The following is a 70121-nucleotide window of genomic DNA, read 5'->3' as shown; positions in this document are numbered from 1 at the left end:
TATACCGCTGGACTTGGCCATAGGTTTTTCCCCTTGCCTGGTCCCTTCCCTCTTCAGTGTACATACCATTTTCTCAGGAACCCTACTCAACATTCCCTCTTTAAAAGGTCCCCACCCTTGGGAGGATTGACTCATTCAACTTATCACAACTGTGATGCAAGTGGTTTGCTTTCTTCCTTTGACATCCATAACTTTTGCTAGACCTTGAACTTCTCAAGAACACTAACTGTTCTCTCTCCCTTTTCTGTCTCTGCCACCAACCACAATGCTAGTTATCCAGCATGTTCTGAGTGAGCACTGATTGGATGAGCCAAGGATTGACCTCTGGAGCTTGGGAGCCTAGGGAGATCTGATCAGGGGCAGAAGTCAGGACACTGATTTTGTGGTTGCCTGGTACCTCCTGAGTCAGCCATTCACAGGTGTCCAGATGAGTGGCATGAAAATTTGAGAACACTGGGCTCAAACTTAAAATAGAATTTGGAGTGGTGTGTCCCTTTCAGATCACACATTTGCTTCCCAGGCCATTTCTCACAAGCTTCTCTAAGTAGCCCCTGGGCATCGGCACTCAGGTGGGCACACAGGTGGATGGGAGGCCATGTCCTTGTGCTTATTGACTTCACGGTCTAGCTCAGGACTTGGCATCCATAAAGTCTTCTATCCACATAATGCAGTTATAAACAGATCAAGATTTGGGGACAGTGACACAGTACTCAGTCAGGCCTTGTGAGCTGCACCCTCCCTCCAGATTCTGCCTTTGCTGGAGGCAAGGAGCCCTGAAGAAATGAGAAGGATGAGGAGGAGAGACTGGCCACAGATGGGCAGCACTGGGCAGCATTTCTGGTGCACTTTGCAATGTGCATGTGTCCTCAACGGCGAGTGGTCGCCGTGAGTGGTCTCCGGGGTCCTTTCGTTGATGCTGCTACAGCACACAGCATGTCTTCTGTGCATCTCAAAAAGGAAAATGTCTCTCTCCAGGGTCAAGTGCTTACAGCTCTTTCTAAAAGATCTAAGTTCCTTAAATCAGGGTTTCTTCTGCTGTGATACAACCCACGGTCTACACAGCATCCCCCAGGCTGCTACTGCATCAGGCTTGGGGTCCCAGTGGAGGTCATTCAAACCTGAAGTTCGTGCTGCTTGCTGTTCCTGAGTGATAAAAAGCACTTTATCTTTGTCCTAATTAGTTGTAAAGGCCAACTTGACGAAGCCTACCTGAGAAGAGTGTCTCATCGAGGGATTTCCTGGATCAGATTGGCCTGTGGGTGTGACTGAGGGGATTATGGCAACTGGTAATTGATGTAGGCAGGCTGGCCCTCCCTGGGCAGCACCAGTTCTGGGAAAATTGTCTGGTCTATAGTAAAATAGCCAGTAAGCACAGGCTAGTGAGCCAACGAACAACATTCCTCCATCATTACCATTTTGCTTCAGGTTCCTGCTGGAATTCCTGTCCTGACTTCCCTCAACAATGGAAGTTGAAACAAACCCCTCCTCTAAATTGCTTTAGTCACAGTGTCCATCAGAGCAATAAAAAGGGCACTAGAACCATCGCTGACATAGAGTCCGTAAGACTGTGGCTGCTGAGCATATGGTAAAATCTCCAGCCTTTCATGGTTATTCTACATGGCATATGCAAAAGCTGAGGGGGCAAGTATCAAGCTCTGAAAGAAGATGCTAGACGTAGTTTATTGAATGGAGCATGGTGTGAGGTGGAATAGGAAGTGGTAAGCCTTGGGACCCTTAGTAAGTGCCTCTGAGGTAGCTGCCCCCAGGGACAGGCAGTGTGACAATGTGCTCATTAAGGAATTAATGAGTTTAAGGGCTCACAGGACCAGAAGGCTTCCAGCAATCCAAACCTACCCACGAGAGAATGTCTAACAAAGGAAAAGATGAAGACAGGCAGCATTTTCTTCATATTCTGTGCCCTGTTGGGCTACTCTGTACTATCTTCATCAGAAGTGGAAGGAAGTCTTCCACACGGTGTCTCAAACAAACAGGGGACACATCTCAGTGGCTGCCATTGCTGTCAATCGTCTTTGGTTCAAAAGATGCCAGTCACCTTAAAGAAACCTGTGGTGAACTTTGCCACCCAGAGTCTAAGTCAGGACCAGCCTTCTTGTGTGGTTATACAGCATAGGGCTAGAAGGTTTGGGCATTGACAGGGCCCTTAAGGGAAGGCTGAGAATCTATCCTGGATAACATCTAAGACAGATGGGGGCCTACCTCTCCCTGGGGTGCTGGGCAAATGTTAAGCACCTTTAGTAATATTAAAACCACTTTTCATGTTAGTGATTGATCCCTTACTGTAAGTACTCTTCCTAATTCTCCTGTAAATTAGCAAAGGTATTAGGGGACCTGGCATTACAACTCCCTAATTAGCAGCTATTGGGTTTCTCCTTGCTGTTCCAGCTGCCTTGAGCAAAAAGACTGTCAGTCTAAAAGCCAGACAGACAGGAGGGGTGTGGCAACACATGCTTTTAATCCCAGCTCTCCTGAGGCAAAGGCAGGAGGGTCTCTGTGAGTTCAAGGCCAGCATGGTCTACGTAGTGAATTCCAGGACAGCCAGGGCCACACAGTGAAATCCTACACAAACTAACAAATAAGAAAGCTAGTCCACCCTTATGCTAGCACCAGTCATTTTGGATCCCTCACAGGCACCGTGATAAAAGGGTACAATGATCACAGTTGATTGTTTTGACTCTTGGGGCCCAGTGTCAGCCAGAGCTGTTTCAAACAGTTTGTCTCAGACATTTTTGCCTTGATAAACTCCATCAACCATGTCCACCTCTTCCAGAAGGGAGTACTCCCCCTCCTGGCCTAGTTGAAGGCTTAAAGTTTTTAGTAAAACCTCAAATTCCCATTGCCTGTGAGGTGTGCTATAATTGGTTCAAACATAGGTCTCTGCTTATGTGTGGCTGTTCAGGAGTTGGCTGGGAGGCATCCTATCTCTCATTGTTGCAACTTTAGGCCCAATAAAGGCTTCTCTTGGGTGTTCTTTTCTTATCTACATTTAGTAGCCTGGGCTGAGCTGGTGACACAAGAAAAAGCAGCAAAGACATCAGGTCAGCAGAAATGGGGCAGCCAAGGAGCAGCAGCAGCAGGCAAGTCAAAGAGGTAGCTGCTTAACAGAAGAGATGGGGCTGCAGAACTGCAAAAGCAGCGAGTGGCCAGTGCAGCCAAGGGAGAGCTGGAAGGCTGAAGACACTGCAAGCCCCAGTCACTAGAAGAGTTCCAAAGAGCAGTTGAGCCTACAGAGTCAAGGGTCTCAGATACCAAGACCAGGAAGTGAAACACTAAGTGCTCAGGCCTGCCGGAAAGGTGTGAGGCTGGCTACTGCTGTCAAAGGCTGAGGAACCCACACTTCCTGGGTCGGCACAAAGGCTGTAACACCTGTAGAGCTGAGAGCCCCTGTCCTGGAGTCCTAAGGAGAGCTGTAGTCTAGAAGCTTCCTCCTGCTGCTTTTCTTGACTGCCATCATTGCTTCTCTGTTGTTCAGTGCTGAGGATCAGCCCCCCCCCCACCTCAAAGTGGCTAAAGGCCAGCTCTGGAAGAACTGTTTGCCTATGGAGTGTTTCTATTCAGACAGAGCCAGAGGATCTGAGAGAGCTGACCTAGTGGAGCTATAAAAATGAGAGGACTTGACTGGGAAGCCTCTCTAATCCATTCTGACCTCTGAGTTCCGAGCTTTTCACTCACTGTCTACTAGTTATATGTTACGTACAGTCTGTAAAGGATGGAATTATCCTGGATTTTTGTTCCCACCTCAAAAAAAAAAAAAAAGTGTCCATAAACAAGGTCCAGAGCTCACAGAGTTTCCCTGAGAAGTATCTTTGTTTGTTCTGCTCTGGTGGGGTTCTTTGGTGTTGCAGCCATTAGGTCTTATGGGTTTTGTAAGGGTTTTTTCTTTGTTTCTTTGTTGTTGCTGCTGTTGTTTAGGTAAACATGGCAGTGTACACCAGCAATCCCAGCAATGTACACCGGTGATCCCAGCAGTGTATACCAGTGATCCCAGCACTAACACAGCAGTGTGCACCAGTGGTCCCAGCACTAAGATGGCAGTGTACACCAGCAATCCCAGCACTAAGATGGCAGTGTACACCAGCAATCCCAGCACTCAGGAGACTGCGGCAGGAACCTGTAAGCCTGAGATCAGCATGAGCTGCATCTTGATGCTTGCCTTGGAAAAACAACAATGGAAAATGGAATGCCTTTGGTTAGTACAGAGGGCGGAAGCTAGGGCCACACAGAGTAGAGCTCTTGCTTCATCTAAGCTGCTTCTTTCACTAAGAGCCCCTGGAAGCCACTGTAGGGTTTAGAGTGGGATGCCTCATTGGGTTTGGGTTTCAAAAACATCACTGAGAGAAGAGGCAATATTGATCTGAGAGCCTGTTGCTGCTGCTCCCAGGAGGATCCACCACTGGCCATTACAGTCCCCATGTTTACCCTGCGTCACTTCACCGCAGTCTTGGGCTTTACAGCAGAGCCTTTCTCACTCTTCTGCACTGGCATCCAAAGAGGAGGAGGCAGCCTTAGAGCTCAGAGCCTTCTCGGGAATTTCTCTCTCCTGTCCCAATTTCCCGGATTCAATAATCAGCAATTGCTTAAAGGAGGGATTTGCCCCCCCCCAACAGTCCCCAAGGGTCTCTGGTCCTTACCTAGACTTCGGCCAAGTGTGCAAACAGCCAGGAAACAGAAAATCTGAGGGGAGGCCAGGCAATATAATGGTGGCCTTATTTGGGTGCCACGGCTTACATAACCCAATTGTGCCTGCTTCAGCCTGGCGGAGGGCCTGGATGGAGGGCTGGAGCCACAGACAGGAGCTGCCAGGAAAGCCGGGAGAGTACTGGCAAGAAGCAAGTGGTAGGGAGAGAGGAAATGGCAGGAAGATTTTGGAGATGTGACTGTCACGCCCAGGGAGGCCCTCCATCATTGTCCCTATGACCTTTCAGCTGGCAGGTACTGCAAGACTGGGCCCGAGGCTTTCAAAACTCCAGGGTTTCCCAATATCCTGTATGGGCTCTCCACCTCCACTGGCCAGCAGTTGGGTTTACACACAGCTCAGTTCCTGTAAGGAGGATTGTTTGGGGGTGTGGAGAGTGGAGTGGGGTAGGTATAAGAAGGAAGAGTGAAGCCTGGGGAGACACCCTGTGTAGGAAGCTGGGTCCTGGGAGAGGCCACCATGCCCATCTCTGCTGAAGCCAGGATGGGAGTGAGGGTGGCACTGACAGGTCTCTGGGCTGGGTCAGGTGGGACTGTAGGGCTAAAGGGCTCCAGCTGTTCAAAGAGCTACTGCACAGTGGGTCCAGCCTCCTACCTGCCGGAGGAAGGGGAGGGGAGGTGGGGCAGAGCTTGAAAGGGAGGAAGGAAAGGAGCAGTACAGCAGGTGGGAAGCCTCCCCTTGCCTGGGGAGGGGGCAGGAGGAAGAGCAGCCAACCCTCCCCTGCCACCGGGTCTGACCCTGATTTCCCCACAGGCTTTGCGGTCCTGATGCTGCTCCAGTGCTGTGAGTACCCACCCCCTCCTGGAGGAGGTCTTAGCACACGGGGCTTGGGAATGCTTGTTAAGACAAGGTGATGGATATATGATATATGTTTTAGCCCCCACTCTTCCATTTATTTGAACTATTTTAAAACAACAAAATTTAAAAAGCTCACCTTCAGTGAAGACTGCTACAAACTGCCCTAGGCGACAGCCATCAGGAGCCACGGGGTGAGTGAGGCTCACTGCTTCTCCTTCCATGGCCAAGTGTAAGAGGAATTAGAACAAAGGAAGAACTCCCCAGCCCTTGTGATAATGAGCCCCAGCTTGGGGACTGCCATTCAGGTTACCAGGTAGGGTCACCCCCACCTTGAGACAGAGATGAGACCCACAAAGTCACTCTTTAATCAAAGACCCCCACTGTAGGAGCAAGCCTGCAGGCAGGGCATCTTTTCACACTGGATGGCACAGCCAGGCCTCTCTCCTTCTTGGAAGCCACTGCCTCCAGGAAGTCCTCAGTCCTACCATTCTCACTTATCAGCTTGTATCAGGCAGGGGAGGCTGGGCCAGTTCCTTTCCTTTAAGATTTCTTTTCATTTTGCTCAGCACTCTGTCCCCACCCCCGGCCCACAGCTCCACACCACATTGGCGCTGAGTCCCACCCCAGATTTCTCCCTCAGGCTCTGCATACAAGCTGGTCTGCTACTACACCAACTGGTCCCAGTACCGGGAAGGCGATGGGAGCTGCTTCCCAGATGCCATCGACCACTTCCTATGCACCCACATCATCTACAGCTTCGCCAACATAAGCAACAATGAGATTGACACGTGGGAGTGGAATGATGTGACACTCTATGGCACGCTGAATGCACTGAAAACCAGGTAGGGCCATAAGCTGACCATGAAAGGAGACGGGGATAGGTAGCTGGGCTGGTCTTAGAGTAGAACATCTTGGTCCAGGACAGCAGTGACCCAAGAACCCTCCTGAGGGATGATTGCCAAGGGGCCTTGGCTTCAGTGGGAGAATAACCTGGGTGGGTGATGGTGGGATGGTGACAAGGTCACAGGAAGTGCCGCCGAGGCTCAGGGAAGGGGCTCTCATCCCAGCAACATCCGTGGAGCATGGTACCGCTTGTGAGCCCCTTTTACCTCCCATTGCTCACTGTGGGAACCTCTGAGTCACCACCATGGAGCCCGTGTCCACCTACAGCACCAGTGTCAGCGGCAGGTACCTAATCCTGCCTCCCTGCGAGCAAGAACTCCTCTAGGGCTGCAGATACGGGGTCGGAGGCATCATGACAAGGTCACTCCACCCCTTCTCTCCCCATTCTCCTGCCCCACAGAAACCCCAACCTGAAGACCCTCCTGTCTGTTGGAGGATGGAACTTTGGCTCACAAAGGTAGGACTCATTGCTAGGGCAGGATGGAGTTAGTCAAGGCCTGATATTGAGGGTTACTGTTACTCCAGACTAGTGGGCACAGAGGTCTCCAGGGTGGTTGCCTTATATGTATTTGAAAAAATCCAGGCCAGAGAGGAAGAGATATTTAGCAAAAATAAATAAATAAAAATAAAATTTAAAAATGAACGTTTGTTTTCTGCAATACTTTTTTTTTTTTTTTTTTTTTTGGTAAGTTGCCAAGCTTGCCTCAAATTTACTGCAGAGTCCAGGCTAGCCTAAAACTTTGGACAACTCTCCTGCCTCAAGCCCCAAGTGCTGGGGTTGTGGGCATATGCCAGTGTGCCTAGCTCTTGCAAAGCTCTTCTTACTATATCTCAGGCATGAAAACAACTTCCAAGTTACTACCATGAAGGCTGGGAGGGGTGGGAAGGAAGCAATGAAGATGGAGAGGTTGAGACTGTTACAGGGGCCTTGGAGTCATCAGAGCAGAACCAGGGCAGTGCGGGGGCTGGAAGACCACCAGGACTCTCCCCCGTTGCTATGCCAACCACAGTATCAGATATTGCAGTCACCCCATTTTACAGACAGGAGAGTCTGACTCTGGTTGCAACCTGCTCAAAATGCCAGCCCAGCCTGGGACACCAGGAATGTCTGCTATCCTAGATCTGGCAGCTCAGGCCCGTGCTCCCAAGCACTGGCAATCCCATTGCAAGGACAGGGTCCCTGGTATATGAGTGTCAAGCTCATTCTCTGGTGGTTTTGTTCTAGATTTTCAAGGATTGCCTCCAACTCTCAGAGACGCAAGACTTTCATCAAGTCGGTTGCCCCATTTTTGCGGGCCCATGGCTTTGATGGGCTCGATCTCGCCTGGCTCTACCCTGGCCCAAGAGACAAGCAGCATCTCACCACCCTGATCAAGGTGCTTGGCATAGGGCAGAGGTGTGGAGAGGGCATCATCATGTGAGCTAGTGAAGCTCTCTTCACCCAAGAACCTCCCAGCCAGGGATGAGCAGAAGGGCTTCAGCAAGGAAGACATGTTAGAGCCACTGTGGGAGGTGGGGGCAGAATCCTAAGAGGCCAAAGCCTGTGGAGTAGCAAGGTGCCCACTCTCCATTACCTACCTATTGCCCACTTAGTGAGATGTCTGTTGTCTAATGTCCATTCCCAAACTGATGCCCCCAGCTACCAAGCATGCACTACGCACACAGCTCAATCTGAGGGCTGGGTACCTCTAGTTTTCAGAGGCAGAGAGATGGTATAAACAAACCGTCTGCAGTACCATGGTGAATCTCTTTGACCTTGTAGTTTCATGTAAAACAAAATGCAGACTGAGAGGCCTGCCTGGCATCAGGCAGAGTGAGTGGTCTGCTCCAGCCCCATCCTCAGGACACCCTGTGCTTTTGCTAAAATAGAATTTGAGAGCTGGGGAAATATGGTGGCCCCTCCAGGACAGGGAGTTATTCAATGCTGATGGGTGTGTGCATAGGTTAGGAGGATGATATTGGTCCAAACCATAAGTGTGTGTGTGTGTGTGTGTGTGTGTGTGTGTGTGTGTGTGTTTGAGTGTGGTGTGTGTATGTTTGAGTGTGTGTGTGTATGTTTGAATGTGTGTGTGTGTGTAAGTTTGAGTGTGTGTGGTGTGTGTGTATGTTTGAGTGTGGTGTGTGTGTGTGTATGTGTGTAAGTTTGAGTGTGTTGTGTGTGTGTGTAAGTTTGAGTGTGTGGGGTGTGTATATGTAAGTTTGAGTGTGTGGGGTGTGTGTATGTAAGTTTGAGTGTGTGTGGTGTGTGTGTGGTGTGTGCGGTGTGTGTGTATGTTTGAGTGTGGTGTGTGTGTGTGTGTGTATATGTGTGTAAGTTTGAGTGTGTGTGTGTATGTGTGTAAGTTTGAGTGTGTGTGTATGTGTGTAAGTTTGAGTGTGTTGTGTGTGTGTGTGTAAGTTTGAGTGTGTGTGGTGTGTGCGGTGTGTGTGTAAGTTTGAGTGTGTGTGTGTAAGTTTGAGTGTGTGTGGTGTGTGTGTAAGTTTGAGTGTTTGGTGTGTGTGTGTGTAAGTTTGAGTGTGTGTGGTGTGTGTGTATGTTCGAGTGTGGTGTGTGTGTGTGTATGTGTGTAAGTTTGAGTGTGTTGTGTGTGTGTGTGTAAGTTTGAGTGTGTGTGGTGTGTGTGTGGTGTGTGCGGTGTGTGTGTAAGTTTGAGTGTGTGTGTGTGTGTAAGTTTGAGTGTGTGTGGTGTGTGTGTAAGTTTGAGTGTGTGCATGTGTGTGTGTGAGTTTGAGTGTGTGTGTGTAAGTTTGAGTGTGTGTGTAAGTTTGTGTGTGTGTGGTGTGTGTGTATGTGTGGTGTGTGTGCGCGCGCGCGTGTGTGTATGTCAATGTGTATGTACAGGGGTGTTTACACATATGTGCAAACTATGTGTGGAGGACTAACTCAGGTGTCATTCCTCAAGCACTATCTGCCTTGTTTTGTTCTTTTGAGATAAGTGTTCTCATTGGCCTGGAATTTACCAAATAGAGTAGGCTGATGGGCTAGTGAACCCTGAGGATCTGCCAGCCTCCACTTCCCCAGTGCTGAGGTTACAAGCACATACTACTCTGCCTAGCTATTTATTCTTTTCGTGTGGGTTCTGGGGGTCAACCTCAGGTCACTATTTCCCCAGCTCTCAAATCCTATTTTAGCAAAAGCACGAGGTATCCTGAGGATGGGGCTGGGGCAGACCACTCACTCTGCCTGACTGCCAGGCAGGCCAATGACCACAGCAGGTGGGGAAGTCAGCAAGGCACCCAGGACCTTGATCTCCTCACATCTGCCCTTCTCTCATGCACCTGGCCCCTTTCCCTTCCCTGCTTGCCTCCACTCAGGAACTAAAGGCCGAATTCACAAAGGAAGTCCAACCAGGGACAGAGAAACTCCTGCTCAGCGCAGCTTTGTCGGCCGGGAAGGTGGCCCTTGACAGCGGCTACGACATCGCCCAGATATCCCAGTGAGTCTCCTGCCCTGGCAGCACCCCAGAAGCCTCTACAGGCAACACTCACCCCACTCACAGCCCTAGCATCCCATGAAGACTCAGGAATCCCCAAATGTTGATATATAAATGTTGACAAGTCTCTCCCCTCTCCATGGCTCAGTCTCCCAATTGTTAAAGGGGCCACGGTGAGCCCTATACACATCCCTTTTACACTTGGAATATTGTTGGCCAATTGAGAGAGTTGCTATGAATGAATTTTGAAAGAGGTAGTAGAAAGAATTATACGATGTACCAGACACTCCAAGGTGTTCTCTCCATGCTAAGCCCAGCAGATCGGGGAGAGGCAACTGACACCCAGAAAACTGTGTCAGACTGCAGAGGGAGGCAGCTCCCTTTCCTATCGTCCAGCCCTTTCTCCTCACACGTGAATTTGAACTGCCAACAGCCATGCAGCATCTCTCCCTAGGGCACAGGCAAGTCACAGGAAACCCAGGAGTAAGGAACAAGGATCTTCAGTGCCCCTTAGGACCTTAGGGGTGTAGTTAGTCTGGTGTTTTAAACCTCCCATGGGAAAGAGATGGTACACCCATTTGTTCTGAATCTCTGAAGCTCACACTACGGCCTTCTGCCTACAGCCCCTTCTCCATAGGGCTGTTGAGCACTCCCTACCCTGAATGAATGTAGGCTGATCCAGCCTTTGATCCTGCTCCTTCCATACTAGGCTGTCCATGGCACTTTTAACTGGCTTTTGCCAAAACAAACATGTCAGGAATGGAGGGCTGAGGTGAAGCAGAGAACAGCTCCTCTGTGTGTGTGTGTGTGTGTGTGTGTGTGTGTGTGTGTGTGCTAGGAGCCTCACAGATTAGCCCATTCTCACCCTCAAAGCACCACCAGGACCTAGAGCCCACACTTGGGAGTGGCTCTGGAGAAGTGGGCTAGTAGTCAGAACGGCAGTCTCTGAAGCTTCAGGCTTTGGGTTAATGCTCTGTTTCTCAGATGCCTTCGTCCCATATCCTGCTGAGCCTTGGCTGTGAAGTCAAGAATATTTCTAATTTCCCACCTTACCTCCAACTCCTTTTTCTCAGACACCTGGATTTTATTAGTCTCATGACCTACGATTTCCACGGAGCCTGGCGCCAAACCACAGGACATCACAGCCCCCTCTTCCGAGGCCTAAAGGACACTAGTTCTGACAGATTCAGCAATGTGGTAGGTTCCTGGAAGGATGATGCGAGGGAGATACAAAGTCCTGCCACCTGCCAGTGCACAGACAGTCATCCTCCTCTCTTTCCCAGTCCATTCGTGATCATATAGGTTATGAAAGCCATTCCACAGGTGAGGAAACTGAGGAAAGTCTTTCTGGGTAGACTGAGTGAAAGCAAGAGGGGGCAGAGCAAAGAAAGGTTGGAGACTTAGAGGTTGGAATCTAGCTTCAGCCTGTCATTTACTCACTGTGCAGCCGGAGCCAGCCAGCCAATTTCTGTGTCTGTCACACATTAATAATCCCTTCTTATGACTACAAGGAGCTTTTCAAGAACAACCTTTAAAAATCATTCTTTTAACTGGCATTATCAGTTCCCAGAGGGACAGGGATTCCCAGTTGCGCGCTCCAAGCGTCACCGCACCTGTCAAGGCAAGCAGTATTAATTGTACATCCCTATCTGCACACCACCCAGCCCAGCTAACTGTTCCTGCCCTCTCTGTCTTACCCCCAGGACTATGCTGTGGGGTACATTCTGAGACTGGGAGCCCCGGCCAGCAAGCTCGTGATGGGAATCCCCACCTTTGGGAAGAGCTTCACTCTGGCATCTTCTGAGACTCGGGTGGGAGCTCCAATCTCAGGGCCAGGGTTACCAGGCCGGTTCACCAAGGAGGAAGGGACCCTCGCCTACTATGAGGTAGGTAATGATGTTGCTTCATAGGCTGCCCCAGGGAAGAAGGGCCTCGCCTCCCTAACCACACACACTTTCTCCTTTGGGAATAAAATCATGCTTGTTTGCCCTAGCAATCCCTAGGAAGACTTAAGCCTCTTATTCCTGAAAACCTCCAGCAGGCACCAAGCTTCTAGAATATTCCTCTGGCCTCAGACCTGGGGTCTTCATTCCGGTCCAGGAAAAGCAATGGTCTCTGTGGGTGTAAGCCTCTGATGCTCCAAGTGGTCTAGAGCCAGCCCTGGTTATCAGCTCACATTCCTCACATCCCTGTTAAAGACGGAGGAGGCAATCATCTCTAAAGCCTTTAGGCAACAGCAGCTGAACTCTGAGACATTTGCATCTGTTTTTCATAAATTTGCATGACGCCTGCAGCCTGAAGCCTCAGGAGAGGGAGGCTACAGGACTGAAGGTTGACTGCTAGTGGCCTGACAAGCCTCCCCTTTCACCCCCACGGTTCTCTACTCAGATCTGTGATTTCCTCAAAGGAGCCGAGGTGCAGAGAATCCTTGGCCAGCAGGTTCCCTATGCCACCAAGGGCAACCAGTGGGTGGGGTATGACGACCAGGAGAGCGTCAAAAACAAGGTAGGTGTCCCGGAAGCCACACCCCAGCTAGATTTGCTCTCCTGCACCAGGGTTGAGCTTGGGTGTGTGTGTGGGGGGGTCCTACGGGGAAGGGCCCCAGAACACAGTTCCCCCCACACCTCACCAAAACAACCAACCCTGTCTGCTCGGGACCTCCTCCACCAGGTGCAGTATCTGAAAAGCAAGCAGCTGGCAGGAGCCATGGTGTGGGCGCTGGATTTGGATGACTTCCGGGGCTCCTTCTGTGGGCAGAATCTACGCTTCCCACTCACCAGTGCCATCAAGGAGGCACTTGCTACGGCTTAGCTCTTCCTTTGGCACATGGTACCTCACACCCTCTGGCTAGGAGTCTGGCCACTTGCATTGCTAAGTCCCCCAGCTGGGCCTCAGGTTCCCTTCCTTGTAGGGGCCACAGCATTGAGGTTTGGGCTCAGCCCTGGTGAACAGAGAAGCAGGGTAGGACAGTAGGGTCATGAGAGTCACAGTGTGAGCTGAGGTTCAGTACATCTCTGCTGAGGAAGGGAAATTCTCAGACTCTAAGCCCAACCCCCCATTCCTTCAGCTCTCCTGACCAAAGGACACCATTTTGGCAAGTTATACCATCAACTAGGCAAACATCTTACAAGATGCAGTGGCCATACTAATTATACCCTCTGCAAAGCCCAACTTGAAACCTTCACTTGGGAACATAATCATATCTCCATCCCACTTCCCTTTCCTAATTCCCCAGCTGCTCAATAAAGCACAAGAGCTTAGCAGTGTGTCTTTCTTGCTTCAGGCGTCTCTATGGGTACGTGGGACCATGGCACTCACCTCCCCTGTCTTTTCTGGATTCCTCTCTCTGATACTTGGGAATCAGAGTTGACAGAAGTGAGGTTGTTTTTTTTGAAAGATTTAATTATTTATTTTATGCATCTGAGTACTTTATCTGCATGTATGCCTGCCAGAAGAGGGCATCAGATCCCACTATAGATGGTTGTGAGCCACCACTGGGAATTGAACTCAGGACCTCTGGAAGAGCAGCAGTCAGTGCTCTTAACCTCAGAGCCATCTCTCCAGTCCCCAAAAGTGAGGTCTTGATGCCCTGTGCTGAGCCCTATGGAGCCTCAATGGGAGGTGGTAGCCTCAGACTGGGTGGGAACTTGGCTTTACCTAAGCATGGCTGACAGCAACCCAGATACTAAAGCCATGGTCCTGCAGACTTTCAAACTAAGTTCCTTATGGAAGGATAATGTGGCAGGGCGTTGGCAAGAGGACCTTTAACCTAGCACATTTCTTCTGAGAAATGTGGAGAGAGACGACCACAGGACATGGTTAGAAAGCTCAGGAACCCAGAACATTAAGGCCAGAAAGGAAGGCAGTGCCTTTCATGTACCCTTCCTAGTGGGGGTCTCTCCAGACCCTTGAGAGTTGGCCTTCTAGCCTCATACTCCTAAGTGTCCCAAGGTTCATTATCTTAAAGACAGTCCACCCAACTGCTGGACTGAAAGCTGTCAACAGTCCAGCGCTGTCCTTGTCCCCAGCTCTGTCCTTGCACTTACCCCCCCCTTCACACTAGTCCCTCAGCTCATGAAGAGATCAAAGCATCCTTGCCCCAGCTGGTCTAAGACAGCAGGTGAGGAAGATTGAATCGTATTGGCTCTGAAGACAAGCCAGTTTTCCAGCCTTTGTGAGGAGGGGACACTCTCACCAGGGTCTTGGGAACCCCCCAGAGTGGACATGACTTTATTCAGGGAGCCTGGATGGAATGTATTCTAAACCAACTGGGATTTTATGTGTGGGTTCTTTGATGTTTTGATCATCGGACTTGGGATAACCATTAGATGGCTTGATGTTAGTGACTCTACATTGAGACATAAAGAAGCCAATACCGATCTGTTGCCCTGAAATCTGACCCAGCTGGAACCGGGCACATGCAGCTGTTTCCAAGGTTACCACTCTGTGAAAGGCAAGGTGCTTGGCCAGGGTCTTAGGGGTAGAGGATGCCTGGCATCTCGTGCTGGCTAGTGGACCAAGCAGTTCCTAACTCCTGCCCGCTGTCCATGTTACCACACAAGGTCTTTGAAACCTCAGGACTGCAAGCTCCCCTAGAAAGCTCCCTGTCCCCTGAGGCCTCCCCCCTTCTCCCAGTTTGGGACAGGTTCTCAGGGCTGACTCAGGGTCCTGCCGAGTTAGTCACATTCACTTATAGCTGCAGAGTCAGAAGCCAGGGTGGAGATCGGGTCTCCCTACCCAGCACAACACTGAGTCACCTCTCAGAGGACATGGACACCCAGGCAGAGTTGAACCCAGAGGCTCATCAGGCACTCCACTGACACTCCATAGGAGGACAGCTGGGGGCTGAGAGGCAGCCGCACTGCTGTGCCAAGAGGGGGAGACAGAATGCTGTTGAAGCCCTAAATAAATTACACGTCCATTTATTCCTAAATTGTGGGATGCTCCTACTACTTAGGAGTAGTATTCATCTAATTCAAAGAGCTTCTGTGTATTGAAGGGGAAACAGACTTCAGTGACACTTTGAAGCCTCTACAGTCACGTGTGTCCTCGTCCCCTCACCCAGAGGCTGTCATTTTAGGCTAACCTTGGCCAAGCCTTCCTTTTTATTTGGCTACCACCTATGGATGCTCTTTGAAGACCGAGCTTCCTGTGGCTTTGGGTTTGGATTTCAAGGACAAAATGATCATTGTATTTCTGTGATTCGTCCTTTGGTCTGTGAGATCAGCTGGGGTATCTCATTGTCATCTATCTGGCTTCTGCTTTAGGAAGGACTACATAACTGCTCCAGCAGTTTATCTACTCGTGTTCAAAGACAGCTGTTTCCCTGAGACTGGCGCTGTTACAAGTGATACCTTCACAAACAGTCTCATCCATGTCTCCTGGGAGTCCAGAGGTGGATGCCCAGAGCCACCAGCTAAGTACATTGCTATCAACACCAATTCCCTGCCTCATTTTTCAGTCATTGCTCTGATCTACACCCCCACCCACAGTGAAGATCTTGACTGCTCCTCCTCCTTCCCAACACATGGTATTTTCTGGATTTCAAATTATTACCAATCTTAACATCTTGAATAAATGAATCAGTGACTAGGAATTTGGCTGAAGCGGCTCCATTTTCCACACTGGGAAGGTCTGTGCCTATGTCCCTCTTTGAAGAGACTAGGAAATTCAAGTTTGCTTGTTTTATCCTCTAGGGTGGGGAGTTCTCAGTAGGCCTGGGGATTAGTGAAAATAGACTTCCCAGCCTTGCCACAGGAACAGGAACAGGCTTGCTGGATCCTTGCTATGGTTTGAATGCTCCTTCTAAAACTCCTCTAATTGTCACTAACAGCATTAAGGTGTGGGCCTTTAAAGAAGTGATTAGGCCATGGGACACTTCCTTGTGAGTTAGTTAATGTCATTATTAAGGAGTGGGTTAGTTGTCTCCAGAGTGGGAACCATGCATTTAGTTCACTTTCCGCTGTCTGGCTTGCCCGTTCTCTGTATTCTGGCTCAGCAGAAAGCTCTTCACTGGATGCAGGGGGGGCATGGTCTTAGACATCTCAGCCTCTAGAGCCATGAGAAAAGTCACCTTCTATTGTTTAGAATTCACAGGGCCTTTACAGCAGCCCTGCTGGGACATTACAGCAGCTAAAAACTAACCAAGATAGCCCCCTTTTGCAGGATTCACACTAGAGCACCTGCCTCTGGCCAGCCTCACCTTGGGCATCTCAATTCTTGCCTCTCTGGGGGCCTTAGCTTCACAGAGCACAAGTGAGAGTCCCCCAGAGACTGGGGGACCAAGGTAGAGTGAATAGGTAGAAATGGGGGTGCTCACAAGCAAGGCTAGTTCAAGTATTCTTAATTCCAGGCTCCGCTCCATGAATACTCAGACCCAAGGGGGCTCCGAGCAAACCAGACTCATGGAATTGACTTGATCTCCCTTTCCAGATGGCCAGTCTCATTTCCCAAGCCCAGCGATGTCCCCGTTCACCTATCTATGCCCTCACAGATCTGGGCACTGGCACCCTGGCTGTGAGGTCTAGCTGGGGTGATGGTGAGGTAGTATGCTCCTCAAGGGGCCCTTGCAGTTCCTCCCCCAGAGCTATTCCTGGCCTGGGTGCTCCCTGCCCCCCTGCCCCCCTGCCTGACCTGACCCCACAGCTGGGAATGGTTTGCTGGGGGTGGGGCAGCCTCTGCCTATATAAGCCTGGACCTAGGTTTCTCAGGCACCCTGGAGGCCCAGACCAACTGCTGACCCTTAAACACTACAGCTTGACCCCCCCCCACACACACACACACACAACCAGCTCAGAAATGACAGGAAAAGCCACCTCTGAGGCTTCTGTCTCTAGTCCAGAGGAGACCGAGCCTGAGCCTGCCAAGGTACCCACCACCGAGGCTTCTGGAGAGGTGGCAGCATCAGAGTCCACGGGGCAAGAGCAGGCTCCAGAGCCACAGAAGCCTGGATCTCAGGCACTGGACCATGTAGCCCCTGAAGCTTCTGCCACACCCGCAACCACTAAGCCTGAACCTCCAAGTGAAGGTAACTAGAGGTGGGGGCAGGTGGAGAAGGGAGGCAGGTATATAGGGAAGGGCTCTTCATCTACCCTGTCCCCCCTCCAGATGTCCCCAGTGCTCCATTGCAGCTGACCTTGGAAGATGTGAGCCACAGCTCCTTGACTGTGAGCTGGGAGCCCCCCGAGAAGCTGGGGAAGCTGGGGCTTCAAGGCTATGTATTGGAGCTCTGTCGAGAGGGAGGTGAGTACCAGGCTTAGCACTACTTCCACCCAGCTGAGGCGGGCTAGGACAGCAGGGACAAGCCCAGTCCCCACAATGGGTCGGTCCAAGGGGATATAAAGGGAGAAGGTATAAGCAGTGGTCTTAACTGCCTGGTTACCACTCCCTGCTCCATAGGGACCTCTGCGTGAAAAGAGGTTCAGTGACCTCAGGAGACCTCCTATCCTCCAGCTCCAGGGAGACTCCGAGTAATAGAGGGATGGGAGACACTGATATGATGAGACGGGAAGGAGGTACTAAATCTCAGAGGACCTTTCTCACGGGGAGTTAACCCAGGAGACAGAAGGGAGCAGGCGATACAGAGGAGGGGACAGTAAAATTAGAGGTAGTGAAGAAAGTTAGGGAAAGTATTCGCTGACAGCCACGTTCAGCCTGGCTTCTGTCTCTGCCCCTACCTTGCTCTGTGTGACTTGGTAAATGTGCCCAACCTTCTCTGGCCACCATCCCAGAGCTCTAACACCAGCTATCTTTGATGTTACTTGATGCTACAAAACCGGGGAAGGGGGCAAGAGAGACTATGGCCCAAGAGCGAAGTCAACCTCTGTCCATCGCCCTTGAGAAGGAAGGATGTCCCTGCCACATCACTAAGACCCAGGCATTCTCCACTGCCCTCAGCCTCAGAATGGGTGCCTGTGAATCCCCGGCCCGTGATGGTGACCCAGCAGACGGTTCGAAACCTGGCCCTGGGAGACAAGTTCTTCCTGCGTGTGACTGCAGTAAGCTCCGCAGGGGCAGGCCCCGCAGCAGTGCTGGACCATCCTGTCCACATCCAAGAGATCATTGGTAAAGCCCCTTCCTCTTGTTCACAGACTGGATGTAATGGGGAAACTGAGGCCATGGTCAATGGGACCCAGGCAGCCATTTCCCCCATCTCACACTCACATGCACAAGCCACATGCTAACGTGTCTTGCCTTGTGTGTGAAAGGTTCAGGTTCTTCAGCAGCAAGAAGGAGGTCCAAGAAGCTACTTCCCTGAGTGGTCCAGCCCCCCTCCACCACCACCGCCATCAGGGAGCAGCTCCTTGCTGCACAGAGATGAAGCTCAGGCTCCCAGCACTAGAAGCCTAATCTTAATCTCTGAAGCCATGAAATTGCCTTTCTGTTTCCTCAAACCTGGGTTCCAGGCTCTCCAGAGTCTCTGAAACACAGGGAAGCCCCCCCCCCCAACCCATGCTCCCTGATGTACGCTGGCCCTAGAGGAAAAAGGAGGCTGTGAAAGCTTTTTCATCCCCAAAGGGCAGTGCCTCTGTGAGGACCTAGAGACCAGCTGCTGTCCCTGTTGCTAATATTTCTATTTGCAGGGTGCGTTAGCCTTAGTCCCCTGACTCCCCTCCCAAAGCTGCTCAAGTTTCAGACTGTTAATGACAGTGAGTCATTTGGTCTGATCTCAGGTCTCTGGGGACAGTGCAGGGCCCCAGGGTGAAGAGAGACATGGGCAAGCAGGTGGTCTGAGACCTTCTCCATCTTCCTTCTTGTTCCTTGAGGGATGGACGGAGGCTGGAGATAGAGCCTGCATTTCCAGACCCGGCATCTGGGAAGAGAAGGCAGCTCAACCATAGCAGGGCTCAGATTTGGATTCAAGGAAAAACACTGCTTTAAGGTCTGCCACCATGGAAGACTAGAACCCAGATTGTCAGAGTTGATTCAAACCAGGCAGATCCCAAAGGGCCCAGGGACCTTCATGGAGTGACCTAGTCTTTCAATAGTCTCAGGTTCTGACACCCACACAGGACTGTTCACAGCCACCAAGCTGCTCAACAGCTGCTCTGGTGGTTTTCAAAGGCCAAGACATTATCTGGGTGAGATATACCTCCCACCACCACTCGAGCAGCAGGATGCCTGTACTGACTCCAGCCTGGAGGTGCTAGGAAGTTCTTCTGGTTGGCAGAGTTCCAGACCTTTCTCTGGGGCCCCAAAAACCTCGGACTCTGAGATCTGGTGTTGAAGGAGCAAGCCAGACTCAGCACCCACCTCTCCATTAAAATTCCTCTGGCAGCAGAGAAGGGGATTTCCTGGAGAGAAAGTGGAGAGGAGGATATGAACAAGCAGGGAACAGCCGGACCTCTCATGGGCTGGGCTGGGCAGGGCAGAGTGGGGGCCTTGTCCGGGATCCTCAGCTGCTCAGCTGTCCCCCCTCTTGGCCACCTGGAGCTGCCAGGCATGCCTGACCTCCTGGAGAGGTCCCTGGAGCATTCCAGACCATGATGCTCCCCAGCCAAGTGCCTGCTCAGCTTATCCTTGGAGACACAGTGTCCCTTCTTACCATGTCCTTCCTACATGCCGCTGACCAACCGCTGCCACCTGTTTACTGCTTAGGCGGCTCAGGCTCAGTCCCCACACCATCCCCCAGGGACGGGAACGGCAGCTGCTGCAGTTTCCCTTGGAATGCCTAGTGGCACCTGACTAGGCCAAAGTCAGGAAAGTGGTTCCTACTGGAGTAGATGGTGACCACAGACTTCAGGCAGGACTTACCACCATGACGATTGGCAACTGAGAGGGCCGGCAGGGGAAAGAATTTGAGTACCTGCCTTAGCTTCTGTACAAAGAGCCCGAGTCTGCCAGCAGGCCTGGAGGCAGAAGCCTGAGCAGCAAGGCTCCACATTCTCAGAACAGTCCTGAATCCCTGTGGGGGCATGTGTGGAATCAGCAGGCAGCCAGCACACTCATTCCCTCTCTAGGCAGATACGATCGACAGGTGCAGAACCTGCCTTCCTCCAGGGGGAGTCAGAGAGCCAGCCAGGCCCATCTGGAGCTTGAGAATGCCTGGGCCTCAGGGTAAATCCCAGCCTGGCAAGGTTGAGGCGCCAAGGGAGTGCCAGAGATACCAACCAGTTCACACTGTAGAGTCCCTGACCTCTCTGGAGACTCTCTGGGCCTTAAGGGATTTGGTTCCCTCAATCTGAGCGTTGAAGGCTTTGTCCTCCCAGTGAAGAGGCAGCCCACACTCACCGGAACGTACTATGTAGGAGCTGTCCTGTCTATCCAGGAACCCACACTCACTTTCCCCTTCTCCTGCCTCAGAAGCCCTCACTCAACTGGGCTAAGCCCAGACACTTCTTTTCATGCAGAAGCTCCCAAGATCCGTGTTCCCCGACACCTTCGGCAGACCTACATCCGACAGGTGGGAGAATCTGTCAACCTGCAAATCCCCTTCCAGGTAAGCATGCCTCACTGGTAGGGGCCTGTGTGTCAGTAGAGACCTGGAAATGTCACGATTCTCCCTGGAGTCTGCCTGGGCCCCATGAGATGGCTGCCTTCCCAGTTTTGCATATAATTCAGTTGTGAGTGGACAGATAGGCAGCCACCAGGGCAGGCCACACACTAGAAGACATGGCTCTGGGCAGCAACTATGGGATCAGTAGGACAGGTTTCTGAGGCACAGCTAAAGGGGCAGTGTGGGGTGCTTATACCAGTCTGCATTTACCCCATCTTTGTCAGGGGAAGCCCAAGCCGCAGGCCTCTTGGACCCACAATGGCCATGCCCTGGACAGCCAGAGGGTAAATGTGCGCACCGGGGACCAGGACTCCATCCTCTTTATTCGCTCGGCCCAGCGCTCAGACTCCGGCCGCTATGAGCTCACTGTGCATCTGGAAGGCTTGGAAGCCAAGGCCAACATTGACATCCTAGTGATTGGTACAAGGGCAGGGGGAAAGGGCTATCTCAGAAACACTTATCTCCCACCTCCCATCCCAGACCTGATGGTGGGAGAGGGAAGGCTAGGGTATCATGGCAAGTGCCAAATCTTGGGTGGAGACTTTGTAGCAAGCCTGCTCCTCCTCACTTCCCTTCATAATCTGATCCTGCAGAGAAACCCGGCCCCCCGAGCAGCATCAGGCTACTGGATGTCTGGGGTTGCAATGCAGCCCTCGAGTGGACTCCACCCCAGGACACAGGCAATACAGAGCTCCTGGGCTACACGGTGCAGAAGGCAGACAAAAAGACAGGGGTGAGGCTGGCTGGGGCGTAACAGGGGTGGAAAGAAGGGGTCCAGGACAAAAAGGTCCATCCCACTAAGACTAGACCAACTACTGCTGACTGACTGCTTGTATCATTCTGGGCAAGCCTGTGCCCTCTCTGTACCTCAGTCTTCAGGGTGCACTGCACTGGGCTGCAATGGAACTGTCTTATCGTGCGTATAAATCACCTGGGAATCTGCTAAATGTAGACTCTGAGGCAGACGGTTGGGGCTGGGGGCTGGGAACCCACATGTCTAAATGGTGCCCAGGTAACGAGGCTGCATGTCTGCCAGCCACACTTTGAGTAGTGAGGCTCTTGAGCTCATGCTTGACCCAGAAAGTCCCTCTCCTACTTCCAAGTCCCTCAGGCCCAGAGCTGGATAGTTTGGCCTCCCAAAGCTGGGATATGGAATGAGCCCCACTGAGGGGGGCTAGGGTGAGCAGGAAAGACAAGAACTGGGTAAGGGCTGAAGGTAACCCAGCCATGGTCCCTGTAGCAATGGTTCACAGTGTTGGAACGTTACCATCCCACCACCTGCACCATCTCAGACCTCATCATTGGCAACTCGTACTCCTTTCGGGTCTTCTCAGAAAACCTGTGTGGCCTCAGTGATCAAGCCACCACCACCAAGGAGCTGGCTCACATCCAGAAGGCAGGTAAGTGGGTTTGAGCCTGGGCAGGAAACCAAATCAGGACCGGTATATCAACATCTGCCACGACTTCTTCTCCCATGTCCCACATCCCTCTAGGCTTCTCCTCAGTTACTGCTCCCTGGAACGTTTGTTACCCCCGCACACACACACTCCACAGTTCTGCACGAGCATATGTGCAAATGCAAACACGCACTGACACGCGTGATTGTAAATGACCGGTGTGCCCAATAGATTTTAGCAAACACCAGAGCAAAGCCATGTAAATGAGCAGTGCCCCTCAGGAGGCTGTGTGCTTATTCTAAAGATGACTGTGGCTGCCATCATCACAGAAGTCTCCTACAGTGTCCCCGGGCTCATGCTCTGAAGGGTAAGGTTTACATGATAGGTAGAGTGGCAATCTGTAAAGACAGATATCTCCCCACCCAAAAACTGACTGTGGTATTTACTGTCTCCATCAGGCATCCGATCGGTGGGGCCAAATATGAAACTCCAGCACTCCACCTTGCCCCAGGCCTGTCTCAGATCCTCCCCACAACACACGCATACAGTGACCCTGGAAGCCACACTCTTAGTTATTGTTCATTTTAATTACATTTATTTGTGTGTGAGTGTGTGTTCACATGCACGCACGCATGTGGACTCTAAGGACAACTTGTCAGTTCTCTTCTTCTGCCTTCTGGGTCCCAGGGATTGAACTCAGGGTGTCGAGCTTGGTGGCAAGCACCCTTATCCACTGAGCCATCTCACTCAACATCAGCCGGAACAGCACAACCATAAGAGTTTTGTGTTTAAAATGAAGGAAAGTTAGTCAGGTCTCCAAGACAGACAGAAATGGAATGTGATGTTCAGTTTCTGCGCAATCCCCTGCGGCTCAGGTTTTCCTGCCCGCCCACTCCTCTGTTCGCCTCCTGACCTGCCTCAACTCTGCTCAGCTAGGCTTTCTCTAGTGCCTGACAGTTTCCACATGCTGACCAGGCTGAGCTTCCCAAAGCTTGGGGGTTGAAGCCAGTCTTCTGAAGGCCCTTCTATTCCTATAACCTCAAATTCTCCCCTGAACCCAGATATTACTGCCAAGCCTAAGGGGTTTATTGAGCGAGACTTCTCAGAAGCCCCGTCATTCACCCAGCCCCTGGCTGACCACACCTCCACTCCTGGCTACAGCACACAACTATTCTGCAGCGTCCGAGCATCACCTAAGGTGGGGGCCTTGGGCGTGGGATGAGCAAGGGCAGTGCAGTTGAAACTATCTCTTGAGAGCTGCTTCCAACTATGTTGTCCCTTTGTTATCCTCATCTGATCTTGCCTCCAGCCCAAGATCATCTGGATGAAAAACAAGATGGACATCCAGGGTGACCCCAAGTATCGCGCAGTTTCTGAACAAGGGGTCTGCACCTTGGAGATCCGGAAGCCCAGCCCCTTTGATTCTGGAGTCTACACTTGCAAGGCCATCAACGTGCTAGGGGAGGCCTCTGTGGATTGTCGGTTGGAAGTCAAAGGTGGGAGTCTGAGGGTTCCCTTAGTTCCCAGCCATGGGGGGGGGGAGGCAAATAGAGTCCATCTTTGGAGTTGGACTAGATGCAGCTTAGAATGATAATTGGATCAGGAGACAAGGAGTAGGGAGAGGTCGGGGGGAGTTAGTGTGACTTCCAGGCGGGGAGATGCTCTCTCTAGCTGGAGACTGGGGCCCTGGGGATCATTGACCTCGAGCCTCTCAGGCTCTGACCTGTAGGATCTCTTTCAGCCTCCGCCACACACTGAGGAGCACTATGGGCAGAGACTGGGACAAGGACCCAGGTGAGTGGATGGGCCCACTCCTTCGGCTACCTCCAGTGAGAGCATGGTCAAAGAGGAGACTGGGAAGGAAAATCTACTTCCCAGGGAGAGGGTCTGGGTAGGGAGGGAAGGCGGTAGACAGATCTGGGTACAGTTTTGCAGCTAAAGACAACTAGCATGCATATTCCGTTTGGTAATGTCAGTGTAGGGCTGGGTGGTGCTGTTGAGGTCCGGAAGGGAGGGAAAGCGGGTGGTCACAGGACAGGGTCTAGCCTTGGCTTTGAGTGACTGTAAACATAGGTATTCTCTTTGCACCTTTCTCTTAGTAGGGACCCAGCCCTTGCCCTGCCTTCTGCATTTGGTGACTCTGGGGCTTTGGATGAACTATGATGTCTCTAGAGCCACACTAGGCAGAGTTCAGCATTGAAAACTGAGGCTGAGGAAGGACAGAGAAGGGTGGAGGTGGTTCTCCATCTGACTCCCCAACACCTCTGCTGACTGCCTGGTCATATACCAGGGCTCGGAAGGACATTCTCTGCCAGGTCCTGCAGGCCTGAGGATCAGGCCACCAGGCCCAAATGTCTCTCCACGGATACCTAAGACCATACCAGAGGCGTATGGTACCTGCAGGCCTTCCTCCACGAGAGGCTGGAGTCCAGACCCAGGATTGGGCTTGGCAGGCCTCAGGTCAGGCCTCCTGGGTACAAGAGTACCCCAAAGATGTGAAGACTGGCACCCCCTGCAGAGTTGTACACTGGCGAGAAGCAGACAAATAAATGTGTGTGGTGTTATAGCACAGGGCTTCTGTGGCAGTGCGTGTCATGGTGAATGGGTGTGCTATGCTTCTGGGCAGGGCAGACACTATTACCACAAGGAGTGTGCCGGCAGGGAGGGTCTCACGATAGCTCGGGCCATTTTTTTAGACATATGAATGTTCTGGATCTTGCCTTCTGATTCACAACATGCTACCCTAAATGTGTAACTATAGCAACAGATACACCATCTCTGGAACCTTCCTTGTTCCATCTGCTTCCATGCCCCCCTCCCAGTTTTCCTCCCACCCCCACCGTTACATCTTTTCTCCTGAGATGGTCTAGCTGCCCTCTGACAGTGCTGGGGTACTGCCAGCAACGCGCTCTCCACAAGGGTTCACAGTCTTTTATTAGACATTGGGGCCTCCTTGAGAGCCAGTGACGCCTTACCTCCAACTGAGGGAAGAGTCTGGAGTCAAGACTCGGAGTCAATATTCATACTCAGAACTCTTCCCTGCCTGCTGTCCACACAAGGAAGAGATCCAGGTTCAGCAGGCTACGGATTGGTTCTAACTGAGACCCACAATGGCCTATACTCTATTTGTAACACAGCTTTTGATGTCCCTAAAAACTGAGCTTAGTCCCCCGCCCCCCCCAGGAGCATTTTGGATATTTAAATGCCATCAAGGCAATCCCTCACACTCTGGAGAGAGTTGTCTCCTCTGGTCTGGTCTGGCCTGACTTCTCCACACCAGGAGGGCCCATGTCACCCGGGATCCTGTTGGATCCATTGCTCATCACCCTCCCCACTCAGGCTGAATGCTCCCAAAGACTGTCATTTCCGGGGATCTCTTCTCCTGGGGTCCAGAAACAAAGATGGTGTCATCCAGGAGAGTCCAGGCCTGTCTCTGAGGGTTGGTGACACTTGAGGGCTCAGAAAACAGCAAGTTACATTGGGGACTCCCAGGAAGTTCAGGGCAGAAGGGCTCAGTGCTGCCCCCTGCTGGATATTTGAGGCCAGCACCTTCTGGACCATGCTTACTCCCTAGTGCTCAAAGACCTAGTGGAAGTCCAGGGCTGTGTGAATAAAGAAAATGTGAGAGAAGATCCCTGATCCCATTCTTTCTGCCTCTCGCAAGCATAACCCCTGGCTTGTTGGGGTACGGAGTGCAAGCATCGAAGTACCTGTATGGCCAGAAACACAAAGTCCTTGGAGGTGGGGATGAGGTCCCTTTTCCTGCACTTTGCTATCTATTCCTCCAGAACAGGAGAGAAAGCAAAGTGAGGACATACCCATTTCTCTATTCATCCTCTGAGGGGGTCTTATCCTCTCCTTGAAGTTGGTTCCTTGGGCCACCAACACCCAACAGCCGGCTTCCCTGTTTGACTGTAGGAACCAGAATATTCTAGCCCTGGATCTCTGAGCTGCACTCAAGACATTCTTCTCACCTCAGGGCACCCAGTTCCCTGTCATAGCCTGACCCACCCCCAAGCCTCCTCTAGCTCCCCAAGGTAAAGGGCAGCTAGCTCCTTGTAAAGGGGGCCCTACTCTATGGCATCTCTTCAGAGCCTCCCTGGTACCCACAGCCCACATCCCAGTTGGGGAGGCTGAGGAGGAACAGTGGGACAGTTGGGATGTGAGGGCTGAACAGAGAGCCAAGGATTCGGGTTGGAGGGAGCAGGGCGGAGTCTAGTCATCAGCTTTCTCCTCTGGGAGGTCGTCGTCAATGGGAGGCTTGGGCTGGCATCGGAAATGGTCATTCCAAATCTTCAGAAAGGTGACCCGAAACTTATGGATGCGGAAGGCATAGACAATGGGGTTCATGGCTGAGTTGCCGTGAGTGAGGAAGATGGCGATGTAGATAAGGATGCTGGGCTTCTGGCAGGTGGGGCAGAAGAGGGTGATACAGTTCAGGATGTGCAGCGGCAGCCAGCTGAGGGCAAAGAGGAAGAGGATGAGAGCCAGCGACTTGGCGATCTTCAGCTCCTTCCCGTAGTACTTCTGCGGGTCACCAGAGGAGGCTGACACTTTCTTGTTAAGCTGCTTACGGATCAGGTAGAAGACCTCCAGGTAGATGAGGACCATGAGAAGCAGTGGCGGCAGCACCCAGACGAAGAAGTTGAAGTAGACCATGTACTCCATGCTGATAACCTTCTCGAACTCACACTTGATCACGGGCTCCCCCACGCTGCCATTAAGTTCCCAGGCTTGCTGTACCACACTCAGGTTGTTCCAGCCGAACATGGGTGTCAGGCCTACAACAAGGGAGAGAATCCAGCAGCCAGCTATGGCCACTGCTGCCCGCCGCTGAGTCACCACTGTCTTGTACCTGGAAGAAAGAAGGGCAAGGTATGAGAAGTGGCCCCAAGACTATATGTGGACCCCTCCCTTGTGGCTCACCTGCCCCTAGGGTGCTAAGAGGAGGCTTCTCCATATCCTAGCTTGTGTGTATGTGTGTGTGTGCACATGTCAGAAAGAGTGTGTGTGTGTGTGTGTGTACATGCACATATGAGAGAGAGAGAGAGAGAGAGAGAGAGAGAGAGAGTCAGAGTCTTTAGCTCAGGGGCCTAATCTTTAGGATCTAAGACTAGCCAAGAGTTTGTAAACTCTAGCCTCATTTCTCCTCCAGCAGAGGGAGGAAATTCTGAGTGGTGATAAGAAAAAAAAATAATAACAGAAGCCAGGCAGTGTCTGTGCTCAGGAAGCAGAGGCAGGCAGATCTCTGTCTGAGTTTGAGGCCAACCTGGTCTACAGAGTGAGTTCCAGGACAGCGAGGGCTAAACGGGGAAGCCCTGTCTTGGAAAAAAAAAGAAATGAAAAGAAAAGGGAAGGAAAGGGAAGGGAAGGAAGGAAGGAAGGAAAGAAGGAAGGAAGGAAATAACAAAGGGCCTCTTTAAGAGTTTCAAGCAAATGACCCCCTTGTGCCCGCCTTGACCTTCTGGTTTCTCACTGTTGGATTGTAACAGCCCTAAGGATGGCAGTATAAGGACAGCCCACTAGACTGAGGCTGAAAATGGTTCCCAAAGCCACACAGAAGTTAACAGCACTGTCCTGTGCTTCCTAACATGTCTCCATTCCCCCAAAGAGCCAGGTGATGAACAAACCAAGAGGGTCCCAAGAATCTTTTCCACACCGGGCCCAATTCTTTTGGTTCTATTCTGTTCAGCTGTAAGCACCTCCTGCCTCCTTGGCTTCCCATTCCTCTTTTAGTCATTTCACAGGTCGGTCTCAAGGACAAGCTCAGCAATGCTCAACTAATTGGGACTGATTCTCAGGGAAGAAAGCGGTGTTTGCTGAGCATCTGCTATCGCTTCACACTTCCTGTCGTTCACTCACTGGCACACTTGCATGGATGCAGCTCTCAGCAGGCATTGATCAGAGGCTTTCTGCTGGGGGCTGTTCTCCGTGCCAGGAACAAGATAAAAGTCTCTGCCTCTACATAGTTCATATTTGTTTATTCTTTTAAAAACATATTTGTTTATTTTTATTTTATGTACATTGGTGTTTTGCCCGCATGTATATCTGTGTGAGGGTGTTGGATCTCCTGGAACAAGAGTTACAGACAGTTGTGAGCTGTCATTTGGTTATTGGGAATTGAACCCCAGTCCTCTGGAAGAGCAGCCAGTGCTCTTAACTGCTCAGCCATCTCTACAGAACCTGTTTGTATTTTTTTTATTTTTAAAGATGTATTTATTTTGTTTTATACATTTGAATGTTTGGTCTGCATTTTGTTTGTAATGTGCACTGAGTGTATATACATGGTAACCAAGGGGGTGAGAAGAGAGTATCTGAACCCCTGGAAAGAGAGTTACAGATGGTTGTGAGCTAAAATGTAGGTGTAGGTCCTCTGCAAGAAAAAACAGTGCTCTTTTCACCTGATCCATCTCTCTAGCCCCTGCTCATATATTTTTATTTTTTTAAATTACATTTATTGTGTTGTGCCTGTGCGTGTGTGTGTGTGTGTGTGTGTGTGTGTGTGTGTGTGTGTGTGTGTGTACCACAATGCTCCTGTGGAGGTTCGAGAATAACTTGGGGGAACAAGTTCTCTCCTTCCACTGTGCAGGTCTTGGGAATCATTGTCAGGCATGACAGCAAGTCCCTTTCTTTACCCACTGAGCCATCTCACCGGCCCTGTGTAGCTCATATTTTGGATCAAGTGATGACAGCACAAGAAATAAGGGCACTTCATCATGATATGCCCTTCAAAGCAAAGAAATGCCAAGCAGTAGAGTTTTCAGCCTTTTCCAGGTCTGCAGACACAGAAGACACACACAGAGGTGACAGCCTCTCTTGCCACTGAGGGTTGAAGGTTTTAATACTATCCCCCCTGGAGGGGGTGGGCTCCCACTTCCCTTAAAACCACACTACCCAGAAGCCAGCCATAGCGTCTGCCTGCACTCTAGCATTGAACAGAGTGCCCAGCTGGGGCCTGCCCAGCTCTGTGCCAAGGAGTTGGCAGAGTGGCTGCAGCTTGCCCAATTGTTATTTTCCAGTGCGGCTCCTGAGAGGGCAGGGGTAGCCTCCTGAGCACTGGGCTGTGGAGGAAGGGCTCCAACTGCTTTCTTCTGTCCTGTGCGGGAAGGGTCCTCAGCTTTCTCTTTCTTAGACATAGTTCTTCTGGAGCCATAAGGATTCCATGACACCCGCCTGCTTCTGCAGGCTATGGCAATGAGGGAATGACTGGGAGAAATCAGATGTCCTTTGAAAGCCCAGCACTAGAGGGGGCTTTGGAACCTCATATCTAATCCTTTATTCAAAACTTTGAGGACCCCAGCCAACTCTAGCATCTCTAAACCCCCGACTGCCCCTCACTCTGTGATAGCAGGATTCTTGTGTTCCCAAACTATCAAGATGCCTTAATGCTGGCTCATTCCCTGATGCCTCACTCTGCCACTGCAGTGGAAACCATTCTCCTCCCTTATTTCTGCAGCAGAAGAGCCAGGATGATGCATCCTTTGTAGTCGGAAGACCTGAAAGCGGGCACCGAGTCTGCAGCTTGCTACAGCTTGCTACTCAACTCCTCCTCCCTGCCTCAGAGGGTAAGGATGATGATATAAGAGTAAGATAATATATATGTTCAAATATTCTGCAAACGCCCTCTTAATACTCCGTAGCCTGAGTTCTTACCCCACCAAGCTCCTAGATAAGCACACACCTGCAACACCCCAGTGCCTTCAGTAGCTCAGCAAACACAGCCTGAGTGCTATTCAAACAGCTTACCCAGGTCTGGCTCATGGGGATCTCCAAGCCTTCCCATCATGGCCTTCTAGACACTGGAAGCAAGTTCTAGCAAGAATTTATAGGGAAAGAACACAGAAAGGCAGATCTCCTCATGGGGTACTGCCTTGACCTTCATCTGGTGGGAGGTGGTTAGACGAAGGTGAGCCTTCTCCAGACCAGAGGGGGTGCAGGAAGGGTAATGTCAAGGGTTCGGCTCCATATCGCTGTGTATCAAATCTTTCCTTTATATCTTTTTCTATAGTTCGTAAAGCCATTTCACAGCCAGGTCTCAGGGGAACTTCATAACTACACTGTGTGGGCGTGCAGCACGTAACAATTGCAGCAATATGGATTCAAATGTCTACTTGCCCAGATCTCCTACTTCCAAGCCCAAACCTCCTTCAGAACTCAGGCAAACTAACTGGGTCGTTTAGATGCAGATGGTGGCAGGTTCCGAATACCCTTTGCATTAGCATGGACCTGTTCAAGAAGGGCACCGCCCAAAGATAGAGGGTGAGCCAGGTGACCCCGAGTGCTGAGAATTGGGTCTATCCCAAGACCCACACATGGACACCAATTATAGGGGAGATGGACACTGTCCCAGATGGAAGAGAGGGGCGCCTGGAAAGGGGCCTTCTTCCCTTCCCCCTTCCCCCTTCCCCTTCCTGACTGCCTGAGGGCCCGGGGGTTAAAGCTTTCCTGGGGCTCCTCCAGCACCAGGTCCCAGCCGACCCTGCAGTACAGGGTATCAGCTCTCATCTGTTTTTCTTGCTATTTTTTCTCCTTGGTGGGAAAAACTAGACCCAGACCTTGGCTGAGGTGGGGCAGGCTCTCTGGGGCCAGGGGAGACACTCATCTCCTTATGCCTGGGAATGGAAAGCTTGGAATGATGCTTGGGTGGGGCAGTGGAAAATGTCTCCCATTCTTGGGTCAGTCTCTCTTAAGTCCAGACCTAAGTCCTCACCACCCCAGGGGCCATGTTGGGGAGTACTCAGCCTCAGACGGAATGTGAAAACAGCAAGGCAACAGCTCCTTGACGATTTAACGGAGGAGACAGGTATGGCAGCACTTGCCTATGATCCCAGAGCTTGGGCAGAGGAGCAGAAACAGAAAGATCAGAAAGTCCAGGGCACTCTCAGCTACATAATAAGCATGAGCAAGCCTGAGCTACATGAGACCCTGTCTCAAAAAAATTTAACAGAAGGCTTTGAGCTGGACATGGTAACTCACACCTGTACATCTGACCCTTGGAAGTAGAAGCAAAGGGTCATGAGTTCATGGCCAGCCTGGGCTATGGAGTGAGAACCTGCTTCACCACCACCCTCAAATGTAACTCAAGGAACCAGAGAAACAAGGGTAAGCCTACCACCTCAAGTGTCTCCCTTAGTGGGCAGAGATTCCCATTATCCTAGTACAGTTCCTCTGGTATTGTGTGTGTGTGTGTGTGTCTGTGTGTGTGCGCGCGTGCGCGTGTGTGTATGGGGCACATGTATACAATAGTTCTCTCCTTCCACTTTGTGGGTTCTGGGGATTGAACTCAGATCACTGGGCTTGGCAACAAGAGCCATTTTTACTCTTCAAGCTATCCCAAGGGTACTCAGCACAGTATCTATAAAAGCCAAGACATTACTAACACTGTACATAGCATGTGTTAATGGGCATCTCTTTGTCAATGGCAATAACAAGAAAATACTGGATATCTGGAGTAATAGGGTGGCAGTGACCCTGAGATGGAGAGGGATGACTCAGGGAAGAAACGGAAGGTTATTATTGACCTCTCGTTGTGAGGTAGAGAGAGCACAGGAAGCCATACTCCTTCCCTGAACATTCACCAGGGTTGCCACATGACAGGAAGCTAAGGGAGGGTACCCAGAAATAACAGGTGGATAATAACAGTTCCGTTGATGCTGAGAGCTACCAGCTGGACATCGGCTTTGCTGACAGGATCCCACCAATCTCTGTGGGACCCTAAGTCTTGTTATTATCCCCATTTGATGATTCTCTTCGTTGAGACTCACCCAGACCAGGACACAAATCCAAGGTCTCTCAGCCTGGGAGAGAATTTCAGCAGAGACAGAATTTCTAAGTCTGAGATGGGGCTACATCTAAAGCCTACATCAACTGGGCCACTCTGGGAGACAGAAGGCGAATCAGTTTGCAGCATGGAGCTCAGGAGCCCAGAAAGGAGCCCTGGGAGCCAGGGCTAGGAAGGCAGAGGCTAGGAAGACTGAGACCTGAACCGAAAGCTAACTGACTACCAGCAAGTTAGCCAGGCAAAGATCTGAGCTGGCACTGTGAGCATGGAGGCCAGGACAACCAAAGGAACAGAGAGAACACTGCACAGATGAGCCACAGGGGAGGAGGAGTTGGCTAATTGAGCAGAGATCTGGCCAGTGACAGTCTAAGGCCATAGAAAAGGTTCTAAGGTTTATTCTAAGTGCAGGGAAGCCGTTTTCGGCAAGGGAGTGACCCAATCCATTTCCAGTTTTAAGAGATAATGCACAGTGCTAAGTGAAAGAGGAATAGTGGCGGGAACCCAGGAGAAGCAAGGAAACCGACGCAGCTAGCTGAGCCACACAGGCAGACAACAAGTATGGATGTCTCTGTAGGCACAGGGGAACTGGGGCAAAGGGTACGACTTAGGAACAGGGCAAACAAGACCTACTGCTAAGTGCAAAAGTCTGGGTGGAGAAAAGAATTAAGATGACTCTGAACTTTATCCTGACCAAAATGAGCAATAGGGGCCACCATCCTTCAAGCATCCCTGACCCCCTCTTACCTTGTACTGAACCTCACACTGCTCACCTGAGAACTGAGCCCCAACCATAGGGAACAATCATTTTTGCATACCTGTAGTACCTATCACTTCAGGGCCTTTTACTCCCTACTCATCTGGGAGGTCTGGGAGGTTCTCTCTCGCCCATTTAGATCTCAGTTCAGATGTCACCTCTCCAGATAATATTCCAGACTCATCCTGGAAAGAAGAATAGTCCCCAACACCTTGGAGGCTCTTGCCATATTTAATTTTCCCGAACAGAGACATCACTTTTTGCTCCATCTTGGCATTGGTAGGATGTATGTTTCTCTCTAGTAATGCAAAAGGCCCTTTAGGATACAGCCTTCAAAAAAAAAAGGATAGAGCCTTCACTAGCATGCTCTCACTAGCATGCTGACACTGCACCCCCAGCACCTAGAACAGTGCTCAGTAACCATTCGCTGAATGAACAAATAAGTACATGGGAAAATGGATTAGTGAATCCATGCATCATTGAATCCAGGATGACTGGCTGAGAAGCCACCATGTGACACATACTCAGGAGCCAGAAATGAGGACACAATGTCAGGTGCTTGGTTAGAAAATCAATGGGAAGCCAGGTGTAGCGAGCGGCACACACCTTTAATCCCAGAACTCAGGAGGCAGAGGCCAGCCTGGCCTACATGGCGAGTTCCAGAGTAGCCAGAAATACAAGGTGAGGCCCTTTCTAGAAACAAACAAACAAGTAAATGAAAAGTAAGAAAGTCAACTGGAAAGGCAGACCAGAGCGGGTCCATGGAGCAACATACCCTGATTTGTTCCCTGCTGCACTGGAAGCCCAGGGATCTGGGGCCCAATTAGACAATCACTGGCCTCCTATTTGGGTCCAGTGACATAAGGTTATAGTTACCAGGGCCTCTGGGAAGAGGGATAAGCAACAGTCAATCACCAACACATCTAGACAACTTGGAGTCCAGCATTGTCTCTGCACACTGAGCCCAGAAGAGCAAGCTCCTGGGTGCTCCCATCTGTGGTCCAGGGCAGCAGTGGCCTGCTAAGACCCAGCAGGGGTCCTACAGTGGCCAGCTCCTCATGGGTCCTTTGCCTCTTGAATGTTCTTTCATGGATGAGGTCACTTCCCCTTGGAGGCTGTCTAAGCAGCAGGTGGCCTCTCCCAGCCACAGCATCAGATGGTTCTGTCTGGACGCCTTTAGGAATACATTTTAGGCTGACTCTGAGAACATGAACAATAAGTGTACTCTGGACAAGAAAAGCTCACAATGGCATAAGATGAAGAACCCAGCGTGAGACCCAGGCAGGCAAAGATGGTGACAGACAGAACAGTAGTGGGGAAAGGAGGGAGCCCAGGGCAGTAAAGAATTCTCTTTGAATGGCAGAGAATGGCCAGGCAGGCGGTGAGGGGAACCTTGCTGTCACTGCACACTGGTCCTTAAGCTATCCTAGGCTTTTCTTCCTGGCTTTGCCCTGCTCTGTGGTACGAGTGGCTGACCCCTGGTCCTGGGCAAGCTGGGTCTCAGAAACACTAAACACATCCTAGAAAGCCCAGGAGGGAGCAGGGAGGCAGGCTCTTCGTTCATCCTAATGGGTGGACCTCAGGCTATGGTTTTATCCCTGTCTCTACCTCCCCCAACTCCCAAACAGGCCCAGCATAGCCCAGCTTCCCTTTAGCCTTCAGCCTAGGGGTCTCTTCCTGTTGTTGCCATCCCTGAGTTACTGCACCATCTGGTTGGTACCTCAGATACTGTTTTACCTTGCAAGCAATCCCTCGTCCTGGGAACACCTGCAATGATGTCTGCTTTGACCCCAGGAGTTTAGGAGGGGAGTTGTAGCAGGAAGAACTGAGTTGTCATCTCAAAGAATGGTTGCAAGAGGTAGGCTTTGGGTAAGCTGGCCTGACTCTCAGGGAAAGCTAGCTGCATGGTGGGGCTGGAAAAGGTTGAGTGTAATTTGTTAGAGTGCCCATCAGCTGTTGAGAGCCAGGCAGTGTCCAGGGGTCTGGACGCCTATTTCTGGTCTCCTGCCCTTCAGCCAGGCAGCCCTGGGCATTGGAACGGGGAAAGAAGGGTTGGGTGACCTTTTTACATTCATGCAGTCCCCACCATCAGGGATGTTATCCATGGGGCATCCTCCATCTTTCCTTCCAGAGCATTGGCAGAGATGGAGCCATTTTTCACAGTTCTGGTCCCCTCCTTCCTGTCTCCCTTCTTAAGGACAATCTCAGTCACTTGTAACTGGAAACTTGGATTTCAAGACCGGGGAAGTAAGGCTTTCAGACATATTAAACTACTTCCTGCAGAGAAATTCTTCCTCCCAAAGGAGAACAGGAAACCAGATACAATCAAAGGCACACGGCACACTCCGGGGGCCAAATATTAAATAGTAACATTTCCCAGAGGAGTCTGGCTCAGGGGCCCAGGAAGAGGGCCAGAGGTTGGGGGTTTAAGAATCCTGCTTTCTTGATCCTGTGACATCACCCACCACCCAAACATCAGTATCAACTGACCCCCAAAAGAGAGGTGACATAGAACCCCAGGGCCAGTCTCAGGGCAGCTCAGAGGCGGGGGGGGGGGTCTCTAAACTTCCTGAAAGAAACGAGCTGGATAAACTGATTAGGTCATTAGTGTAATGGACCTTGCAAATCACTCCTGGTCACTTGCTGAGGACAAACAACTCCACAGCCTGGTGGGGAAGACAATTAAGTCCCCATGTGTGTTCAGAAACAGCCTCTATTCTGAGCGACTGTCCTTTTCCTCCTTCAGATTCAGAGTCCCTCTCTGGGTGCTGAGGATGAAGGTGCAAAAAGAACCCTGGGTCTGATGAGAGAGGCCCAGTCTGAAGCTGTCAGAGAAGAGTTGTGTGTGCTGCAATGCTCAAGAGAGAAGAACCTGTGCAGTGGGTTCCCCGATGCCTGGGCCACACAGATGCCTGCCTTCCCTGTCTGCCACTGACCCACACACTTTGAGATAAAGTGAGCATCTCTCTGGGTGTGCTCTGTCATCCCTACCAAGGAGCTTGGGTGTCCAGTGGCGCTGATCCACAGGAGGATGCAGGAATGAGGTGTGGAGGGTGGGTCTCAATTTTGGGAAAGGTAGAATTGCAAAGAAGAGTTGCCTGTGGTACCCTCTCCTTTCTCTCTGGTCCAAGGTATAATGGCATGTTTCCTTGAAAATAGGAGGCTCAGCTGATGGTACTTAAAACTGCCTGGGTGACCACGAGATGCAGTCACCTCCTCTCTCTGAAGAGGGGGTATACTCAGGGAACTGGATGCAAGGCTTAGTGCTGCCAACCAGTGCTGCTCCCAGGTTGGTCTCTTTAGCCCTCGGGTAAAGACAGGCTGAAGCAAAGACCAAGGACAATGGCCTCACCCACAGTGGGTACCTGACTCATCTAGTGGGATGGATGTGTGCACAGATGTAACGGCCTGTGTGTAGCTTCCTGGTAGGGTTGTCCTTGCTGCCAGGACTGACCTGGTAAGAGAGGCACAATTCTTTTTCCAACACTATGGAGAGTTCTGTGGTCAAGGTTTTTTGAGGGAGCTGGGGTATTTCAACTTCTCACAGGTCTCTCCAGCTCTACAGACTGGTCACTTAAGGGTCAGCAGGGACTCTCCAACCCAGCTAGTGCACAAGATGGGTGGGACCAGATGGAGCCAGCAGGATGTAGGCTTCTCAGACTAGGGAAGTAGAGACGTACACACTGCTAATGTGAGGGACCCCAAAGGCAGGCTGTCCTCCTTGGAGTAGCGAACTGTGGCAAGGACCCTAGCGGTGGTCCAGACTCTGCCATGAGTGAGTGGGGTTTCTGTGTCCTCATGTGGGGCACAAGGAATGGATGAGATATGCTACAAGTTCTGGTAGATCATGGATCCCTAATCATGATGGTGTCAGCCTCTCCACCAGGAGAGACAAGCAAGCACTAGCAGAAGGGTCAAGACACTCTGTGATACTTTCCCCCAGACTGCAGCTTCTGATCACTCCCCAGAGGCTGTCAGAGGGTTTCCCCTGCTGCAAACTGTCCCACGGATGGGGGAAAGGATGGAAAGGAAAGAGAATGGATGTCTGCTAGGGGAAGAATGGATGAATGCCCTCATGAAACCCAAGCCCAAGCTGCAGCTTCTCCCCCTTAGCAGCTTGTGGCCTTGAGAAGAAACAATTTTCTAGACATCAGAGGATGAGGCTGTGGGGCCTGTTGAGTTTATCAGGCAGCAGCTCTGACTGGCTGTGTTATCAGGCCTGGCATGTCGAAGAAGCCCTCCCCCCCAATCTGTGGGAAACACAGTCAGCTTCTTCAGAGATACAAAACAGGGACACAGATGAACAAATAGACACTGTGTGACTTTGGGAGGACGAGCACAGGGCTTCCATCTCTGTTTCACAGCCAATTCTCTCAACCATTCTCTCAATGTTAGGGAGTCAGTGTGTTCCTGCTCTGAGTAGCAACTAGAGTGGGAGGGGCTTGGGAGTTTGCTTAGCCAAGCATTAGACACCACACTACCACCCCATGGTCCTGGAGCTGTGGCCCTGGAAAGTTCTTAGGCAATACCCAGTGTGCAGGCTGAAGGTGAGGAGGTCAATGTAGGAGAGCCAGGCCTTGTTTCCCAACTGCCATCAGTGTAACATTTGGCCTGCCTGTGACAACAGCCTGTTTCCACCACAGCACTGTAACTTCCCCTGCTGGAGATAACCTTGAAGACTCTAGACCATCCCAAAGGGCAAGGTTAAGACCAGCGAGGCAACACCAATGAGCCTAGAGTCACGAGAGTTGAGGCCCTCACAGACCTTTACAGCCATGGAGTTAGGGACACTCTGCTCAGAGGGGGCAGCTACCCCTCCCAAAGCTCCCAGAATCTAGTTCTGTGTTCTAGAAAAGATCTGACATATGGAAGACTGTGGGAGTGGGACAGGGCAATCTCTCCACCTTGGAAAACATCCCAAAGAAAGAATCCGCAAGCATTCTCAGGTCTCCAGAGTTAAACTCAGCCACTCCCACTGCAACAGAAGGTGTGGCTCTTAGAGCCTGGAAGAAGTCATAATATTCTCCAGCTTCTGGATTTCCCCTACTTTGCACTCTAGTCTACAGGTTAGAGTTCAGAATGCCAGCATTAGGAACCGCAGCACCTAGACATTCCCCACTGTCTCTACAACGTGTTTCCCCGATGCTTTCTTTGCAGGCACAATGCCCTGTTGGCCAGACTTTCAGAAACCAGCCTTTACTAGCCAGTAGCCATCAGCAAGACCTTCTGCCCTGAGCTCTACTAACTGCCTGTACTCCAGGCCTCCTCCCTGAACAGCACACAGAAGGAAGTGGACCATCAGACCCTTGGGTCTAGTAAAAGCTGACTCCCTACTCCTCCCCATGGGACAATCAGAAATACCAAATGCCCAATGACAAAGACAAAGCCAGTTTAGTGCCCACTCCCTAGACCATGGAACTTGCACACAGTAGGCTCCCAGTAATACCCAGAAAAGGAAATGGAGTGGTTTTTAAAATGCTCAATTAAAACAGAAGCGGTGATACTGTTAGCGTGGTAAAAAGTCCATGGCTCAGGAGGTCCATGCGCCCTCAGGAGGACCGTACTATTGTTGTTTTATTGAGTGGATGTGTTGTCAAACTACCTTCTAAATATGTATATCTACATCCCTAAGTTAGTGTAACTGTCCACCTTGATCAGAGAAGCTGCTCTCTGCAGCCGGCAGCAATCAATGCAGACTCATAACTGGTTGGAATGCTGATAATAAGCGTCTGGTATTGAATGCTTAGTACTAAATGGGACATCAAAAACCCCAAGGCTCAGGAAACACTGTGGAGCTGAGGAGGGGTGCTGTGAAGTGCTGTCTTCGGAACTGACATGGCTGCTGCACTAATGAAGCCATGGCAGCTGTGGCTGCCTGCACAAGGTCAAGCCAGTGAGGTCAGCCAGCATCCCAGCAGGCAGCACCAACTGGACTCAGTGGGTTACAAAGTCAAAAGCAGGAGAAGACATGAAGGCGAGAGGGGCATGTTGTACATATGTTGAGACATGTTTCCAGGGGGAATGAATAGGAAGGGAAATTGGGGTGGATATGATCAAGGCATGTTATACATGTGTAAAATAGTCAAAGAATAAACAAAAGGTGTTCTTAAAAAGTAAAGGAGAGAAAAGGAGAAGCGTACAATGACTTCAGAAACAGCTACAAACACAGCATCTATTAAGCCAGTAAAATCAGTAATCACCTTAATGTGACTAAAGTGGAGGGGGCAGTAAGAAGAAGTCAGCCTGAGACTTCTCCTTTCTCAAGATCAACTTCCTTCTTGGCAGGCAGAGGAGCCCATACGGAGGGTCCCTCTTTAGATTGCCCCAGATTTCCATTTGGAGGTCCTACCTCACTCACTCCACTAAGTCAGCTGGTTCCACGAAGAGTCTAATCACTTCTGCAAGACCAGACCCTCTCTTCCCTGCCAGGCCCTGAGTAGAAACGTGAACAGCCTTCTGGCCCGCCCTTCAGGGCGCCCTATCATTTGCATCCAGGGGCTAGAGCTGCATGTAGCTGCTGGCAGGGAACCAGAGCAAGAGCCTGGCCAGGCAGCTTCTCTGGAGGTTGATCAATAAATCCACTTTCAGTTGTTTCTTCCACTTCTGCGCAGCCTCATGAACCACAGGAGTCTGCATGACCCCGGGTGAGGGAATCTTGGGTATGAGGTGTGGGGGGAGGGGCTTATTAGATCAAAGCCTGTCTTTTTCCACCCACCATTCATGAAAATTTCGAAGAGCCTTGCTCAGAGCTGGAAAAAGAAAATGCCTTGGGGAACTCACCAGGCAAGAGTCTGGCAGGACAGCACTCCAGCCTCTTGACAGACAGATTGGGTGGTATTAGCGCAGTGTCAGCAGGCACATGTGGGGGGCTCCCCTTCCCAGCCAGTGTCCATTCAAAAAACCCCAGTTCCCAAGTCCCAGAGAAGACTGGAGACCTCTCCATACGTTCCCAGCCTCACCGGCCAGACATCGGTAGCTGGTACTCACTGTCTCTAACAAGTCAAGGCAACAGGATTCAGCCATGGGCTTTAACAGGGACAGAGGTCCTGGGATGCAGTCACACTTGCTGTGTCAGCATCTCAGTGGATGACATCACTTCTTAGAACCTTAGTCTCCTGCCTCCCAGTGGCTGCAGTTGCCATTGGCACTGTAATATACAACAGCCTCTCTGTTCTTTCCCAAGCTGCACCAGGAGGCAGGGACCCATCTCTGTAGAAGAGCCCAGATGCCCTACCAAAGGTCATGTGCCTACTGGCTAGAACTGTGACTGCAGCTCAAGTCAGGCACTCTGAAGTCTAAATAGGGTTTTTGTTGTTGTTGCTGTTTTTGTTTGTTTTGGTTTAACTTTGTTTCTCGATGATTCTAAATTTTATTTATTTTTATCAACAAATAATAATTGTGTATGTTTATGGGATATACAGTAATGCTTCGATGTATGAACTTCTGTAGTGAGCAAATCCCTGCTTTCAAAATTGCCCATCTGTGTTTCACACGCTGACATTCCCAAGAGGCTGTGAGGACTGCGAGGGCAGGACTATGCTCTTGCATTCCCCAGTGTCTAGGTCGTCTGAGCTCTCCATGCTGGAGGGTGGATATGAATCACCTGGGGCCCTTTTAAATCAGATTATGAGTCAGCAAGCCCGGGGTGCGGCTGGGTCCTGCATTTCCTACAAGCTCCCAGGAAATGCCAAGACCGCTGGTCCCTGACCTGACTTGGCTTAGCAAGGCCCAATGGCACTCGGCCCAATACCTGATGCAAAAGTCGTTCTCCCCACCCTGGTCTGGACAGGAGGTGAGGAAGAAAGCTCAGGAAAAAAAAGGTACTCTTTGGGATCATGCAGGAAGTAGGTACCTTCAGAGCCCTGCAGGATGTGGGGAGCCACACATGGTGCACACCTACACCCCCAGCACTGGGAAGGATCAGGAGTTGTTCAAGGTCACCCTCTGCTACACAACATGTTTGAGGCCAGCCTGTGGGGGCCGTTTCTCTCAATGGGAAAAATATGGCTGAACCCAAGGAAGGAAGGGCTGGGAACCAGGACAACAGTTGAGATGAGGCAAGAGCTGCCTCAGGACAACAGTGCATGGATGCCCAGGTCAACTTGCAAGGCAGGAAAAATGGTGCTGGCACTGCCTTTTTTATTTTCACTAGAGACTAAATTCGGGGCTTCACATGCTAGGCAAGGACCTTATCACTGAGTTACACACTTAACATTTGGGGTGGGGGGCAGAATCTCACTATGTTGCCCAAGCTGGCCTTAAACTTAACTCTATAGCCCAGGCAGGCTTTGAGTTTACAGTCAACCTGCCTCAGCCTCCTATGTATCTAGAGTTCCTGGAGTGTTCCTATCTTACAGGTAGGATAACTGAGGCTCAAAAAGATGTGAATGGTCGGAGGCTAGGACTTAGCTGCTTCTTATCTGAGTTGAGGCTAAGCCCTGCTTTGCCCCAGGGATGATGGAAAGAGGTGTCCCTGAGTCCTTCACGGCATCCAGGCCCAGGACCCATCCCAATCTTGCCACACTGCCTCTCCAGCTCACTTTCACCCTTCTCCACCTCCAGGGACCTCATGGGATTGCTTCTGCTACACAGTGCTAGCAACACCTCCCAATTTAGCATCCCTGAACTTGTGACTAAAGGAGCCATGCAAATGAGTCAGTCCATTCAGGCTTTGGGGCTGGAGAGAAAGCACCCAGGATCTAAAGCAGTTCCTCATGATGTGGTGACCCCCAACCAGAAAATTATTTTCATCAATACTTCCCAGCTAATTTTGCTACTGTAATGGATTGTAATGTAAATATTTGTGTTTTCGGACGGTCTTAAGTGACCCCTGTGAAAGGGTCGTTCAGTCCCAAAGGGGTCATGACCCACAGGTTGAAATCTGCTGGCCTAAAGGAAACCAGGCAACAGTCTCCGTCTCAGAAACTTCAGCCCTTCCAGTGAGGCTGATTTCTCTTGCTATCTGTGGGATCCTGTATTCTATCATCTTTCTCAGCTTGAGAGCCCTCAAGGATGGGGCTATGTTTCCCCAGAGCCTGCAAACCCCTGAGGATAGTGACCTATTGCAAATATGATCAAATCCCAGCTACTTGTTACTTACAAGATAGGCAACAATTTTCTAGTTGCTTTATATCCCTGGTTCTCCACTGCTCTCTTTGTAAAGGAATGACGATATTGGCTTTGAAGGACTGAGTGGAATCAAACATGCTAGTAAACAAATCACGAAGCTGAACCTGACATTAAGGAGGTCATCAACACACAGGTATCCCTCTCCTTAGACTCTAAGCCTTCCTTCCAGTGCCAGACAGACTTGGGGCCCCTCAGTGGCTTGAAACACTGTTTAAGGGAGGTAGGTGACTGCTGAAGTTTCGGGGGACAAGTGCCCCTGGCACTGCCCTCAGGCCAGTGGCAGAACACATCCTTATCTGCGAACAGGGCTTGCTGTGCCTCCTGGCCCTGCCACAGTCACTTCCCCAAAGCCAGCTTATCAATTTGAGGTGTTGGCATGCTTATGAAGGGACTCCTCCAGCCACACTGTCCACTCTAACTACAACACACAGACACACACACACACACACACACACACACACACACACACACACATTCACACACCCCATCCACCAGGCCTCCTGTCTGCCATTAAACAGCAGGAAATAGGATGGTATCAGATCACACAGTTGTTTCCATGTACGTTCCTCCTCACAGTTCCATAAAATATATATAATTTCCAGTTATAGCTATGGAAACTGAGGCTGTGAGAAATGGTCAAGTAGTGGCAGACCAGGAGACCAGCTTAGTCAGCTGGTCCAAAGCCTGTACTGTAATAGATTACTCCCTCTATCAGATCCGGTACCCTCAGGCACTGGTCCTTGCAGCAGCAGCCCTGAAGAGTCAGGCAGGGTGCAGGCTCAGTTAGTACTATTTGCTGCAAAGGATGTAGGCCCAAAGGAGTCAGGTCCATATGGGCAAATGGCAGCTCAGGCCCAGAGTTCATGCCTCCTGGTATCCAGACCCTCGGCTCCCTCTGTGCCGGGCATATTGGGGAAACCAGCTCCCCAGCTAACAGGGGATGACTGTTTTTAATTGTCACTGGTGTTTCCCTTGAACATTCTTTTCTTTGAATCACGACTGTGGATTGGGGTCAGACTCCCATCACACTGTAACAGAGTCTGCTCCCTGTGTGTGTAGACTCACACATACACCCTGTATAGAGGCCTAGAACTGTGAGGTCCTTCAGGGGTTAAGGCTCAGTGCTAACTTGCTCATGCAACCTCCGTGGGCCTTCCACCCAAGTGAGCCTCTATCTCCTGCAGTTTGGTCTTAGTCAGTGGACTTAGTGGGAGTGTCAGCCTGCCTGCTGGTTGAGATAGAGCCAGAGTCTGGAGCTGTCCACAACTCCAGCAGGTAGCAACAACAGGACACAACACCCTAGAGGGAAGTGGAAGTGCTCCCAGCAGCAGCTGCCTGCCAAGCACTTCCGACCACTCCTTCCCTTGAGTCTAGCTTTTTCTGTCTTGCAGGTCTTGCAGGTTCTCTGCTCCGTTCACAGGTCCCCAGCCAGGCATCTGCTTCATCTAGTCCCTCACTACCAGACCATCAAGCCACGCTGGCCAGGAATCAGCCAGAGATGAGCCAGGGGAATCGAAACACCAACCCCCTCCACACCAGAGCCAGCTCCCTACTGAACAATAAAGCCATTCTTCCTTCCAGTTCCTAGGCTCTTTGCCATAGGGGTGGGAATGATGTCCATTCTGTAAACGTGGGCACTGACTCCCAAAGAAGGGGTGATTTACCCAAGATCACCCACGAGTAAGTGTTGAAGTCAAGGCTCAGTTCAAGGCCTTTCATTTGTCCATACAGTCATTCATCCAGGAGCAGCTGTGGGCTTTAGCTTTGTTGAATTGAGGAGCCTCAGCTTCCATGTGGGAAAATGGGGATATGTAATACCATCTGGATAAAATACTCGCTGCACAAGCTCTTAAACAAGACAATCCTGTAAGGTGTTTGACACAAGACCTGGCAATCCTAGGTCTCAAGAATTACCCTGGTGCCATGCATTCAGTGAGTCACTAGATTTAAAAAAAAAAAAAAAAAAAAAAAAAGGGCCAGGCACTAAGCTGTGTGCTGTGCATATAGATGAATGGGCTTGCCACCCCCTCACACACCACTAATGGCTCTCAGGCCAGTGCATCTCAGAGGGGCTGTGTGAAGGGGGAGCACAAGGAGCTTGGGAACACAGAGACAGAAGAAAGGGAGCTTCATGGAGAGGTGCCGTCAGAGCAATGCCCAGAGTGTGAGAATGGGCAGGAAGGAACCGGAGAGAGAACGGAGTGGATGTAGACGCTGGCCCCCAAGTCTGGTGGACTGAGTTCAATCCTGGAACCCGAATGGTGGAAGGAGAGAACCAAATCCCACAAATTCTCCTCTGACCTCCACAGGCATGCCATGGCATGACCTACTTCATCCCCAAAAAATGTAAAGAAAAAGGCAGGGTAGGTGTGAGAAGTCAAAACATGCATAGGCATAAGTTGTAAGTGACCTTGAGGTCAAACCCCCTTGCTTTAATCCCTTGACTCCAAAGTCTGGATAAGAAGTGATTGGCTGTTGTGGATTGTTCTGCAGTAAACATGGATAGGCAAATATCTCTGTGACACTTGACTGGAGTCTTTTGGGTAAATGACCCAGGAGTGATATATCTGGGTTGTATTGTAGTTCTATTTTTAGCTTTTAAAGGAACCTCCATACTGATTTCCATAGTGGCTGGACTAGTTTATATTCCCAGGAACAGAGTAGAAGGGTTCCTGTTTCAATTTGTTTTCTTCTAATCAATGTCATACAGAACAAGAGGGATGGACTCCCAATGTAGTTCTAATGTGCATTTCTTGGACGGCCAGTAATTTCCAACAATTTCTTTCCTACTGTTCACAACTGCTAAGTCATGGAACCAATGCAGGGGTTAACAGAAGGATAGAGAAAGAAGATGCAACACATGTGAATTTTTTTTTTCAGCCATAAAGAAGAATGAAGTTACACCATTCTCAGGAAAATGGGCTCAACTGGAAATAATCATATTAAGTGAATTAGGTCAGTCTCACAAACCATGTGTTTTCTCTCATTAGTGGTTCTTAGATTTTTATAGGCATAAAATCATATATGTACAAATGACATAAAAATAGCAACAAAATGTATAGGAGCATAAGGGGAATGAATGAGAGAGGGGAAGAGGAGAAAGGGACGGGACAGTAGTGGGCAATGGAGGAAGATGCTCAAAGTATATTATACACTTGCATGAAAATGGCTTTATATAACTCAGTTTAATAAATAATTTCTTACAAGTTATATCAATGTAAGAATAGTAAACAATACAAAATGTGGGGATGGAGAGAGGGTTCGGCAGCTAAGGTCCTCTTGCAGAGGATCCAACTTCATCTTAGCATCCACATGGTAGCTCATAGCCTTCTGTAAGTCTAGATCCAGGTGATCCAATGCCTCTTCTGGCCCTAGTGGACACCAGGCACACAAATGGTACAGACACACACACACACACACACACACACACACACACACACATATATATATGCAGCAAACACACACACACACACACACACACACACACACAAACACACACACATTAAAATAAAACAAGTCTTTACAAGTAAAATTAAAAATGACTGGCCGAGGGACGAGGACAATCAGCCAGGGCACAGGTAAGAGAGCCTGGGAGTGGCCTGGCCTGTGTTGGTGTGGTCCAGGCTACTCAGGCCTCCTGGCAGTGTGCCAGCTGGCACTTGTCAGTATCCCCACTAGACTACTGGTCTGTGCCCTTGAGGACTAATGATATCAAAAAACACTTGATGACTTGAAAAGTAAATGATGTCCCCACAATAGGGAGAAACATCTAGAACAGGAAGGCCCAAATGGAATACCTTAGTTAGACTCTCGCTGGACCCTGGACAATAAGGAACCTAGGTACAGACTGGGCCCAGAAGTGAGGAAGTGGACTTAAAAAAAAAAAAAAAAAAAAAAAAACCATCTGGATGCTTAGAATATCATTCTCTGATTTGCAAGCTGGTGGAGGTAATGGGGGGGTTCATGCCTTCACACCCCTCAATCCTAGACAGTCATCAGTCCTTGGGGCCCACACAGCTGCTCTGTAAGCCATCAGCATGATGTCACCGGGGAGCTCTCTATCACAGTCCATCATGTGGGGGTGGCTGTTTGTGTGTCCTCTAACTGAGGACAGAGTGCTGCTGGCAGGTGTCTGCTGAACATGGTGAGTCCCCAAACACAGTGAATAGTTTCTGGCCCAGACACAATTCACAGAGCTGCCAATCCCCAGGGGAACCCTTGCTTCAGCTCCCTGAGAGGCTAGCTCCCCACGGGAGGACAAAGCCCTGGGGAGGATGGTGCAGGAAGGACTGTTCACATTCTAGAAGTGGAAGACGTCACCACACTTGGCTTCATACACAGGTAGGGATGAGCTGAGATCCCAGAGACCAGGGTTCTCATCGTCCCATTTGCAGGGGAAGCCCGGGGACCTACCCACGTCTCTGCACCCTGACTCTGCACTCTTAGCATTTTCCTTGGGTAACCTCTGTCCTGTGCAGGTGAGCATGGACTGTCTGTCCAGTTTCCTCCTGCCTTGTCTGCTCACTCTCCAATAAACTTTCCTTCCTGGTCTCCTGCCTGTGAGCCTTTTCTCACTCCCACACTCTATATACAAGAATTAAATCACCTACTAAGCATCAGCCAGGTATGCTCCAGGTGCTGGCCATTGTGAGCAAGACAGTAGGATGACCCCCACCCTGCCTTCTAGTATAGGCAGCCCTGACATCACCTGAGCTCAGAGTGTGTCACAGTAGTGACATCAAGTGTTCAATGAAAAGTAACTCTAGCCTGGCTTGATGGCATGCATATAGAGTCCTAGCATAGGGGAGGCTGAGAAAGGAGGACTGAGTTAATGAAACCTTCAATGAAACTGTATGAGATCCTGTCTCAAAATATTGAAGAAAAGGAGGAAGGAAAGAAAAAAAATAAATTCTGGAATATTGACAGTCCCCATTGTAAAGTGCCTACTATGCACATTGCAGGTGCCTACTACACACATTGCAGGTGACTATTAAGCATGAGTCCCTTCACGGGCATCATCCCTACACCTCACAGCCCTAGAAAGGAAGTGTGGTGAGCCTGTTGTACAGAAGAGGAAACAGAAGGCAGAAACGTTAACCACCCTCGGCATCCCTGAGTGTCTGGAGCTGGCTTCTCACACAGGTCTATCTGCCCACTGAGACTGCCCTCTACCCCTCGCGACACTAATGCAGCTCTGTAAAGCAGGGGGAGGAAGATGCCTCTGAAAGGGTCATTGAAAACACGCCTGTAATCGCAACTGTCAGGAAGTGGAGGCCGGGAGGATCAGGCCTTCAAGGTCATTCTCAGTTACATAGTGAGTTTTAGATCAGCCTGGGATATGTGAGACCCAGACTCTGAAAAAAGGCAGTGTGTGTGGGGGGGGGGGATGGGAAGGGAAGGAGGGAGAGAGAGCTGTGTTGGACTTTCCTTCTCCTATACCCAAGGTCCCAGGAGAATGGCTGGTGATTCATGGCCCCCACCTGCCTAGGGAAGGGGTTGCATCAGAGCCTTTGGTTCCACAGGGATAGACAGGGTCTGAGAAGCAGTTCCCACCCTGCTGCAGACTCTGCCCTGCTCCCTGAGGGCAGAAAGCTGAGTATGGGAAACCAGCTGTCTTTGGGAGCAGACAGTACCCACACCAATCCTGCCAGTCACTCTGCAAAACTCACTCAGCTCCAAGGGGCAAAAGAGATGGTGTCTGTGTGGAAGGGCTGCTACAGAAGTCCTGGGTGGCTGGGACACAGTGAGCCCCTTTGCCAGTACTGGGACTCCATCATGCTACCTTCTCTGCTACCAGCAAAGTGCTTTCTGCTTACTAACTGGTCATCTTCTGCTGCATTAGATGCCACTTGGCCACTCAGTGTCCCCACAGCAGCTCTGAGAGGACTGTGGCTGTTAGAGGACAACCATTGTGCAATGATTAACACACCCTAAACACAGGGTATGTCCAGCAACACAAGCAAGAAATAAATCTCTGGAGATACATTGTCCAAGACAGTATCCTCAGGATGGGGGCACATTTGGGGCAGAAAGTAATGCCCCAGAAGTCACTATGCCCATTCTGAGTGGAGGCTGTTAAAGGGCAGAACCCCCCTGTAGGGGACACCGTAACCACGCCTGCTAGGGGCTGGCTACAGGTATGCCTGACCACACCTGCGAGGGCGTGGCCCCCTACATCCCCTTACTCTGCAATCATCTGGAGACTTTGGGAAGGCCAAAGCCATGTGTCTTCATTGCTCTTCCTCCGGTCTCAGCCTGAGGAAGCAATGGCCCCCTGAGAAATGAGGTGGGGCAAGGGCAGATGAAGCAGCTGGGGGTGCCCAGAAGCTAATTGGGGGTGGAAGGACCCTATCCCTAAGGCAAGAGGGGGGAAGGAAATGGGAAGAACAATCAATAATCAGCCCCTCCCCCAGTTTCCTCCTCATCCTTGCCACACTCTAGAGCTTGACACCACTAGCCACAAACCAAAAGGTAGCATTGATCCCTTTGAATGGCTTCCAGAAGATTTTAACCCTTCCATGCCTGTAGCCTTCCAGTTCTGTCCTACTTCATGGCCTCCTCTACTCTTCCTGAGCCCTATCATAATCAGTCTCCCATTTCCCAGTCACCACCCTGCTCAGTCCTCCACACACCCCAGGCAGACTGACCTTATGTGAATGCATAATGACCCTGATGGAAGCTTTTACATGCTGAACTATCTGAATACATAAAAAAATTTCGCTGATGATATATGACTCTACTCTTATCATTAGATTGGATTTGCTAATATTCTGTTAAGGACTTCTTGCTCTTTAAAAATGTAATTTGAATTATGCCATTCCCTGCTTAAATCACTCAGAGGCTTCATAAAGCACTTAGAATAAAATCCAAGCTCTTGACCATGAACCAACCTCTGACCATGATAAGATCCTCATCTTATCATGAATCTGGTGCTTTTGAGCTGCTGATGGATGGACTTTCTGCCTCCTTCTTGCCTGTGCCTGTGTATGTTACACTCATAACCAAAGCTGGAGAAACTTCAAACTCTCCCCATGAGCTTCAGACAGTCCTTCATGCCGCCCCCAGAGAATAGACTTCTGGATTCTAGTCATCGCCCATTTCCTAGAGAATTGTTTCACATTTGCTACACGTTCTAACACCTCCACCTACATCCCCACTCTTGACTGATTTCCTTGCTTCCCATTTCATGAGAAAAGGACAGAAGTCAGCTGCCAACATCTGTACCTGGGCTGCATGAACCACTGGAGGGCTTACAGCAGCCCACCCCCAGCTGGTCTCTTCAGTACCACCCTTGCCCCAACCTTCTTGCTACACAAAGACATGGCTCCACCCTTAGCAGATCACTCAACACTAGACCATTTTAGCCAGCACACAGACATGCTGACCTCCCCCTATCTCCAGAAATGACAAAGCAAAGTACCCTCTTCCCACTTCTAACTGCTGCTGCCCCCATGACTTTGCTTTCTTTGCAACAAAATCCCTCAGACAATGATCTGTACCAGCAGCCGCCTTTAACTCCACTCCCTTTCTCTGTGGAGCCTTCTGCAATCAGACTCTCTATCCACCCCCTCCACGGGCGTGGCTCTTGTCCCAGTCACCCATGATGAACCAGCCGTGTCCAGTGGCGATGCTCAGGCCTCCTCTCACATCATCCAGCAGCATTCGGAAGAGCTAATCATCTTCTCTTTGATATACTTTCTACACCTGGCTTCCAGGACCCTCCACTTCTGGTTCTGTTTTCTTCTTCCGTGTCGACTCTTCTTTGGTCTCCTTATTGATGTGCCCTCTGCCCCCCAACTCCTCAGTGTCCAGACATGCCACATCAGATGTGCTTAAGAGTGAACTCCTGTTGCCTCTCAAACCTGACTCATTTGAAGCTTTGTCCATCCCGGTTGACACCAACTCCATCCTCCCAGTGGCTTAGGATGAAAAGTATTGTTTTGATTCTTCCTCACATTAACTCTATAACTAAATTCACAAGCAGGAGGCTTGTGTAGAATGTTAAAGGTAAAATGTGCTGTAGAAACAAGCCTGAACCAGGGAGGTTGGGGTGGCTAGGCTGGGGCTGGAGGAAGGGTTACAAGGTAGACCAGATGACTTCCTTGAGAAGGTATCTTTGAGCAAAGCTCCAGAAGTGAGCAGACACACCACACAGACACACCATGCAAGGATAACAGCTAGAACAAAGGCCCTGGTGTAGGAATGTTCTTGAAGAATTTAGACACCACAGGGAGGCCTGTGTATCGAGATGTGGTAATAAAGGGAAAGCGGGAGATAAGGGGTTATCAAATCTATATGCAAATCCACTGGCTCCTTCACTCCACAGATCATAGTATGTTGATAAAGTGGAGTTCTATCAGGAGCAAGGGGGGAGGGGGACCTAGAGTTCACCCAGAAACAAACGTGAAGCCCAGCCACCATTCTGGGCTTCAGAAGCCAGGCACGAAAGGGTATGCAGTGCTTACTTCTGTTTACAGAAGCCCAAAACAAGTCTAGGGGCAAAAGTCAGAAGTGTGGTTATTTTGGGGAGGGTACTGACTGGGAGAGGCACAGGGACCCCTCTACGGTGCTGAGAATATTCTAAATTTTGATCTGAGTGGTGACTATTTGAGAAAATACAGATAACAAAACTTAACTGAGCTACATCCTTGCAACATATTAGCTTACTGTATGAAGTTCCTACTTCAATAGATATAAAAACATTCAGAATCAACTCCTTCAGCCACTGTTCAGAAACGAGCCTCCTCTGTCTCTCACACCTGAGCCAACATGCCAGCTCCTGATCAGACTCTAGTTTGCACCCCTGGCCCTAAAGCACGTGTTCAGCACGAGGGAGAGCCTTGGGGACCAGATGATGATCCGTCTTTGCTCAAAGTCATGAAATGTCTCCAATTGCCTTCAGAATAAAAGTCTTCCAGAGGTGTGCAAGCCAAATACCGGCTGTACTCCTTATCTTCCCCTCTTTTCCCGTTATCACCACACCTCAGTACACAGGCCTAAACTCATTCAAATACATTCCTGCCCCAGGGCTTTTGTTCTGGTTGTTTCCCTTGCATCATGTGTCTTCCGGATATCTGTGTGGCAAGTCCCCCCACCAGACCTTTGCTCAAAGATATCTTCTCTAGGGAATCATTAGGTCTACCTTGCAACCCTTTCTCCCAGGCCCAGCCTAGCCACCACAATCTCACTGGTCCTGGCTTGTTTCTACAGCACATTTTACCTTTTAACACTCTAAATAATTTAAGCCTTCTTTTTGTGATTTGACCTCTGTCCTCCAGTCCATAAATAAGCAAGCTCTGCAAGGACCTGTATCCCAACTATCTGTAGCATCACCTGGTTCACATGTAGCACTCGGTGAGCATTTGTTGAATGAATGACTATATGGATGAATAAGTCACTAGATCAGTGGTTCTCAACCTGCAGGGTCACAACCCCTTTCGGGGTGGAATGACCCTTCCACAGGGGTCACCTAAGACCATCAGAAAACACAGATATTTACATTATGATTCATAACTAGCAAGATTACAGTTATAAACTAGCAATGAAAATAATTTTATGGTTGGGGGTCACTACAACATGAGGAGCTATATTAAGAGATTGCAGCATTAGGAAGGTTGAGAACGACTGGACTAGATCTTTCTGCATTAGGGTCCTGGATGAGGACAAGTGAGAATGGCCAGTCCCTTCTTTCTCAAATGTCAGACAAGTTCTGAGAGTGAGTGGCAGGAAAAAGTCCCAAAGGACTACTTCCCACAGGACTTAGGCTGAAGAAGTGACTATGGAATAGGGACTGGCTGCCAGCTCAAGTACTGACACTTGTTGGGCATCAGTCACCTGCCATCCCAAGTCCCAACAGAGGAGGTCAGGAATCTCTCCATGGCAAGCTTGGGCTATAGAAAGCTATAACTGCAATGGTGGCTGAGAGTTACTGGGCAAAGTGGAGCAGGCTACACATCTCTCAGTGCCTGCAGCACAACCAAGTGCCTAGCACTGGCCCCCCCAACCTCACGTCTCTCCGATCCTGTCAGTAAAGACCGCCAGGCTAGAGAAGTTACCACAGCCTGTTCTTCGGGGTCAAGGGTGTTCTTCTCTAGCTGTCCCATCTCCTTGTCCACCTTCAAACCAGTGTTTGCAAAGAGAGATGGATGACAAGGCCCATATCCCTCCACCTCATCCTCTCCCGTCCCCACCACCTTGGCTCTGTAACAGCCGGTAACCTTTTCTGGACTGTAGTAAATAGGCCCAAGTTAAAGGAGTGATTCCCCAGCCCAAGGAGCTGTGTGTGTCTCTGCCTCTCAACTCTGTCCCTTGTGGCTTATGCCCTCCTGCCCAGCAAGGCCAACCAAGAAATATCACACGACAAGCCCTTCATTCTGGAGACTGCTCTCCTTAGTAAAAGGCAAAGAAACAAAATGGCCAAGCCTCAGGAAATAGAGAATGGATGCTAATGATAGCTCCTGATTCTGTGCAGTCTGCCCCGCTAGCCCAGAAGAATGTATGGGATGAGGAACACCAGACACCTCCTGGGAAGCTGCAGTGTGAGTGAAACAGGAAAGTGTGGAGGAGTTCAGAGATATTTAGTCCCATATGAAAATACTTCCAGACAGAAGCAAGCTAGTATAGGAGGTTCGGTCCAGGGTCCTAGGCCTTGGCTCTGACCTTTGAAACAACGTGAATCAGTGAAGTGTTTTGGCTTTTGTTTCTTTGGTATTTTCATTTATTTATATTTATTATTCATTCATTATCTCCCCCACCGTGTGTGTGTGGGGGGGGATACAGAATACAAACAAACTTTCAGGAGTTCATTCTTTCCTTCCACTATGTACACCTCAGGGGGAGGGACTGAATGTAGGCCCTTGGCAGCAAGGGCCCTTACCAGCTGAATCATCTCCCCAGCCCCTGAAGTGGTTTTTTAAAATAATAATAATAAAGTAGTACTCTAAGAAACCACCTACTTAAAAATAGATAAATAAAATGTGCTACCCAAATGTTAATTTATCCCAAAGAAGCTAAGCATACCTACTCCATGCCAGATATGGAAGACCCCTAGTATGTAAACAGAGTGTAGGGGAACTCTGGGGCTTACCCAGACCCCAGAGAGAAGTTTTAAATAGAAGATTCCCTGAGCCTGAAGTAATATGGATCAAGGCGCACATCCAGGCTGAGAACCTAACAGACAAAGTGAACCTGGATGGCAGGAGCGGGAGGTGGATTCCCTGAGTTTAGGCTGTTTTAGCTGAAACCTAAAAGATGAATAATAATATAACCTCATACTGTCGTCATAAAAGCCCTCATAAAATAATTTTAGTTGACATGTGGAAATGTTTGTAATGTAATGTTAAGTGAGAAAATAGGATTTAAAACCATATATAGATAGATACTTGCCATATGCAAAAATAATGTAGCTAAATATATACGCATGTGTGTGGAGAAATTTTCTGGAACACCAAATGTTAACAGTCGTCCTCTGTAGGTGGGAGAAGTACTGGTGGATTTGGCATCTTTATTCTTCTGTACATTCCTCGCAGTCCCTAATGCTCCACTCAGGACCCCGTGGTGGATGGGTCTCTCTACAAGCCATCTTAGTCATGCCCTGCTTCCTCGAAGCTGACAACTGAAGAACAAGTTCTCTCTTTCTCTCTCTCTCTCTCTCTCTCTCTCTCTCTCTCTCTCTCTCTCTCTCTCAGACACACACACACACACACACACACACACACACACACACACACACACACGGTTTTTGGAAGCCATCCCAATGTGCGAGAAGAGGTGCTTTCACCCCTGAAAGACACCCCAACACCTCTGCAAGGAAAGCCATGTGTCTTGGTTCAGCTGCATCTAGCATGAGCACCTGCAGGCTGCCCAATACAAACACAAAGCCACCTCCATCACACCCCACACTCATCCACTGACCCAATCCACTGAAGCAGCATTTTCTTTTCCTGGCTGAGAAGAGTCTGATTGGGGAAGAGCACCAAGTTCCCAGCCCAATGACCATGAAGAAACCTGCTTCCCTGGCCTTTGGTTTCCTCTCCATGACTTCCTCTGTATGCTTTTTTGCCTCGTGAACTCTAGCCTATGACTAATGCCTTAGACGGCACATCTGGAGACACCCCACCTCTTCTGGAAACAGATGGAGACCCAAAGCAACTGTTCCAGGATGCAGAGGTCACAGATGGCTGCTGGGGTGTTGGTAGTGCGTGAGCCATTTTAGTTGTCGAATAAATACATAAACAAAACCCTGGGCAGATCAGGGGCTTCCGAGTCAGTGGTCAAAAGCAAACAAATCTAATCTAGCAGATTTCTCTTCCTCTCCAAGCTCAACCCAGCATACCTAGCCTCCCAGACAAACCTCCAGCCGTGGACAGCAGTAGGGCTTCCAAGGGACTCAACTGCACACTAGCACGGAGGAGAGATGCTGGGTGTGAGCCAAACAGAGTGCACAAACACTGGCAAAAGTAAGAGGGTAAAAGGACCTGGTGACAGCTTTGGGGAAACTAGGGCTTATGTCCTACAAGACTGCCCCTTGGGTTCATGCTTACAAGTTAAAAGCATCTGGTAGTGGGCCTGGGTTCTGCTCCTGGCCAGTAAGCAGTTTGTCTAGGAGAATTATTGAACCTTTCAAGTGTCTGACCCAAGTTTATCTGAAGAACTGTAGAATGAAGCTGACAGTAACCTCCACTACCGAGAGTCTGGACACGGTCAGTGGGACAAAATATACACAAAACAAAACATAGCGACCACATGACCAATCACTACAAGTGGAAAAACCCAACACAAACCTGCCCAGGATCCCAAGACAGCATTGGCAGGAACCAGGAGGAGGAAGAACCACAGAGAGTTAGAGTCAAAGGGAACCTCAGTGACCTCGGATCCAACCATGTTTATGGCAGAGAGAAAAGTCTGGGAAGGTTGAATGGCTTCCAAGGCTGTACAGTTATCTGGTAACACAGGCAAGGCTCAGACTCAGGTCTAACCCCCAAGCACCTGCCACTGTTCACTTCACTGCAACCCATCTAGCTGAGGACAACCTTCTTACAGGGAGCACCCTGGAGCACCCAAATTATTACAGCGTACCAAGACAGCCCTGGATGAGGAGGTGGGAGGATGAATATTGAGGAGTCCCAGGAACAGGAGTAAGGGGATTAGCTTCTCAATCACAAGCATGGGTGGATGGCATGAAGCATGTAAAAGATCACTAATTATTGACAATCAACTTATTTCGACTTCAAAAAAAGACATAAATGGGTCACATTATATGAGATGAATCTCTTCTCTCTCTCTCTCAACTTTTGGCTACGTGGAAAGAAATAAAACCTGTGGTTTACTGACCAACCAAATCCTTGCTCTATGAAGGCCTGACTGACTCCTATATCCAGATATCTAGACACACCTTCCCAACACTTAGTGACGTCATTCTCAGGGCCCAGGGCCACATCAACCTTTGCCTAGCATGTCAGGGCAGAGGGAGCCAGGTGCCTGTGGGTTCAAAAGCCTGGCATTCCACTGACTCCAGCTGCCCAGAAGGAGTCAGAGCATCTGTACCTCCTGCAGGGTAGCTGGGCAGTGACAGGCCTGGACCCAGAGGAATCAATACCTTGGCCAGGAGCCTTGCTTACTTGAGAGAAGGTTCTTCTTCACAGAGCACAGCACTCCCGGGAATGGTGCTGAGCAAGTGGGGACAGCTGTGGGCAGAGCCCTGAAGCAGAATGGGGGACAGTAGCCACATCAAGAAAGATAGAGGCTGGGCTCCCAAAAAGCCTGCTTGAGACTCACCCACGTGATCTGGAAATCTAGCTGTTTTAATCAACTACACATTGTCACTAGACATTCTAGATAATTCACAGAAACAGTCAAGATGTGAGCACTGCCCAGGCTGTTGCCTTTGAGGCACTGGCAGTCCACTGGGGAGGGAAAACATGTACAGATATAGCTTAACAGTTCTCTGACACCTTCTTGGAATGTGTTGTGCATGTGTCCATTTCAGAACACACATGTTTGTGTTGAGGAAACAGAGCTTGCCTGTCCAGCCCCGTTCAAGCCATATATTAATAATGAAGCTAAACTTCTCACTTACAGCCTACATACAATATGCCAGGCATAATACTAATTGCTATTTATTCTTCCAGGAACTCCAGGCAGTCACAGTTATTTCTGTCCCCCTTTACAGATGAAGAAATTAAAGTTTTGAGAGGTTAAATAGGTGGCTCTCCCAAGGTGGCACAGCTAGGCATTTGTAAAAAGCATCCAAGCCCAGGACTGTATTACATTCCACTGTGCACACCCTCAGCTCCCAGAGGACTGTTCTCCAACAACTCCATCTTCAAAGCAACAGCAGCTGCCTCTTGGAGAATGAGCCTGCAAGTCCTACCAGCATGGCCACCTCTATCCCCCAGGCCTACAGGGTAAAGAGGACACATTCTGAAGTCCATGACCTCTGTGGGACAGGCCCAAGGCATTGGCACCCACTCAGCAGGCAGACTTTCTTGAGCTGCCTCCCTCTGTCCGCCCATCTCTGCATTCCTAATGTGGCTACGCTGTTGTAATGGTAGGGCTCTGAGGCCCAGCCCATCTAATGGACTGAGACTGACTTGACTGGTGCAGGCCAACAACAACCCGGGTTTAATGGCACCATGAAAGGCCCTCGGAAGCTGAGCCTATGTGGCTTCTGGACCGTTTGCTTCTTCCCTGAGGAACAGCAGCCTGCACCCCACCTTCCCTGGGAAACTTTGGTGGCTGTGAGGGAGAGAGGTTGGAGGTGGGGGCAAGAGGCTGACAACAAGGCCCTAGGCACAGGAATCAGAGGGAGGATGTGGTTGGATTGAGCTCTCCACACCTGGCTTGGGAGATCCTCTAAGCCTGCTTCCCCTCCTCCAGTTCCTGTTCCTTCTCCCTCACTGGACACATGTGACATGAAAAGAGGCTGGGAAAAGTTAAACGTGCATAAATGTGACCAAAGAGAGAACTCTGGGTACCTAGCCCGGCTCGGGCAAACTGCCAAGTGAGACCAGAGGCCCCATGTCCCAGATATGGGAGCTAGGAAGCTGCATAGGATGGCAGGTGCTGGAGGTGGCTAAGGCTCACCATGAGAGAACAGACTGGTGACAAGAATTCAAAAAGGGGGAAGCACACTCAAAAGACTGCCCCAGCAGAGCCAGTTGCTGGCAGTGTGCCCAGGTACTTGCTGGCACTTGGTGACCCAGGCACTGCCTGGTGCCAAGATTATGGCCTGGTAGGCCTGGGCAGGGAACCTCAAGGTAGATGGACCCTGTGCCCCCCCTCCCGCCCCCATGATGAGAACTGCCACCATTAAGCCTCCAGCTCTGAGATGCCTAGAAAAATCACTTCTGGTGTGGCCTGTAGGCAACAGTGAGAACAGGAAGGGAAGCCACTGGGCATTCTCCCTGCCTGCAAAAGAGATCCCCTCAGTGAGAGGTGGGCAGAGGCAACTAGCCCTCTGGTCTCAGCCGGGCAGCCTGGAGGGTGGAGCTGGCTGGTATAGAGACAGTTGCAGAACAAGTGAGCTAAAGAGTGTCTTCCGGAAGGCAGCCTGCTCTGATCCAAGAAGCAGCAGCACCATTGGCCCTGGTGTGCCACCCTTAACACATCCTCAACCTTCCCCTGGAGCTCTGTTCTCCTCCTCCCCAGGACTTACGGAATCCAGATCATTCCCAACACTGACTGTCCCCTGTTTTAAGGATGCCTCCAAATGTCTTAACCCTACTCCAGGCCCCACCTGCTGCCTCAGGCTCCCTGACTGCCAGGGGTTATAGCACTGAGGTCGTGGGTTCTGTTGGGATGGTAATTCTCTGGCCACCCAGCTCCCTCTTGCTTGTCTAACTGCAGCTCAGCACAGCATCCCTATACAGAGCCCAGGAAGGCAAAGTGTGGGCTGGGATCCAACAGCCAGAGAATAAATACCTGACTGACTGTGGGGCTTACGCACTTTCATCTTCTCCAGCTCATCCCCAGGCATAGGGTTTCACAGGGTACCTTGGGCTGCTATGAACTCACCGGAGAGGGATCTTGACTCGGAGGTAACGATCCACAGCAATAGCCAGCAGAGCCAGGATGGAGCTCTGGGTGAGGATGAGGACAGGGCAGGCCACCATGAGGCAGGTGTGGAAGTAGGTCTGTGGCCCAATGTTGATAAGGATGGCCAGTGGGATGACCAGGGCGCCAACGGCCACATCAGCTACCGCCAGGGATACGATGAAATAGAAGGTGGCATCTCGGAGTGCCTGGTTCACCTTCACAGCCCAAATCACCAGCACGTTTCCAGGCACAGAGACCAAGGCAATGAGCACCTCGATGCCAATGTAGGCAGCCTGGAAAGCCGAGATGTAGGGCGACATGGTGGGCAGGAGCTGGGCACATCAGCAGACAGGCGCCCTGGGGCACGAGGCCAGCACCTGTGGTCAGGAAGCCTGCGGTGGGGATGCCAGCCTGGGAAGGAGGGGACATAGGCAGCCCTGCGAAGATGTGCCCCAGTTAGCAGACGCAGTGCCTGCCCAGGCTGGCCAGGCACTCAGCCTCACTATCTGCTTAACCTCTGTCCCCTCCCCTTGTCCTCAGAGGTTCCATTCAGCAACTTAAAATAGCTACACTCACTCCACCACTGGCTTTTGTATCAGGTGTGAGGTGGCTCCCAGTACACTCACTCCACAACGATCCCCTATGCATCCGCAATGCCCACAGGTGTCCGCCGACCCCGAGGCTGGGACCTCGTCATCCTGCCTGCCAACCAGTAGGGGGTCCCAAAGGCGTTGCCCTAAGTTCCCGGGTCGGCTTTCCGGAGCCGCGCCGGGCTGGGCTGGGCTCTGGGCTCCGTGCGCGCACCGGCTCATCGTTCTCCAGGCTCCCGCCGCTGCGCTCCCAGCCCGGCCTTTCAAGCAATCACATGGTGCGACAGAGGCTCAGCCCCGGACGCTTTTAAAGAGGTAGTGCCCTTGTTTCGTACCTGGGACTGGATGGCAGGAGTGAATTTGAGGGACTAAACCCAGGACCTGGCTGGTCCACAGGCTCCTATTCCCCCGAGTGCGCGCACGCCTGCCCTGTGCCCACCCACCTGGGACGCCACTGGTGCCCGACTCTTAACAGTAGCCTAGTCCCGCTCCAGCTCAGAATCCTTGCCCATCGACTGCCCCAAGGGGGGCATTCCAGTCATTTCATCCACCCCGCTCCTGCACAATCATGGTGCACGAACTGAAACACAGACTTACCCAAGGTCACACCAAAGCTGTCAGAGCTCCTGGCCACCTGAACTGTCAAACCAAGTGTCTCCAAATCTCAAAGCCTTGGGCAGTTGCTCCCTCAGAAGATGCCAAGAGAACCCAGGGCTAGCCTGTTAAGTCCAGAGGGATGGTAGCCAACCTAGACTCCACTCTGGCGCCAGCGCCTCCGTCGCCCCCGGAGCGGGAGCTGAGTGACAATCGGGTTCCGCACACCGGGAGGGGGAGGGGGCGGGGGTGGCGGCGGCACCCGCGGGCCCCTCCCTCGTCGCCCTCCGTCTCCTCCCCCACCCCCTCCTCTAAACAAAGGAAGTGATTCTGTGTGAGAAAAGCTGAGAAAACGTGAGCTTCTCGAATGGTGTGATGTATGAATCCAGCCTTGGGACAGTACAGAGGTGCGGCCTCTCGTGTTCTCTCCCTCCCTTCTCTATGCGGCAGGAGGGTGGTGACAACGAGTCCTAATCACCTGCGGGACTCCAGAAGGCCCCTCTCTGATCTCCCACAACCACCAACGGTTGGCAGCTCGGCTCCTCCCCTAATCCCAAAACCTACTCTCTTCAGGAAACCAGTCCGGCAATGTCAGGAAGGCACAGGCTTCTAGCACACACGTTACTTTGCAGGCGGTATCCTGAGTCATTATATCCCTTTCTCGTCCTTCTTTCAGAAAGCTTTTCAGGCTCTTAGTAATTCCCATTTTGCAGATGAGGACCCTGAGGCTCAGAGAAGTGACCAGGCTTCTCAATATCACCACTGTCCGCGTCACACTGCGGTGCTCCTTTCTCCCCTCTTCTTCCTCCGCCTCCCTTTTACCCCAGCAGCTAAGACCACACAGTATCTAGTCCAGTCCTATGTGTTCCAGAAAAAGAAGCAACATGGGAAATGAAAGGATCTTGTCAAAGACTATAGCATTGACTCCTTAGAAGACCAAGCTGCCTGCACAGTGCCCTCCCCACAGTGTCCCTAGCCCTCACCTCATCTCTTGCTTCCAGTCAGTAGGCACTGGCTCATACCCAGCCCCAAGCCTTCCCTCTCAGTGCCTTATAGAAATCCCACCCTGAGAAATCCTGTTTTTGTGTTGGAGAAGGGCCTGCACCACACAGTAGCTGGATTAGTCAGCCTGGGGGAACCCAAGTGCCCTACTGCTTCCATGCTGGATCTCAGGGTGAGCAGAAGGGCTCTGCCTACAGGAGGAAGAGCCACTGTTTCTGCTGGGATCACAGTAGGGAACAATTTCTGGAACCTGAGTGGCTGGGAGGAAGGGTGAGAGCAATTCAGTTTTCTTAAGAGGGGGAAGCCCAATGCAGGGAGACGGCATCTTCCACTGTCTTCCACCCTCAGAGAACAAGAAATGGTAATCTGATCGCAAAAGAACAGTCCTTCCATGAAGGCTAGCTGACAGCTTGCCTACCTCCCATTCCTCCCCACTCCTAAGAGCAAGCTGGGATTCTACCACTGCCCACACCATGCCAACAAGAGGCTGAGGTCTGTGTGGCATCTCTGCCTCTTGGCCCTTTCTTTCCTTAAAGCAAGGCCTTTAAGGTACAAAGTCTTTCTCCTAATTAATTTTAATTTTTTTTTTAAAACAGGGACTTGCTATGTAGCCCAGGCTGGCCTTGAACTTAGTCATTTTAGCTCTTTTTTCCCCAATGCTGGAATTACAGATACAATCCAGGACCATGCTGGGCAAAGAGAGTGCTTGTTTGGTTGGTTTTGTTTTGTTTTGTTTTGGTTGTGTGTCTGTTTGTTTGGTGCTGAGGAACAGAACTCAGGACCTCATGCAATCTAGCCACATGTTCTGCAGCTGAGTTATAGCTGTGATACTATCTTGAATGTTGATCTGCCTCTTGTCAGCTATATGGCAAACCTAGCCTGGGGCAGTCAGAGGCTTGAGGGAGAGGAGGACCCTGTGGAAGGACAGAGGCAGCAGAGGAGGAGCCAAGTGGCTGGAATGGACACTGTGCCAAAAATGTTATGCTGTTTTTCACACATGCCCCAGATCCCGGACTAGATGGCCGTTCTCCCACAGCCACATGACCCGCCATGATTTTCCCTGCCTCCAGCAGAGCCCTGATTCCTTTATCTGTATGATGGCTAGACCAGGAACAGCACTTCCTAGAAGGCTATGAGAACTGCATAAACTGGCTTAAAGAGAGTCGAGCACAGACCGTGTATTAAAAAGGCAAGCAGAAGGCCAACAAGATGGCTCAGTGGGTAAATGCCCTTGCTGCCAAGCCAGACAACCTGAGTTTAATCTCCAGGACCCACAGTATGGAAGGAGAGAATGGTCCCCCAAAGGTTGTCTTCTAAACTCCACATTTGTGCACTGTGGCCCTCCTGCAACACATACATACACAGGCATACACACACACACACACACACACACACACACACACACACACACACTCTGAGGCACACACAGGCACATGTACTAAATAAATAAAATGTAATATAATCTTTTAAAAAAAAAGAAACAGCAATGCCAGGCCAATGGGGAGAAGGGGAGGGAAGGAGAGTCCAAAGTTCAAAATACTGAAATCTGCCCTGTGCTGATAGTGGAGTTATGTTGGGGCCAAATCCCACAGGTACCAGGCTTCAGTGCCCTTAAAGGTACCCAAGTGAAATTTTTTGCTAAGCATGTGACTCTGGGGCAAGATGATGTCACAATAAGTGAAAAGATCCCAGGGCCCTGATTTTACCCAATTTCCTCTCAGTCCTGTCTTTTCTTTCTAAGCCTCGTGACCTGGTTTCTCTGGGCAGAGGTGGAGATGCTACTGGGACAGCCCTGTTCAGCAGCCCTGACCTTTCTCCTTTCTGGAGTCCTCCTCATTGCCCCCAAACTCCGCAGAAGCCTGCCCACCCCTGGGGATACCAACAAGGAGAGAAAACATAGGTGTCAAGATTTGGGTGGACTCCTGGAAGAGCCTGGGGAATGGAAGAGGTCTTAGGATTCTCCTCTGAAGCTAGGCATGACGGTACATGTCTGTTTTCTCAGCTCTAAGACAGCTTAAGCAGGAGGATCAGGAGTTCAAGATCAGCCTAGTCTATACAGTGAGTTCCTAGCCAGCCTAGGTTACATATTGAGACCCTGTCTCAAAAAACCAACAACTTCTTCTAAGACTGGGGGTATAGTTCAATCGTAGGCTTCTGGCTTAGAGTGCAGAGAATCCTCTGTTCCATTCCTTGCACCATAAAGAAAATAGAAAAAGAAAGAAGTATATACTGTTTCCTTCCAGCAGGCAAATTATTCTGGATCCTTTCTCATGGTTTTCAGCATTATTCTGGGCACTGCATGCACCAAGAGACCTGGATAAGAACCGGAAGTCAGGACAAAGAGCCTGCAGGGCAGTGTGCCACACCACTCCAGTTCTGTCCATCCTGCTGATGACTTCCTGTAAGCGCCTTCCTTTTCCAGTCCCACCCTGTTCTGCCTTTGAAGACCAGAAATGTAGGTCTCTTCCTCCCTCTCTCCCCTTTCCAGTTGCCCAAGAAAGGGGCTAAGGGCGTTTCTTTTTAACCACATTGTCATCATGCATTCACCTTGTTCTACTCAGTGACAGTTAAGAACCCCTCTGGGTATCAGAGGGTAGGCCAGGATAAGAAGGCAAGGACCTCCAGAAAAAGTTCACAGTCACAGACATAAGCACAAATGTTTATAAGAACCTTATATACAGTTCTCTCTGGAAGGATGAGGGAAAGCCTCTGATCTCTGACCTCAGTCTTTCCACCTCCAGCTGAGCTTCTACAGGGATGGAAGGGAAGGAAGGCCACGCCCTCTCATGTGGGGATCTAGACATACCAAGGACACCTAAGAACTGGCAGAAGAGTCCCAGGTGAGGGAGGAGGATGAGGGTTTCTTAGGGTCTTGGGGGAGCCATTTCTGCTTTAGGCAGAATTCTCTGTTTTACATATGTGCTGTTGTTCTTGGTTGGTTGGTTGGTTGGTTGGTTGGTTGGCTGGATTTTGTTTGTTTGTTGTGAGGCTTTGTTTGAATATAGATTATTATCCATGCGGGGAAAAAATGAACATTTGAGCTTTAACTCAATGTTTCCATGGACAAACCAGGGAAGTGAAATCCAGAAATGGAAGAATAAATTTACCCAAATCCTCCTGTAAGTCAGGGTACAACTGAGGCCTGGGGAAGAGCCAAGCAGTGAGGTGAGCTCTGAGCCCTATCTGCCAAAGTCACAGGGGACAGAGAGAGTCCTCAGCTTCCATCTCTCCCCATCTCACCGGGAAGGGGGACAGAATGCAAACACACCCTGTGGGATCCAGGGACCCATGCTGATAGCACAATAAAGGCCCTGCACAAAATGTATAGCAGTTTGGCACTCAGGAAGATTTTCCTACAAACAGCATCCCTGGAATGCTCACTACACACCTGGGATATAGCAAAGATGAAGCTCCTAGCTGATAATCACAGACAAGTCAGAACTGGGAAGACTTAAGCAGAGCCATGTGCGTAGCTGAGACTGGAACAGGACCACAGAGGTGTTCTCGGCTCGTGGGGGGAAAGGGGCTGAGATCTCCCTGAAGGAGAACCTCAGCCGACCAACCATTCCTTCATTTACTTGGCTGTATTGCCTGAAGCCCACTTAGGAAGATGGTGCATATGTGGGACCACCTGCTGAGAGTCTGCCAGAGCTCAAGGCTATGTGTTCCAGGTGCTGCAGACTAGGCAGGGAGCTTCCTGAGCAGGCACTGGCTGGAAGGTTTCCAGAGAAAGCAAGCTGAGGAGGGGCTGGATGCTCTGTTTGTGGAGAAAGACAGGTGGCATGGGAAGGACCTTTGTGGGTAGACAAAACAAACAGCCCGAAGGTACAAAGTGTTTGCTATATCTTGAGGAAGATGAGGGGCTTGATGAGGCTTCAATCTGAGTCTGGGCAGCATGGTGACAGTGACCAAACCTCCAGGGTGGGGCACCAATAGTACCAGAGGTCTCAGCTCCACATTCCCTGAGCCCACTCCCATTCTCTTCTCTGGGAGGAGAAATAGCAGCCCTGTCTCTCTTGTTACATGAAAGTGTATCTCAGAATGTAAGACAATCAACCATAGCCTACTTTGTTGGTTATTTGAAAGCTCTAGAGGGTTTTGAACAGAGAACTGAAGGATCTGGAAGCTGCCACTTCATTTCTTGCGGTTCTGGGGATTGACCCAGGGCCCGTGAATGTTAGGCAAACACTGTGCTGCTGAACTTCAGCCTAACCCAAGACAATCTAACTTAGAAAGACAATCGCAAAGGGCCTGGAGGAAGGAGGTGGAAGCTGGAGATGTGTCAGCAGCCTTGGTCAAAGACAGTGTGAAGCCGAACAGATGAGGAAGCAGTGGGAACAGAGAAGATGAACAGATGTTGCATGGGAGGACTCCTGGGCTCAGTGGCTGGCCAAGCACAGCAACCAAGGGAAAGCAAAAAGGTGAAAATGGTCCAGGAGAGATACTGATGGCTGATGAGAGAGATGCTGGCAATGCAGACAGAGGGTAGGTCAAGTGACATGTGGCCCTACAAGGTTTCTGTGGGCTTCTGGAAAGGCCAATGGTGTGGAACAGGAATCTAGTCATCTCTGTCCAGGTGGGAACAAGATTCCCACTGGGGCTGGGGGAGGAGCAAGATTACTCCAAGGAGGTTGCAAGGAAGCTAGGCTGTGGTTCCCAGGACCAAGAGGGAAAGCTGCCAGAAGGGGAGTGGTGGCATTTCAGGAAGAGAGGTGCTGAGTGGCCCCAGAGGGAAGCAGTCATATTTGATGACAAGAAAAGAATGGAGACCTGGAAGAATCCTCATAGGAAGGGTGGGTGTGTGCGGGCCTCTCAGGGGTTAAAGCTGCCGCAGTTAGTTAACGGTGGAAGTCGTGGGTGCAAAATAGTCTTTGAAGGAGCTTGGCAGGGAAAAGAACAAAAGATGGATGGTTAGCTGCAGGAGAAGGAGGTCAAAAAGAGGTTGGTTTTAGCTGCAGGGAGATCTGAGCATGCTCACAGCTTCAGAGAAGAAGGCAGTAAGGAGATGAATCAGAGGGAGCGATGCTGAGCACAGGCCAGGCTCTCCACACCACCTCTGCATGCCCAAGGGGACATAAGCAGATATTCACTGCTGACTGGACTTGGCTCTGCCTGGTGCTCTACCTGCCCACAGACCTGGAAACCCCTCCCTTCCCCCCACCTCCTAAGCCTGGTCCTTTGTTGGGTGTTTCGGGGATGCTCCCAGGCCTTTGCAGGAACCCCAACATCAATAAAGACTCGGTCTTGCCCTGCACCAGCTCCTCCTCTTCTGATGGCCATAGCCCAGCCCATAACCCATCCCAGATCACAGGCACCAGTCAGGGATTTCTTGGCTTCCCTGGCCTTATCTGTAGTCAAAGAGTTCCCCCTGGATGATCTATTTGCCATCCTTCACCATCCAAAAGACACGGACTGGCTCCGCCACTTGACAGACCCATCAGAACTTTACTCTGAGTAGCACCTTCCTGAGCTCCTTAACACCACCACCACCCCCCAAAAGACAAGGAAAAGTGACTATCTGCTTACCCTCCCCTTCACTGGGCAGAAGGGGAAATCAAGGCAGGGAGAGGTCATGTGACTTCTGTTAGAGGCCTCCCTATTTTCTCTCCAGCCATCCGTCGCTGCCCTTCAATAAAGAGAAGCAGCTGATTCTGTGTGCTTCATCATGGAGAGCGCCAGCCCTCGAGATGTGAAAGGGGGAAAACAGGGTGGATTTTCACAGCAGTGTTACTCGGAATAGCTTAAGAGCAGAAACAAGCCAAATGTTCACCAACTAGAGTTACCAGAATACATTCAGGACACCCAGTTAAAAAAATGTTACCAGCTTTATTGAGAAACAATTTTGTATCATAAAGTTCACTCTTTTAAAGTGTACAGGCAGTGGTTCTGAGGGCAGATCTACGGAATTGTGCAATCATCACCATCATTTCATTTCAGAACTCTCATCCTCTCCCTCCAAGAAACCGTATGCCCGTTAGCAACTACTCTCCCTCCCCAGTCCCAGACAACTCGAATCTTTGCTGGGAAGGGTTGAGACAGATTCTCACTATATAACCCAGGCTGGCCTCAAATTTATGATCCTCCTGCTTCAGCTTTCACGAATTGCTAGGATTAAAGGGTTGGACACCATGGTCAGCGACAAAGTGTTCCTTCTATGGATTTAACTGTTCTGGATACTCACCAATAATCCTTTGTGATAAGCTTCCTTCAAATATCTTAATGTTGTCAAGGTTCATCTGAGTTGTAGCATGTATCAATACACAACAACAGCTACCTCCTCCTCCTCCTCCTGCTCCTCCTCTTCCGTTTATTGTGGAGGTCAGAGGGATAACTTGGGAGTCTGTAGCCTCCTTCCACTGTGGGTTCTAGGGTTCTAACGCAGGTCACCAGGCTTGCACATCAAGCTCTTTTACCCGCTGAGCCATCTCACTAGCTCAATACTTAGATTTCATTTCAGGGACAGGCCACATTTTGATTGTCCCATCTTCAGTTGATGAGCATTTGGCTGGTTTTCACTTTGGGGACACACACACACACACACACACACACACACACACACACACACACACAAACTCCACAGCTCAGGGAAAAACAGAGGGGACTGAAAAGCAACAGTAGTTATGAGCACAGTGGCCTTACAATGGCCCTCTACTGTGGTGCCATGTACCAGTCTGAGGCATGAAGGGTGACACTGAAGCCAGAAAGGCTTTCACCCTGCCAAGCCGACAGCCAACTGGGGTGGAGCGCCGTTTGCTCAGCTGGGGCCCCAGGGCAGTGAGCCTGTCAGAAAGCCTACCACACACACATTTTCATAGGCTGCGTTCCTCTCCAGCGGGCATGGAAGTGAGGCGTGCACAGGACAGTGAGCATTCACTCGTTCCTCGTTCACTCGTCCAAACCGGTCACACAGGCTCATTCCCGCTGCTTGTCTTTTCCCGGCCCCCATTCCCTGATCTTAAGCACAACTCTAAATGCCATTCTACAGACACTCCCTTCAGATTCATGTCACCTCAGCTCTGATCCCGGAAGGAATTTGCACCCCAAGCAGGGCCACTTGCCTAAGGCCGGGGAAGAGAGGTGGCCTGTGGTCCCGCCATCTGCTCCCTCTATGGACCCACACATCAGAAACTAACTCCTATTCCTAAAAGCCACTCACTAGATATGGTTGCTCGTGCTGGGGACACAGAGGGGCCTTTTGATGGCTAGGTGTCTTCATTTTCCCCTTCCCAATACCCTAGGCGTCGCCGGTGCTAGGCAAGCCCTCTGCCGTTGAGCTATTTCGCTGGCCCTAAAGTTGGATGATCTCATCACAGAGGACTGGTGCCTGGGCACAGTAGCACGTGGCCGATGGTCCAGAACGAGGTGTTAAAGGACAGTGTGACCACGTTATCTTTGGGGGCTCTCTTGCCCCTCGCAGCATCGCGGGAGACAGAACAGCGATTCTCCTCCCTTTCCTCCTACAGTGAAGCTGAGTAGCACGGGTCTGCGCCCTTGTCTGGAGCTCTGGGTCCCCCTGCTGGAGGGACTGGAACCTGGGAGGGATGTTGAGCCTGGAGGGCGGATCCCTCAGGTAACAGCTAAAGATGAACTTCAAAATGGGACAAAGATGCTGGAACTCAGCTGAAGGACCAGGGGACCAGTCCTAGGAATGCCCAGCAAGCATGCCCACCGATGGTGACGCTGGTTCCCCGATGCCCAGTACAAAATTCTTTGCTCCCACCACGTCACCTCGTGTTTTCAGGCAAAATCTCGGGAAAGTGCCCAAAAAGCATGTGCCGGGAGCACTCCCTGCCCTGGGAAGATTTCCAAAGACAGAGTTCCCAGCACCCTGTGCTTCCCACCAGCCTGCCTCAGGAATCTGCTTTCAGTACTGACCTTCCACCTCTGGTACTTCTGGGAACCCTCCTTCATCTGGGCACAGAACCCTTGGTCACCCAATTCTCCTAAAAGGCTGTGAGCTTGGTCTCTAGGGCCTAGTAAATTTACTCAAATGTCCCTTCTGAGAATATGACCAAGAAGCCTCGGTTTTCCCCGTCTGTCAAGTATAAACTATAGACTCATCTGAATGAGCAGCTGGGAGTAGTTGGTGGTATTGTGACTGGTAGCACTTGAGCATTTGACCCAGATTCATACAAATTGCCATTTGCAGTTCTTTGGCCCTTCCTACCCTAACACTTAACTCAGGAGAAACCAGGTAAGTACAGTAGGCGAAAAGAGTTCTCCACAGAGAAGTATGGCGTGGCCCTAGCCACCTCCTTGCTCTTCCACCCAGTCTCCAGAGGGAGCAGTGGCAGCTGCTTCCTCGGCTGCCCAATCTCTGACCCAGCCAAAGGCCTGGTACAGCTGCTGGAGTGGCCCAAATGCCTCAGGTTTAGGGCTACACAAAGGACAGCTGGGGCTGAAGAAGGAGGCGAAAGGATAGAAGATGGGCACCCTGCCTGCTCAGTTTCTTCCCTCATCCGCAGCTTCCTAGACCTTTCCTAGCAGCCTGGGACCTCTGACCTCATTCTTGCCACAGCTGTGGGGGACAGGGGGCTGTCCTCTTTCCCTCCCTTGTCCTCTACTCTCTAGGGCCTCCACCCCCACCCCTCTGCCTGTTCCCTCTGTCGACCACATGCTGCCCAGCTGTCACTGCCCCTGTGCTGGGCACTCCGCCCACCTGCAACACTCATGAATCGCCAGCATTCACACTCTGACCCCTCAGCCTCCACCTGTTCCCCTCGGTCTGGGCAGCAGGGCTGTGTGGCCCCATCTGTTGTCCCTCCATCTAGGACTCAGGGCAAAGACTCCACTTCAGAACTCCCAACTTCCACCTGCCTAGAGTCGGTAGGAAGGATCCAGGACTGCATCTTCTTTCTTCCCCAGGCCACCAGCACTGTCCCAAACAACCTACAAGCTATCTTTTCACCTGAAAGCTAACAACCCACTCTCCGCAGTAGGACATTTGCATATTTAAACACATTCTAATTTTATTTCCTTATGGCCAGGTTCTATATCAATGTACAATGGCAAATAGTAAAACAAGACAGTGGGAAAGTTCGCGCGCGCGCGCGCGCGCGCGCGCGCGTGCGTGCGTGCGTGCGTGCGTGCGTGCGTGCGTGTGTGTGTGTGTGTGTGTGTGTGTGTGTGTCTCCCAGCCAAGAGCATGTTAAAATAAATTCTTTGTTCTGCAAGTAATTTGGGAATGTACTTTTCATTTTCTTCCTTTCTTTCTTTCTTTTTGTTTTTGTTTTTGAGACAGGGACTCATGTTGTCCAGGCTGGCCTTGAACCCCCAATTCTCTTGCCTCAGCCTCCCAAGTGCTAGGATTATAGGTGTGAACCACCAGACCTGGCCTGAATATACCTTTCTTAATAAAAAAGTGAAGCCACTACAGTTCAGCTTAGATTCCCTCTGACCCTTCTGAGCAGAAGTGACCACTATGACCACTTTGGGAGCATTTCCAAGTGTTTATGGCTACCATGCCCCAGGTACTGATCCTCTGTGATGAGATCATTCAACTTTGGGGTCATCGAAATAGCTCAACGGTAGAGGGCTTGCCTAGCACCAGCGACGCCTAGGGTATTGGGAAGGGGAAAATGAAGACACCTAGCCATCAAAGGCCTCTCTGTGTCCCCAGCACCAGCAACCATATCTAGTGAGTAGCTTTTAGGAATAGGAGTTAATTTCTTGCATGCATTTGTTATTTACACACATATATTACAGCCCTCATGTTCTTACACAGGTCTGAGTTTTTACTGTCTTTATGTAAGTAGTGACCCACAAACAATTTGCAAATGGGTTTGTTATATATATATATATAAAAAGCCCTATCTGGGCCAGTAAAATGACTCAGTGGACAAAAGCACCAGTTGCCAGTCCAGACAGCCTGAGTTCAATCCTGATGCCCCACATGATAGAAAGAGAACGGACTTGTGAAAGTTATCCTCTGACCTCCACAAGAGGTCACACACACACACACCACACACACACCAAACAAATAAGTATGGAAACAGAATTTTAAAGGCCTACCTGTCTACATCAGCACACATCCCTGAAGTCCCTTCTAATGCCACTTCCTGCCCCAGCATGGACATGCATCAGGCATCATTTTGTAAACATCTCCTATTGACAGCCATTTACTCCACCTCTTGCTTTCTCCCATCATAAACAATATGTCCCTGTCACAAGCCTGAACCTTCCCCAACCTGATCCTCCTTGGCCCTGTGTTCCTACTTCTTGAGAATAAAAATGGTTACCATTTACAATGTTTCAAAAGCACAATGTTCTTAGCTCACTTTAAAAACAATTTTTGAGTCACTTTTTTTTCTAAAAATCTTATAGCCTAGTAAGGTGATTCCTTTTTCTACACAGAAGAGATGAGATTTGGAAAAAGAAAAGGGGATGGGAGTGAAGAAGTAAAAAGGAGGAAGAAGAAAAGGGAGTGAAAATCTGCTTTATTATCCCAGCACTGTCTGCAACAGGACCACAGCCGTCTGCCAGAAAGGAAACAGTT

General features: G+C 50.4%; 3 protein-coding genes across 3 annotated transcripts; 2 read left to right on the top strand and 1 right to left on the bottom strand.

Moving 5' to 3' along the window:
• Nucleotides 1-4931: 4931 nt before the first annotated feature.
• On the top strand, nt 4932-13109 carry Chi3l1 (chitinase 3 like 1). The gene is made up of 10 exons (XM_027417568.2): nt 4932-4950; nt 5468-5497; nt 6153-6354; nt 6816-6872; nt 7641-7791; nt 9731-9852; nt 10923-11046; nt 11553-11735; nt 12238-12354; nt 12520-13109. Exons 1-10 carry the CDS (start codon nt 4932-4934, stop codon nt 12658-12660), a joined length of 1146 nt encoding a protein of 381 aa, XP_027273369.1. The 3' UTR covers nt 12661-13109.
• A 3538-nt stretch (nt 13110-16647) lies between these two features.
• On the top strand, nt 16648-25380 carry Mybph (myosin binding protein H). The gene is made up of 10 exons (XM_027417561.2): nt 16648-16876; nt 16957-17091; nt 17746-17913; nt 20199-20287; nt 20569-20764; nt 20938-21077; nt 21585-21744; nt 22803-22939; nt 23051-23237; nt 25316-25380. The coding sequence occupies exons 1-10, from the start codon at nt 16648-16650 to the stop codon at nt 25378-25380; spliced, it is 1506 nt and encodes a 501-aa protein (XP_027273362.2).
• Nucleotides 25381-25618: 238 nt separating this feature from the next.
• Adora1 (adenosine A1 receptor) lies at nt 25619-57760 on the bottom strand. Its single transcript, XM_027417565.2, has 2 exons — nt 57420-57760; nt 25619-26596 (listed from the first exon to the last, which is right to left on the bottom strand). Exons 1-2 carry the CDS (start codon nt 57758-57760, stop codon nt 25957-25959), a joined length of 981 nt encoding a protein of 326 aa, XP_027273366.1. The 3' UTR covers nt 25619-25956.
• Between the last annotated feature and the right edge of the window lie 12361 nt (nt 57761-70121).

This window comes from Cricetulus griseus, chromosome 5 (assembly GCF_003668045.3).
Source record: "Cricetulus griseus strain 17A/GY chromosome 5, alternate assembly CriGri-PICRH-1.0, whole genome shotgun sequence".
Classification (NCBI taxonomy): Eukaryota; Metazoa; Chordata; class Mammalia; order Rodentia; family Cricetidae; genus Cricetulus; species Cricetulus griseus.
This window is presented reverse-complemented; position numbering and strand designations above follow the sequence as displayed.

Coding starts and splice junctions, on each gene's coding strand:
- Chi3l1 (XM_027417568.2), top strand. Junction 6,355..6,815: donor CTGAATGCACTGAAAACCAG/GTAGGGCCATAA, acceptor CCTGCCCCACAG/AAACCCCAACCTGAAGACCC. Junction 11,736..12,237: donor GGACCCTCGCCTACTATGAG/GTAGGTAATGAT, acceptor TTCTCTACTCAG/ATCTGTGATTTCCTCAAAGG.
- Mybph (XM_027417561.2), top strand. CDS start 16,648: ATGACAGGAAAAGCCACCTCTGAGGCTTCTGTCTCTAGTCCAGAGGAG. Junction 20,288..20,568: donor ACCTGCAAATCCCCTTCCAG/GTAAGCATGCCT, acceptor CATCTTTGTCAG/GGGAAGCCCAAGCCGCAGGC. Junction 21,745..22,802: donor GGCTCACATCCAGAAGGCAG/GTAAGTGGGTTT, acceptor CCCTGAACCCAG/ATATTACTGCCAAGCCTAAG.
- Adora1 (XM_027417565.2), bottom strand. CDS start 57,760: ATGTCGCCCTACATCTCGGCTTTCCAGGCTGCCTACATTGGCATCGAG. Junction 26,597..57,419: donor CGAGTCAAGATCCCTCTCCG/GTGAGTTCATAG, acceptor TCTTTCTTCCAG/GTACAAGACAGTGGTGACTC.